We start from the raw sequence: 60,948 nt of genomic DNA, 5'->3' as shown, positions 1-60,948 counted from the left end.
CCTCGTCCGACGAGTTAGAGTTTATTCAGACCTCTGGTGGCTTCCCCAACCGATCCACGCCCGTAACCGTTTCTCCCGTGAGATTTCCTCCAGGCTGTTTCCTAGTTCTTTGGATCTTTCCCCTTTTCCAAGAATTTCAAGTTAACTCATTATTTCATCAATATCTCAATTTAATCATACATAATCCTAAAGAAAAATCATAACAGCCAGCTTACCTACTTAAGTTGATTCTCAGATAAGCTATACTACTACAAATAGCTTTTTAGAAGTTAATTTCGCACTTGGGAGGCGTTTGGGTGGTAAAGGTATGTGTCAGTGTGTGCAAATGGGCAGTAGGGTGCTCTGGCCGATCGTTCCCTGCACAGACGACAGTGGGCACCTGGGCATGCGTCTCGCCGATCGGTGGCTATGCGGCGTGCGTCTGCCGCATGATGCATCCTACGGAGTGCTCGCTCGAGGTGGCTGGAACATGCAACAAGTCTATCGCTTAAGCCTATCACTGGATCTTCCCACTTCCAATGCAAGTTTCCTCCCTCTTTCAGCGTTCCAACATGGTTGCGTTCCCACTATTCTCCGAATCTTCTTCCTCTGCCTTTACTCCAATAGCACGAGTGGAAATGTGAAAGTTCCATGCTCTAAGCCTCTCTATTTATAGGCGTCCAGGATCTTCCCCAGCACGACTCCTTTTCTTTGGCCGCATGTCCAAATGTCCCTTCCCCACACTATTAGCATAATCTTCAGACCACCACAATCCAAGGTGTCTTCCTCTTCTTTAACCAACGCATAACGTTCAAATTTGCATGTCTTCTTGTGCATCCACCTCATTTGCTTAAGGCCCAAGATTTCTCCCCAACAAGCCACATGTCCTAATGACGACCTTGAATGCGTCCATCCAACCTCATATACGCCCATCCTACCTTAATGCGTCCATCTACCGAAAATGCGTTCATATGCGTCCATCTACCACAAATGCGTTCATATGCGTCCATCTACCACAAATGCGTTCATATGCGTCCATCTACCACAAATGCGTCCATTTGACCACAAATGCATCCATCCCACTGCATATGCGTCCATCCAATTGGCGCAACATTCCTATGTCCCGACACCACCCCTTGGTGTATGCGTCCATCCTATCTCTACGCCCTTGAGGTGTCTTTTCAACCTTCAAGCCATTGCCGCCTAGCATCTTTCCCCATATGCGACCCACAAACCTCGATTGCGCCATTTCTAATTAATGCAACCTTACCTTGTGCATCCAATTGATACAACTTGGTCACATATGCTAGATGCTCGCAAGGCTCATCCTGACCTTATTGCTTGGTCGTGTATGTCCTTTTTCTTGGTTAGCCATCACCAACTCGTGGTTTCCTTATCAACGCATCACTTGAGTCAAAACTTAAGGCATCACATCCTTGGCCGCATACCTTCTTCTCCCACATGGTTTACCTTTGGCCTATACGCTCAACTAGGATTATGATCAACAATCTTCCAACGCATACTATTAGCCTTGTCCTATGTGCCTATAATGCCCTCGGATGTTCTCAACGCATAACAACCTTATGTACCGCAAGCCTTAGCAACGTAAGACGTTTCACCATGCGTCCACCATGGTTTGTCTCATCGCCTAGCTCATCGTCTAGTACTGTTGCCGCATAACCCCATCGCATAGCGTTGCTACATAGCATCATCGCATAGTGTTATCGTTTAGCACGACTTTCCGCATCGTCTAGAACCGCACTTTATCGCACGATCGCATACCGCATCGTTTAGCTCCCCGCTTTGCTACACGATCGTCCAACGCCCACTTACACGATCGCCTACCTCATCGTGTAGCTCCGTTCACTTACTATACGATCGCATACCCTATCAGGTAGCACTGCTCATTTGCTACATGATCATATACCCTATCGTGTAGCACTACTTATTTACTACATGATCAACCAGCGCACGTAACCCCAATGCCCAGCGCCCATGTCCGCGCAACTTGAGGCTACCACATACTTTACTAACCTCTCAAGACATTGGCTGCGGCATGCTTGTCCTCGCATAGCCTTTCCTTTCGGCCACACTTTAGCCTCTTTCAATACCCAAATAACCTCTCAAATGTTCATGGCCAACACATGGCACTACACCAATGCTTAGCATAAGGCCAATGCATGGGTTATACTACTAAATTTTCACCTGTTTATCTCGGGCTATTAAACCACTTAGAATTTTCCTTTCCACTTGCCCAGGTAAGAGGATAGATTCGGGTTTTACAAGAGCGAAGTGTTTGTTCTTTTGTGTAGACGACCGCGGGGAGTTTAGTACACGATGGTTGGAGACGCATTGCTTTGCCCGGATGGTTCAATACTCGGTTCGCCTATTTGAACCAGAGACTCCTTGGTTTGTAATAGTTAACTTTAATTTTTTTGTGGATTTAAGGCAATTTTACCTGGTTCATCAACATTTTTTTATTATACGTGTGATGTATGGTGTTTATATGGCAAAGTGTTTGACAGATAGTTTAAAAACCCACCTTAAGTTGTGCAGTTATTCATACATCATGTATTATAAATGTTATAATCTAGCATGAAGAAATTACTTGAAAGCATGTGCATGCATTATGAAATATAAGAGTTATATTTTCCATGCAGTGAGCATTATCATGCATCATCCTTTTATTATAAGTGTTATAGTCTAAGGGTGAATGGAAACATGTTGTGCTTGTTTCATTGTTGTTTTGTATAAGTGTTATATAAAAGAAGTAGCAATGAATGAACAATGCATTGAGCATGACACTTAGGCTGTTTATAATCGTTATGAATGCCTTGCATGTCTTAGCTTTGCATTGTGGTTTTGGTTGTTTCGTTATAAGTGTTATAAAGGAAATTAGAACTAAAATCAATAAGAAAGAGTTGCATGCGGACTTAGGGTGAACTCAAGTTTTTTAAAAGGGTTTTAAAATTGGATTGAGATAGATCTAAGTTAAAATGGTTCTAAAGAGTTTAGTAACCTAGATTATCTTTTAAAATCGGTTTAATAGGATTAAATTGATTGGCATAAAAGATTAAATTTTTTAAAATCTATCTATATGGGACTTTTTCTAAGGCGGGTTCTGTCTAGGCTGGGGTTCTTAAGTTGACAGAAATGTAACATTCCTACTTGGAAACCTACCTGGAAAGGTGAATTAGATAGATTTTTCAAAGACTTCATTAAAGAGTTTAATAAATGATGATCAAAAGTTATTTAACTATCCAAGGTAAAAGTTACGCTTGGGCAAACCTAAAAGTCACTTAGTTAAAATCCTTAACCATGTTTTTTCTAAGTCAACTAAACCCTAGGTTATAAAATACTCATTGGGAGGAAGAGATGTATTTGATATGTCTATGATTCCACTCACGTTTCTCCCTGTATGTTCACACCGTGAGATTCATGCTTGGCCTCGTGGTGCCCTGGGAATATCCCCCTTTGGATGGTGTTTGCATGAGTCAATATCAAGGTGGACGGAGATAGTGTTTATTAGTGGGTGAAGGGTGTGTGCCAACACGTCCTATGGTCTCTGTCATTGGTTCACATCATGAGATCATTCTGTACTCCCTCGCGACGCCCTGGGAGCGTCCCCCTTTAGATGGGTTTTGTGCAGTTGGTCAAGATCAAGGTGACTTCAGAAATGGATAGGGTCGCTTTAGGTTTTGCCCCAATCGGATTTTTTCCCTTCGGACTGGCTTTTTGGGGCGGATCTTTAGGGCCTAAAATGGTGGGTCACACTTACGGGAGATTGTTAAATAAGTTAATGATCTCTTGGCCAAATCAATGATGGCTAGTCATTATAGAAGCAAGAGTTGTTATGGTATTAATGACTGGTTGAGAACTTCTCAATTCAGAGGAGGGATAATTGACCTCCCTTCGGCGACTTTTGTCCTAAACCTTCGAAGCGTCATTGTGAAACTAGATGTCACACAGGGTTCATATTAGTTTTTCTAAAACCTTTTTGGATGTTGTTTGTTTCACAACGGGTATTTGTTTAAAACCTAACGTAGGTCAATGTGTTTTTCTTTTTAGCAACTCGTTAGTATTTCCATTTAGTGCTTTTAATATGACCGATTATATACAGTGGAAAGAATCGTGTAAAACGTATTTCATGGTCAATGACCTCGATTTTGTCATGGTTGAGGAGTGTCCTCAAGTCTCGACCCTTGATGCACCACGAAGTGTTTGCAATGAATATGAGGTGTGGATGAAGGCTAATTTCTTGGCTCGACTTCACATTTTGGCTAACATACCTGATGTTTTGGCCAAAAGGGTTGAACACATGATCATTGCACGCGAGATCATGGGCTCGTTGCAAGATTTGTTTGAACGTTAGTTCTTACTTTTCGAGCACAAAGGGATGGATGACAAAACCAGTAGTGTCAGTTGTTCTGACACTGATCCCACTACTCTCCAAAAGAGAAGGAAAGACAGATTGGTCTTGGAGACATGTTTGGTAGAGAATGATGATTCTTCCTGGATCTTAAATTCGGGTTACCAATCATGTCAGTTCCTCTTACCAAGGATTCAGTTCCTGGCAAACGTTGCCACAGGGAGAGATGATTCTACGAGTCGGTATTGGTGAGGGTGTTTCAACTGTTGCAGTAGGCAGGCTGAAGTTAATTGTTGACAAGAAACGTTATCTATTATTGGATAATGTTTTCGTAATTCCTCATATTAAGAGGAACTTGATCTCGGTTTCTTGTCTCATTGAACAAGAATACACAGTCTCTTTTTATGAGAATAAAGTTTTTATTTTCAAGAATGGAACGGAGATTGGTTATGGTTCAATGGAAAGTAACTTATATGTACTAAGGCCGTTAGTCATAAAAGCCTTGTTTAACATTGAAATGTTCAGTACGGCTACAACAGCTCAAAGACTAAAGGTTTCTCCTAAGAAAAACGCCCATATTTGGCATCTAAGGTTAGGTCATTGATAATGGGTAGAAAGGCACGTTATCATAGTGCTAAGTTATTAAACAATGTTGGATTGCATTGATAAAATATGTTAAATTGCGTTCATTAAGCATAAATTCTATAATATTGCGGACGTGCGTTCAGCGCATTAGAACTATTTATTTTTTGTATTTTTGTGCAGAATATGCGTTAACGCAATGCAAGATTGCGATCATAGGAAATTATAGGTCGAGCGCAACTTCACCGTAAGACTTTGCGTTGATCGTGCTCGCAAACATTCACCCGAGAAGGATCGCCGCAACTTGGTCAGCGCAACATGGTGGGCGCATCTGGGTGAAAGGCCAATTAAGAGCGATGAGGCAGAAAGTTGATGATAGTCGAATCCAAATTAAGTTGACAGCTGATAACGGTCACAAAATACATTCAGCTTTATCAGTAACAATCATTCCGAGCGTCAATCAGGAATTAAAGCTATCCCATCTGTACAACCGGAAAAGAGAAGCCGCCTTTCACCATTGATGCCCTATAAATACCAAGTGCATTCTTCAGAAAAGGGGTTGATCGGTTGACGAGTTAACTAATTGCTTCTGTTCATAATTTTCTTTTCCATTTTACGGCAGAGCAAGAGAAGAGTGGTGGTGCCAGAGATTGCCTAGGGTAACTCGAGAGAGAACCTTAGGGCTTAAGAGCAGAGAGCGGGCCGACTTTCATCTTTAGAGCACGAGTAGAAACAGTATAAACGTCTGACAGCAAGAAATTGGTACCAGGCTCTTTATTATACTTATGTTGTTATTTTATACTTCATCTTCATATCTATACAATGGAAGTTCTATTTCTACATATGCTCACTCTCTTAATACGCATGAGTAGTTAAACTAGTTGAATGGGTTGAGAAGAACTAAGCTAACATGACGTAGGAAGTTCATTGCTTGCGATTGTCTTGTTTTATGCTGTGCAAAATACCCTTTAGAGTTACTCGAGAGAGAGTCTAAAGAAAGAACCTAATGTCTCGAGAGAGCTAGATTAGAATTTGGACTCGAAAGAGCAAGATTAGGCTTGTATAAACAAGAGATAGGGACTTAGAGATAAGCTTTGTTTATCGACTTGCATTGCATGCATCCTAGGAATAGGAATGATATTATGTGGTTGCATATTTGTGTGGATGTCATCTTGTCATCACATAAATAGGAATAGAGATTTATGTGTAAACCCTGTAGACTTATTGCATATTTATCGCATGCGTTCTAGCCTTAGAAGCCGTGGTATTCGCACTGAGAGGTGGTTTACTATTGTATGCATGTTGCATGATCGCAAGTATGAACACATTCTAGGGAGTGTTAGCCGAAATCTTTCTCAACCCGTTCACCGCATATTCATTGCATTTCCCGCTTACCAACTCTTTTCAAACTCTGCCGCATTTGTTATTTATTTTTAATCAATGCAATCAACAACCAAACACTTTATTTATTTTCCCGGTTATCGCAAAGTTTTCATAAAAAATTATCAACGTAATCTATGTTCACAAGTCCCTGTGTTCAACCCTGGACTTACCAGGAAACTCAGAGGAATTTACACTTGAATTCCGCTGGGGAAACTTGAGTGCACAATGCAATTCCATCAACGCATATCATCCATATTTTCATTCAATAAAATAATGCATCAGTCATATCAACCTTAGTAGGATTGAGAAGTTTGTGAAAAGTGGACTTCTAAAGAGTTTAGAAGAAAACTCCTTGTCGGTGTGTGAATCATGCCTCGAAGGCAAGATGACCAAAGGACCTTTTACTGGAAAAGGTTACAGAGCCAAGGAAGCCTTGAAGCTTGTACATTCAGAACTCTGTGGTTCGATGAATGTTAGAGCTCGAGGTGGGTATGAATATTTCATCTCTTTCATAGATGTTTATTCAAGATTCGGGTATCTCTACCTATGCAACATAAGTCTGAAGCTCTTGACAAGTTCAAGGAGTATAAGGCTGAAGTTGAAAACTTATTAGGTAAGAAGATAAAAACACTATGATTTGATCGTGATAGAGAGTATATGGACCTCCACTTCCAGAACTATATGATAGAACATGGGATTGCGTCCCAACTCTCGGCCCTTGGTACACCTCAGCAGAATAGTGTATCGGAAAGGAGAAAGAGAACCTTGTTGGACATGGTTCGATCTATGATGAGTTATGTTTATCTTCTAGACTCGTTTTGGGATTTTGCAGTGTAGACTGCAAGCTATATCCTGAACAACGTTCCCTCAAAAAGTGTTTCTGAAATACCTTTTGAGTTATGAAGAGGCCATAAAGGTAGTTTACGCCACTTCAGGATTTGGGGCTATTTGACACATGTACTAGTGGCTAACCCAAAGAAGTTGGAACCGCGTTCGAAGGTTTGCCTCTTTTTAGGCTACCCCAAGGAAACAAGAGATGGATACTTCTATGATTTGAGTGAGAACAAAGTGTTTGTTTCTACAAATGCTATCTTCTTGAAAGAAGACCACAACCGGGATCATAAGCCACAAAGTAAGCTCATTTTGCTTGAGATTTCTAGTGAGACTAAGACTGCTGAGGGTTTATCAAGAGTTGTTGAACAGGCTGACAAATCAACAAGAGTTGTTGAGGTCGGAACATCTAGTCAACCAGCTGAAGAGTTGAGAGTGCCTCGACGTAGTGTGAGGGTTATGAACCCACCGGATCACTACATGGGTTTGACTGAAGCCCAAAACGTCATTTTGAATGATGGGGTCAAGGATCTGTTGTCTTTTAAGAAAGCAATGGAGGATGTTGACAAAGATGAATGGGTTAAGGCCATGAACCAAGAAATGGAGTCTATGTATTTTAATAACGTCTGAGAGTTTATTGATTCGCCTGATGGGGTAAGACCTATTGGGTGTAAGTGGATCTATAAGTGAAAGAGAGGTGTAGATGGAAAGGTGCAGACCTTTAACGCTCGACTCGTGGCAAAGGGTTATACCCAGGTTGAGGGAGTTGACTATGAGGAAACTTTCTCACCTGTTGCCAGGCTCAAGTCTATCAGGATTCTCCTGTCCATATCCACATTTTATGATTATGAAATATAGCAAATGGATGTCAAGACTTCTTTTCTTAATGGTAATCTTGAGGAGACCATCTATATGACTTAACCAGAGGGGTTCATAGTTCCAGATCAAGAACAAAAAGTTTGCAAGCTTAATAGGTCCATTTATGGGTTGAAACAAGCATCTAGATCTTGGAACATCAGATTTGATACTGTGGTCAATTTGTTTCGCTTTGATCAGAATGTTGATGAGCCTTGTGTTTACAAGAAGATCATTAACAACTCAGTAGCTTTCTTGGTATCGTATGTGGATGATATCCTACTCATTGGGAATGATGTAGGGTATCTGACTAACATTAAGAAATGATATCCTACTCAATAAGTAAAGGATTTGATCTCTGGACGGCGGTCAAGACGATCCTCAAGTATCTTCGGAGAACGAGGGACTACATGCTCGTGTATGGAGATAAGGATCTAATCCTTACAGGATACACGGACTCTAACTTTCAGACCGATAGAGATTCTCACAAATTGACATCAGGGTCAGTGTTCCCTCTAAATAGAGGGGCTGTAGTGTGGTGAAACATCAAGCAAGGATGCATCGCGGACTCCACTATGGAAGTTGAATACGTAGCTGCTTGTGAAGTTGCTAAGGAAGCTGTTTGGCTAAGGAAATTCCTTTTAGATTTGGAAGTTGTTCCAAATATAGATTTGCCTATCACTCTGTATTGTGATAACAGCGGGGCTATGGCAAATTCAAAGGAACCTCAGAGTCATCATCGGGGTAAGCATAAAGAGCAAAAATACCACTTGATTAGGGAGATTGTGCATCGCGGTGATGTGATAGTCACGAAGATCACGTCGGAGCACAACGTTGCTGATCCCTTTACAAAGGCTCTCACGGCTAAAGTGTTTGAGGGTCAGCTGGAGAACCTGGGTCTTTGGAATATGCTGCATCTTGTTTAGGGCAAGTGGGAGATGATACTAGGGTATGCCCTTGTACATGTTTTATATTGTATTGTACATTAGTCTCCTGAGGCATTAGGACAAGTGGGAGATTGTTGGGATTGGTGTCTGATAACTTGTAGAAATACAAGTTATTATCTCTCAAAAGTTGGAACAGTTAAGGTTTTTAATGATAAAATCTCATCATTCTTAGAGAAAACGCATGGAATTACTCAAACACTACCAAACTCATACAAAAGAGTGTTTATTACTGAAAAGCTATGTCACTAACACATAATATTGCAGGAATTCAACAAAGATTCTAAGTGTCGCAGGCAACGTCAACGCATAGGCATGCGTCGAAGGTTTTCAACGCAAGAAAGATTCATTGATTAGGCTGTTTATGTCAAATCACCACCTGCAAGCATGGGCATCTACAACTAGCGGCATCTGAAAAGTTTCTGAGTGTCAGGCGGCTGACTAGGGTATGGAATTTAATGCAGCCCCATCATCAAGCTGATGAAGAACAATGACTATAAATAGAAGAAATCCCATAAGACGAAAGGATTAGCTCATTTTGTATAATTATGAAATTTAGAGACTTCGAGTTGTGCTGCTGTGACAAGAAGAACACAAGAAGGAAGAGATCCATCCCCACCGTCGATCAAGGAGTCGAGAAAGCTTAGCTCGAGAGATAATTTTCTTCCATTTCTTCTATAAGTTGGTTGTACACGAATTTAAATTGAGCCAAAGAAGACAAGAGATTATATTCTGCAGCTTGATTATTTTTTTTTCATCCCAATTCTAATTCTCTTCATCTCATTTGATTGAGTATTGATCTTGTAAAGACAACCGGTTTCTTTATGAATTCACATATTTGATCTACTACACTTCACTACTGTTTATTTCTTGCTTTACGTTAGATGCATCTATAACTTCATGCAAAGTCCATTTCTAAACGCCTAAGCCAACTGAATCACTTCGTAAAAGCTACTTTAGCTTGAATTATTCGAGAGAATAAGCAAGCAAGCATTAAGTTAGAAACGCTTGGTTCATCTAGAGATAGAAGCACTAGTGTTTTATTGCATTATGTGACTAACACATACATCCTAGAGATAGGAAATTGTATGGCATTTGCATTGAGAAGTGCTGAATAGAAAGTAAGCAGAAATCTAATGCATTTACAGAGATAAACAAGTCATTTCCATCCGCATCACATTCTTGTACGTGTACACCACTAAAATCGATGCATATCCCTTGCACTGCACCATTTTCACACGACCCCTTGTTTTTTACTTGACCTTTTTGTACCTTCTTGCACGCACATAGAAAACTTAGTATAGATAACTCATTCTGCATTCACTTAAGATACTTCTACATTAGCTACAACGCAAGCTCTGCATTAGCTTTATTCTAAATCCCTGAGTTCGACCTGGACTTACCAGGAACTTGAATTGGATTTATACTTGGATTTGATTTAGAAAAACTTGAACGCAAAGAGGAGTGTCACGCATCCCCTCACGCATCATTAACGCATCAGCAACACATCATTCACATTTGCACGCTTTTTCCAATTTCTTCATACAATACACTCCTAAGCTTGCATCATGAATTGAACGAACAAGTTTTTGGCGTCGTTGCTAGGGATTTAGCAAAAAAACTAACAAGAAATTTTTCTTGTATCTTTTGTAGGAAACTTACAACCGAGGGAGTATTACGAGCTAAGTCGAAGCTTGTAAACGTTTATGAGAAGGGAAAACATTCCTGAACTCGTATATGACCCCGAAGTTGAAAGGACCTTCCGACGAAGAAATCCATCTAATCATCGTCGTAGGTTAAGGCAACAACTACTCAGACAGCAAATCAGGCAACAACAAATGGCGAACGAGAAATTAAATCATAACTTAGCTCAACAGCTAGCCCACGCTACTCAAAATCCTATCATAATGTCAAACAGTAGTATGCATCCCATGTGGGAGTATGCGTCTCCTGTGTTGTATGATTTCTCACCAGGGATCATATATCCAACGCCAGATGGGACACGATTTGAGATGAAATTTGTGATGTTACAAATGCTTCAAACAATTGGCCAGTTTGGGGGTGCTCGTGGAGAAGACCCTTAAGCCCACATGAAACGTTTCCTGGAAACGTGCAACTCGTTTGTGATTCCTGGGATAACTCCAGAAGCTATCAGGCTATCTTTATTCCCATATTCTCTGCGCGAAGATGCAAAGCAATGATTGAGTTCTTTGGAGTCTAGGGAGATAATGACTTGGGAAAAGTTGGTGGAGAAATTCATGTAGAAATATTTCCCACCTACCACAAATGCAAGGAGGAAAAGAGAAATAATGAACTATGAGCAAGAAGAATTCGAAACCTTGAGTGCCGCATGGGAGCGCTTTAAAGGACTGGCCAAGAATTGCCCCAATGGACTACCTTTAACTGTCCAGATGGAAACCTTTTATGGCAGATTGAACAGAGCATCTCAAATGGTAGCTGATGTAGCTGCAGCTGGTGGTATCACGGACAAATCTTACAACTAAGCTAAGGAAATACTATACCGCATCGCTAAGCATAATATGGAATGGGTAGATAACACTTATGACGCAAGAGTAGATAGGAGAAGACGATTTCAGAGTGTGAACTTTGTTGATTTTAATGCAATAGCCACGCTTTTTGCATAAGTGGCTACCATGACAAACCTTTTACATCACTAGGGAACGCATCAAACACGCAAAAGGTAAGTCAGGTGGAAATATTTGTACAACCCATGGTTAGTTGTGTGGCCTGTGGAGATCTTCATTCCTACACTGATTACCCACATAATCCGCAGTCGATATGCTTTATTAAAAACAACCCATTCTCGAACACCTATAATCCTGGATAGAGGACCGCCGCCTGGATTCCAGCCATCGCAACAGCTGCACCAATAATCCTTTAATAGAGGAAGTCATGCGTCAAGTTTAGCTTCTCTGCTTGAAAACCTCTTAAAGGAATATATCGCCCAGAACGACGCATTGCTAAAAAGCCAAGCGTCATCCATTAGAAATTTGGATATACAAGTGCGGTAAATCACTAGTGAGTTGAAGAATTGGCCGCTAGGAGTCTTGCCCAGCAATACGGAAAACCAATAAATAGCAACGGAAAAGAGCAATGTCATACGGTGACATTACGAAGTGGCAGACCTCTTGTAGAAGGAAGCATGAACCTAAGAACCAACAATCCTTCAACTGAGCACACAACACGCCCGAAGGCATTGGAAGATCAAGAAGAATGGATGCCAGAATCCACAAGTCATTTGAACCCAAGCACGTCTAGCGTTGGAGAACCTGCGGTGCAGCTGAAAGCACCATTTCCTAGACGCTTACTGAAGAAGAATTATGAGCAGCAATTTAAGAGTTTTCTTGAACTTCTGAGGAATCTGCATATTGATATCCCACTTGTAGAAGCCTTAGAACAAATGGCAAAGTACATAAAATTTCTAAAGGATATTTTGACGAAGAAGAGAAGAATCAGTGAGATAGAAGTAATTGCTTTAATGTAGGAGTGTGATGCGTTTGTCAACAACAAATTACCTAAGAAACAGAAGGATCCGGGAAGCTTCATAGTCTCGTGCTCAATCGGAGGGCTAGATGTAGGACATGCACTGTGTGATCTGGGAGCAAACATCAACCTCATGCCACTCTCAATTTTCAAGAAATTAGGAATTGGTGAAGCGCAACCCACTTCTGTAATGCTTCAACTCGTTGATAGAACGATCACATATCCTAAAGGAAAGATTAAGGATGTTCTGGTGAAAGTTGAAAAATTCATATTCCTAGTGGATTTCATCATCCTTGATTATGAAGCAGACATGGATGTACCAATCATTCTTGAATGCCCCTTGCTTGCCACTGGGAAAGTACTAATAGACGTGCACAAGGAAGAACTGACCATGCGTGTAGATAACCAAGAAATGAAATTTAATGTGTTAAACGCATTAAAATTTCCAGATAATGAAGAATGTCAACTTAACAAAATGGAATTTCCTGAAGAAGAAGCGGACTAAGTTTGTGAGGTCCTTGCATTGGACGAAACTATGAAGAAACTCAAGCTGCCAAGTCTGAGTGAGCGGTAGATGAAGCCAGCGCATCCATCATTGGAGGAACCACCAGAACTAGAATTGAAACCTTTACCTGAAAATCTTAAATATGCTTTTCTTGGATTAAATAACACTTTACCTATAATTATTTCAGCTAATCTTTCTGAGCCTAATGAATGCTCTCTTTTGCAGATGTTACAAAAACAGATACGGGCAATAGGATGGACGCTGGTTGACATTCGTGGCATCAACCCATCGTACTGCATGCACAAAATTAGGCTAGAAGAGGGGAAGACTAGATCATATGAGCCTCAGCATAGGCTAAATCCCATAATGGAAGAAGTAGTAAAGAAAGAGATCATTAAGTGGTTGGACGCATGAGTAATATATCCTTTCTCTGATAGCAGCTGGGTAAGTCCAGTTCAATCGTCCCTAAAAAGGGAGGCACAACAGTGATAGTCAACAGTAACAACGAACTCATCCCTTTAAGGACTGTCATGGGCTGGTGCATTTGCATGGATTATAGGAAACTCAATGCGACGACCAAGAAGGGCCACTTCCCTCTCCCCTTCATTGACCAGATGCTTGATCGATTAGTTGGAAAGGAATTCTATTATTTTCTAGATGGATACTCTGGCTACAACCAAATTCTTATCGACCCGAAAGGTCAAGAGAAGACGATGTTCACATGCCCATTTAGAACATTCGCGTTCAGACGCATGCCTTTCGGACTGTGCAACGCACCAGGAACGTTCCAAAGATGCATGATGGCAATTTTCTCAGACTTCCTTGAACAGACCGTTGAAGTTTTTACGGACGACTTTTCAGTTTTTGGAGACTCATTTCAGTCTTGCTTAGACAACCTAAAGGTTGTCCTTGCGATGCGAGGAAATGAATCTTGTTTTAAATTGGGAAAAATGTCACTTTATGGTGACTGAAGGTATTGTTTTGGGCCATAATATGTTTAAAGCCGGAATGGAAGTTGATGAAGCCAAAGTTGATGTCATAGTCAAACTTCCTCTGCCATCAAATGTAAAGGCATTAGGAAGTTTTCTAGGACATGCAGGCTTCTACAGAAGGTTCGTAAAAGGGTTTTCTCAGATTGCTCGTCCTCTGATCGCACTATTAGAAGCGAACCGGCCATATGTATTTAATGACGACTATCATGACACATTTGAAACATTGAAGTATGCATTAACTACAACTCCAATACTAATAGCACCGAACTAGATGCAACCCTTCATTCTGATGTGTGACGCAAGCGACGTTGCAGTTGGAACCATGTTGGGGTAGAAAAAAGGAAACTTGATACACCCCATCTCCTATGCGTCTAAGACTTTAAACGACTCTCAGGAGCATTACACAACTACGAAGAAGGAAATGTTGGCTGTAATGTTCGAAATTGAAAAATTTAGATCTTATCTAGTTGGTGCGTCAGCAACCATCTACACAGATCACTCAGCCATTAAGTTCTTGATAAGCAGGAAGGATGCAAAACCAAGGTTAATCAGACGGGTGCTGCTCTTACAAGAATTCGACATTGACATCAAGGATAGAAAGGGGACTGGAAATCAGGTGGCTGATCACCTGTCGAGATTAGAGAATCAGGAGATACAATACCAAGAAGATGAAATCAGAGATGCATTTCCTGATGAAGGATTATTCAAAGTTGAAGATAGGGAACCGTGGTATGCAGACATTGTTAATTACTTGACCACCAAACAATTCCCTGAGCACTTCAACTCTCAACAAAAGAAACGGCTTGTTCACGATAGCAAATTCTATTTTTGGGATGAACCGTTTCTTCACAAATAAGGTCCCGACTCCGTCATGCGTCGGTGCCTTCCAGAAGGAGAGAATCAAAGCATCCTAGCTGAGTGTCATGATTCTCCTTACGGACGGTCATTTTGGAGGGCAAATAACCGTTGCAAACATTCTCCAAAGTGGATATTTCTGGTTTACCCTCTTCAAGGACGCAAGGGAGTATGCTTTCAACTGCGACCCTTGTCAACGCACAGGTAATATATCCTCATGGGACGTAATGCCTCTGAACAATAAACTTGAAGTCGAATTATTTTATGTATGAGGCATTGATTTTATGGGACCTTTCCCTCTGTTCTGTGGTCAACAATACATCTTGCTGGTGATGGAACATAAGACATACGCAGCGGAATAAGGAGCTAATTACACTCTAATTGCTTCTAATTAAAAGGAAAATAGAATGCAACCATAAATTAATTAATTAGGATTTTTTTTGGAAAAATTACCTTTGAAGCTCCCAAAACGCTTTCATCTCCACCCGAATATGAACCGGAAAACCACTAGAGTTGACCTACTATACTTTGGACTTAGAACCGGATTGTGGGGCCCGATGGATGAAGAAATCAAGAGAGAGAAAGAGATGGAAATAGGAGATGGATTTTTTGGGTTGGGTTTTTATTTTTTCAGCCTAATTTTAGAAACTAAATTTTGTAAAAATTGCAAAAATTTTTCATCCAATTTGAAAGTCCAAATTTATAGAAAAAAGCCATGTAACAATTGCATGAAACAAATTCATAAAAACCCAACACCTCAAAATTCACTAGCTAAGTGGGCTTGATATCTCCACTATAAGCCAACACCTAGCCCACTATCTTGTTAGTGGAATTATCCAACAAAAGTTTAGATTTTCCCACTAACTTTAGTCAAAGGGCAAAATAGTCATTTTGCCAAAGTCAAACTTTGACCAAAAAGTCAACATTTTGACTTTTTATGATTTTTTCCGTGTTAACTAATTTTGACCTCCCGAGCATGAATCCGCATTCATTTTCTCGAAATTTAAATCACATTTGAGTATAACGTCGGTCAAAGTTTGACTTTTCAAAGTCAAAAGTCAACTCTTTGACTTTTTACATCTTTGACCATTTCCATTATTTTCGAGCTTCCGAATATGAACGTATTCATATTCTTGATATTTAAATCACATTTAAATATTAAAGCTGTATCTCTAAACTAAAAAATCGACCACTATATCACATATACTTGTCGGTTTCTCTCTCTTCACCTAATTCGAATAATTCGAATTATTCTATCGTACTGTTCTAAGTTTATTTCATATGAGCTAGGAGGGGAACCTAATAGACCTATAGATCATGGGCTCCAACGATCAGAGATTAGGAGGCTAAACTCTTTAGATGAAGCTAATCACATTCGTTAACTCACGGTCATTCCACTATAGTCTCGTAGTTACACTCCCTTCACTATAGATATATCTGTGTCCATATGATATAACCATGATTAGTAAGCTAATCCTTCACAGGTTGTTTGTAATCTCGGCTGGGTCATAAAAACTGTTTTACCCCCAAGACTACATCTTATTCCTTAAGTTTCACTGATCCTCTAATGAACAATTGGTTTAAGGTCCAACCTATAAACCGAACCCCTTTCGGGCCAAGGAGAGGGTAAAGCCCCTTGTTCAAAACCTAGATTCAGTACTAAAGGGAACAACCTATCTACTATCCCTATAATGGGTAGGAGTGAATTCCGTCTTGCACCCTATGTTCCCAGCTATCCAACTGAACTTACCCCTGAAATAGAAGGCTTATTAGGCCATCGATAATAAGCTGCCCTCACCTATGTAGATCTAAGGATAATTTTGAGTGAACAGGATTTCATAGTTAGCTCAAGATTAAGATTAAGTTACCTGGGTCATTTATTAACGAAATAGTTAGTTTTATACATAAAACGGCATTTAGAATGTAAAAAGTGACTATTTCATGGTACAATCTTATGTAAACTCTTTACATAGGCTTCCCCCACTTTCATGTCTCCACATGAACAATTTAGGATCACATCGTTTGTACTAACTACAAAATGGGCCGCATCCATAGTGTCCCCAGAATAAGGCACCCAACCTTATTTATATACTATAGACCATTTTGGCTATATATTTGAACTTGATCCACATTTACTATATAAAGTTCAAACTACATTAAATAGCCTCAAGACCTTAGTTTATTGGATTCAAGATTACAATTTCAATAACAATTTTGTTGAAAAAAAAACACAGAATATGTTTATCAATTTACAAACTACGAGTTTTAGGACATAAAATCCAACAAACTCCTACTTGGACTAAAACTCCTAGTGGAGTATCACAGTGTTGAATTTAAGTGAGAAACATATGAGTACAATAAACATATGAATATAATAAACTAGGGCATATACCCAAAAGTTCTCCCACTTGTCCTAGTTTACAAACTTCGTAGACCTAGACTCTGTAGGTGACCTTCAAACACTTTAGTCATGAGAGCCTTTGTAAAAGGATCAACAATGTTTTTCTTAGAAGATATCTAGGTTACTACAACATCTCCACGATATACAATCTCTTGGATCAGATGGTATTTACGCTCAATATGCTTGCTGCACTTGTGGCTTCTTGGTTCTCTTGAATTTGCAACTGCACCACTATTATCATAATATAGGGTGATAGGTAGATGCATATTTGGAACGACTTCCAAATCTGTCAAGAATTTCCTCAACCATACTGCTTCCTTTGCCACTTCACATGCAGCTACGTATTCAGCTTCCATTGTGGAGTCCGCAATACAGTTTTGCTTCACACTTCTCCACACTACTACTCCTCCATTCAGAATGAACACTGATCCCGATGTAGATTTTCTTTCATCTTTATCGATTTGAAAATCAGAGTCAGTGTATCCAGTAAGGATCAAATCCTTAGTACCATACACGAGCATTTAGTTCCTCGTTCTCTTAAGATACTTGAGGATATTTTTAACGGTAGTCCAATGATCATATCCAGGATTGGACTGATACTTACTGACTATCCCTTCTACGTAGCATATATCAGGTCTAATACATAACATTGTATACATCAGGCTCCTTACTGTAGAAGCATAGGGAATGTGTCTCATATCCTCAACCTCTTGAGGTGTCTTAGGACATTGATCCTTTGACAAATGAATTCCATATCTGTAAGGTAACATACCTCTTTTGGAATTCTGCATCTTATACCTAGACAACATTTTGTCTATATAAGTTGCTTGAGACATGGCTAGTGTTCTGTTCTTGCGGTTCTAAATAATCTGAATCCATAGAACATACTGCGCATTTTCCAAATCTTTCATTTGGAACTGCATTGCTAGCCATTTCTTGATGTCAATTAGGTAACCTATTTCATTCCTAATGAGTAGAATATCGTCAACATATAAAAATAAGAACGCTATAGTAGAATTGACGATCTTCTTGAAAACACAAGGCTCGCTAACATTCTGTTCAAAGCCATAAGATTTGATCGCAGTATCAAATCTTATATTCCAAGTTCTAGAAGCTTATTTCGACCCATAAATGGATTTTTGAAGCTTACAAACCTTTTGTTCTTGACCCTGTGCAATAAACCCCTCTGTTGAGCCATATAGATACTCTCTTCAAGATCACCATTTAGAAAGGCTGTCTTGACATCCATCTGCCAAATTTCATAGTCATAAAAGGTGGCAATGGATAAGAGTAATCTAATCGACTTAAGCATGGCAACGGGAGAGAAAATTTCTTCATAGTCCACTCCCTTTCTTTAGGTATAACCCTTTGCCACAAGTCGAGCCTTAAAAGTCTATACTTTATCGGCTTGGTCTCGTTTTCTCTTGTAGATCTACTTACAACCAATTGGTTTTACATCATTTGGTTGATCTACAAGTTCCCAGACAGAATTGAAGTATATAGACTCCATTTCGAGGTCCATGGCCTTGACCCACTGATCACGGTCCACATCTTTCATCGCCTGTTTATAGGTCGATGGATCCTCTATGTTGTCATCAGGTATGATGACTTGTGTTTCTGTTAAACCCAAGTAACGGTCAGGCTGATGAACAACCCACCCACTACGTCGAGGCATTCTCAACTCTTGAAAAGGATGTGACTGATCAGATGTACTAGTTTTATCTACTACTTTAGTAGATGAACTAGCTTTATCTGTAGCATTTTTGGAAATTTCATTCAATACTAGTCTACTGCGAGGTTGATGACTTCTTATGTGGTCTTCCTCTAAGAATGTGACATTTTTCGATACAAATACCTTATTCCCTTGAGGATTGTAAAATAGACCACCTTTTGTTTCTTTTGGATAACCTACAAATAGGCAGAGTTTTGAACGACGTTCTAATTTTTTAGGATTTTGCACCAACACATGTGCCAGGTATCCTCAAATCCTAAAGTGACGTAAATGCCTTTACGCCCTTTCCATAGCTCATAAGGTGTTTTTGAAACACTTTTAGTGGGAACGTTATTCAAAATATAGACAGCAGTTTCTAATACATGTCCCCAAAAAGAATCAAGTAACTCAGCAAAGCTCATCATTGAGCGAACTATGTCTAACAAGGTTCTATTTCTTCTTTTAGATACACCGTTCTGCTGAGGCATATTAGGTGCAGAGAGTTATGACTTGATTCCGTGTTCTATCATATAGTCCTAGAATCTTAAGTCCATGTACTCCCCATCTCGATCTGATCGTAGTGTCTTAATTTTTTATACCTAATTGGATCTCAACCTCAGCCTTATATTCTTTGAACTTTTCAAAAGAATCAGACTTGTGATGCATTAGGTAAATATGACCATACCTTGAATAATCATCAATAAAACTGATGAAATATTCATACCCACCTCGAGCTTTGACATTCATCGGTCCACAGAGGTTCGAATGTAAGAGCTCGAAGGGTATTGTGGCTCTAAGACCTTTTCCAGTAAAAGACCTCTTAGTCATTTTTCCTGTAAGACAAGACTCACATGGAGGTAAAGAATTGTTTTCTAACTGATTTAAGAGTCCATTCTTAACCAATCTCTTAATCCTTTTGAGATTTATGTGGCCAAGTCTTAAGTGCCATAGATAGGCATTAGAAGAAACTTTTTGTCTTTTATTCTAAGTTTCGACTGTTCTAAACATCTCAATATTTAAGACAAATTTTGCTTTAGTTGGTCTTAACTTATATAAGTTGTTTTCGAGTATAGCAGAACAAATTTGAATACCTTTTCTGAAAATGAACGCTTCATTAACTTCAAAAGATATTTTATACATTTGTTCCAATATACATGTGATAGATATTAAATTCTGTCTCATTTTAGGAGCATACAAAACATTTTTAAGTATTATATATCTATCGTTGAAAAACAACTTCAAGTCTCCCACTGCTTCGGCCGAGACAACCTCTCCTATTCCAACCTTGAGGGTGATCTCGCCTTCTTCAAGCTTTTTCCAGGAACTAGTTTCCTGAAAAGAGAAGCAAATATGATTAATGGCTCCTGAATCCAATATCCAGGTTGAGGTATCATACTCCACTAAACATGTTTCAGCAACTAGTAAATCATATTAACCTTGTGCTTCTTTCGAGGCTGGGGCCTGAGGACATTCCTCAGTTAAGACAAATCTCAGATCATCTATTACTAGTGTTGAATCCAAATTTGTTTTCCATGTTGAGTAGTTGTCATCGTTAAGATTTTTAGAAGCTAATAGTTGAACTAAAGAGCTAGTCATGCTGAAAAGAAAAACATAACCTTTTTAGTAAAAAACATTAATCTTTTAAATCCAATCAAGTTTAGCAAAAAAACTAATAACGTACCCTTCATTATTATATTTTGCAACGATATTTCAGAATTTTAGAGTAACCTCCACCGAAGGGCAGTAGATTATTCCTCTTTTGAACCAAGACAATCTTGACTAGATGCTAATCGCAAAATAACTCTTTATTCTTATAACATTTTAGTTATCGCAACTTTGGTTGAGAATTTACTAACACTTGGTAATTCTCATAAGTGTGATCCTCTATTTTTAGACCTTAAAGATCGGAATCATTATGCTCCCGAAGTTGGAAAGACAAGAATGAAAACGGACTTGAGAGACCCTATCAATTTCTAGAGTTTGCAGAGTTCTGAATTGTATAATACAGCCCTCCGATTGGTAAGGTCGCTCCAGGGCAGACATGCAAGTGCATTATAGGAATCTCACAGTGCAACCTAATGGAAGAGATCATAGGATGTGTTGACACACTTTCTTTTCCCACTTACTATGAATAACTTCCTCTATTCACCTTGGTATTGACTCATGCAAACACTCTTCGAATGGAGTCCGCTCCCAGGGCGACCCAAAGCTAAGCATGAACCTCACGGTGTGAACTCTTAGGGATGCTAGAGCTAAAAGTACATTACTTTTCTCTAGCTGAAGTGTTCTAGACGGTTAGGGTATAAAATACTTAGCGATACATTTCGGCTAACTTAAATATATCCCAAGTCTAGGTGATTCATCAGAGTATAATTTTTATACTGGATTTTTAACCTACGATGTCTAGGTGATAAACAAATTTTATTACCTCATACCGCTCACGCATGCTCATAAAACCGATTTAACCTAACTCAGACAACGACTCGATCTCCAGGTAGTAGGTGTTCTGTGAGTCGTCAAATTAAAAACCTTCGACCTTAGTCATCTTATCTAACTTTTTGCCAAGATCTTGTCGGGTGAGTTTTCTTGTAACTTCGGTTTTACAAGATATCGACCTATTTTTTTTATGAAAAATGGGATTGCTCGATGGTTAACCCTAAGTGAGCATACATCTTTTTGTATTATAGATTTTAGAAGTCTAGGTTATTTTATAACAATTATAAAATAAATTATAACAATTATAACCCTAGAGCATTCATCTATAACATACTTCCTTCAAACAAAGATGCTTTAATATAACACTTATATTAAAACTAAGTATGCATAGTATATATTTTATAACACTTATAACATATAACAAATGCATGTCACATGCTTTTCCTATGGTGGGATTTTAAAACTATATGGCATACTATATGCACACATAATCAAACAACATCATACATCACATGTATAATTAGTAAACAACACTAAAGTCGACCGATTTTGGCATTAAAAACAAATAAATAACTAATTTATTATAGAAATCAGCAATCAGCTTCCCGGAATCGGCTTCAAACACTTTGAACCATCTGGAACCGCTTAGAAACCACTCGAACCGACCTAAAAACACCAAAAACCAAGTTGAACCGGTCAAACAGACCGATCTAGACTATCTGGACCGACTGGTCAACGGCGTTGGCGCAGTCAACAGAAGCGCGGGCGGGTCGGGTCGAACGAAAATCGCAGGCGCGCGAGCGCGAGCAGGCAAACGGCGAACTGGGTTGGCGCACGCAGCTGCTTCGGGCGAAGAAATCGAGTTGGGTCGCAGAATGGGCCAGAGCGCTTTGTCGACAGCTAGCGTGCGTGGGGCTACTCCAAACCGGGTCGGATCTCGGGCTGGCGGGTCGGTTCGTCGGGTCTAGTGGCTAAAACGGGTCTGGAAGCAAAATCCCTTCAAAAGCAATTGAGCATAATTAAAGCATGCTCTGATGCCATATGATGGAACATGAGACATACGCAGTGGAATAAGGAACTAATTACACTTTAATTACTTCTAATTTAAAGGAAAATAGCATGCAACCCTAAATTAATTAATTAGAGTTTTTTTTTAGAAAAATTACCTTTGAAGCTCCCGAAACGCTTTCATCTCCACCTGAACACGAACTGAACAACCACTAGAGCTGACCTACTATCCTTTGGACTTAGAACCGGATTGTGGGACCCGATGGATGAAGAAATCGAGAGAGAGAAAGAGATGGAAATAGGAGATGGATTTTTTGGGTTGAGTTTTTATTTTTTCAGCCCAATTTTAGAAAATAAATTTTGCAAAAATTGCAAAAGTTTTTCATCCAATTTGAAAGCCCAAATTTATAGAAAAAAGCCATACAACAATTGCATGAAACAAGTTCATAAAAACCCAACACCTCAAAATCCACTATCTAAGTGGGCTTGATGTCTTCACTATAAGCCAACACCTAGCCCACTATCTTGTTAGTGGAATTATCCAACAAAAGTTTGGATTTTCCCACTAACTTTAGTCAAAGGGCAAAATAGTCATTTTGTTAAAGTCAAACTTTGATCGAAAAGTCAACATTTTGACTTTTTATGATTTTTTTCGTGTTGACTAATTTTGACCTCCCGAGCATGAATCCATATTCATTTTCTCGAAATTCAAATCACATTTGAATATAAAGGCCGTCAAATTTTTACTTTTCAAAGTTAAAAGTCAACTCTTTGACTTTTTACATCTTTGAGCATTTCCATTATTTTCGAGCTTCCGAATATGAACATATTCATATTCTTGATATTCAAATCACATTTAAATATTAAAGCTGTATCTCTAAACTGAAAAACCGACCACTATATCACATATACTTGTCGGTTTCTCTCTCTTTACGTAATTTGAACAATTCGAATTATTCTATCAAATTGTTCTAAGTTTATTCCATATGAGCTAGTAGGAGAACCTAATGGACCTATAGATCATGAGCTCCAACGATCCAAGATTAGCTGGTTAAACTCTTTAGACGGAGCTAATCAACATTCGTTAACTCACGGGTCATTCCACTATAGTTCCGTAGTTGCACTCTCTTCACTATAGATATATCTGTGTCCATATGATATAACCATGATTAGTAAGCTAATCCTTCACAGGTTGTTCGTAATCTCGTTTGGGTCATAAAAATCGTTTTACCCCCAAGACTACATCTTGTTCCTTAAGTTCCACTGATCCTCTAATGAACAATTGGTTTAAGGTCCAACCTATAAACCGAACCCCTCTCGGGCCAAGGAGAGGGTGGGTCCCCTTGTTCAAGACATGGATTCAATACTAAAGGTTACAACCTATCTACTATCCCCATAACGGGTAGGAGTGAATTCCATCTTGCACCCTATGTTCCAAGCTATCCACCTGATCTTACCCCTGAAATGGGAGGCTTATTGGGCCAACGATAATGAGCTGCCCTCACCTATGCGTATCTAAGGATAATTCCGAGTGAATAGAAGTTCATAGTTAGCTCAGGATTAAGATTAATTTACCTAGGTCATCAATTAATGAAATAGTCAGTTTTATACATAAAACGGCGTTTAGAACATAAAAAGTGACTATTTCATGGTACAGTCTTATGTAAACTCTTTATATAGGATGCCTCCACTTTCATGTCTCCACATGAACGATTTAGGATCACATCGTTTGTACTAACTACAAAATGGGCCGCATCCATAGTGTCCCCAGAATAAGGTGCCCAACCTTATTCATATACTACAGACCATTTTGGCTATATATTTGAACTTGATCCACATTTATGTCACTACATAAAGTTCAAACTACATTAAATAGCCTCAGGACCTTAGTTTATTGGATTCAAGATTACAATTTCAATAACAATTTTATCGAAAAAACAAAACAGAATATGTTTATCAATTTACAAACTACGAGTTTTAGGACATAAAATCCAATAGCTGGTAGTAGATTATGTATCAAAATGGGTGGAAGTTGTGGCATGTGCCAAGAATGATGTAGTGACTATTTCAAAGTTTCTCACCAAGAATATTTTGACATGCTTTGGAACACCGAGGGCACTGGTGAGCGACGAAGGTATGCACTTTATTAACTGCATCATTTCGAAAATTACTTGCTAAATACAATGTTAGGCACAAGATTGCTATCGCATATCACCCTTAAACCAACGGTCAAGTAGAAGTATCTAATTGGGAAATAAAGACGATATTGGAAAAGGTAGTCAACGTATCAAGGAAAGATTGGGCATAAAGGCTAGACGAAGCACTTTGGGCCTATAGAATTGCCTACAAAACTCCAATAGGTATGCCTCCATACTCTTTGGTATTTGGAAAAGCCTGTCACTTACCCTTAGAGTTGGAGTACAAATCTTTTTGGGCAGTGAATAAGCTGAACTTAAACTTGGAAGCCGCAGGTGAACAACGTAAGCTTTAGCTCAATGAGCTTGATGAATGTCGGCTAAACGCATACGAAAACAGAAAACTCTACAAGGAACTAAACGTTGGCATGACCAATGCATCAGTAAGAAAGAATTTGTTGTTGGGCAAAAAGTCTTATTATTCAACTCATGGTTGTGTTTATTTCCAGGAAAATTAAAATTTAGATGGTCAGGACCGTTTATCATCAAAACAATCTTTCTACATGGAGCTGTGGAGTTAACATGAGAAGATGGCACAAATGCATTCAAAGTAAATGGGCAAAGGGTGAAGCCCTACTTTGAAGAAAGTTTAGAACGACAAAAGTCATCCCTCGCGTTCTGCGAAGCCAAATGAGGCCTGCGTCGAAGCTTCCTTGCATTCAAATAGACACATATTCTAGGGACGCTTCTTCTATACCAACTCTTTTTGCATTCTGTATTTTATGTTTGCATTTGTTTGTAATTTACTTTGTGTTATTTGTTAGCCTATGCTTTGAGTTATGGTTTTTGCTGATTTTTATTGCTCTTCTAATAATAAAAAAAAAGGATGAAAAGAAAAGCAATGAAAAAAGATTGTTAAATTAACTTGAAGAAGTTTAGGAAGGGGGTAGGATTCTAATGCGTTAGACTTAAGCCAATGCATAGACCGAACATAAATGATTTCCCTCGAAGACGCAATGCATAGTACTCCCATACTTCCTAATATATGACCTAATCCCAACAAGACTACAAGAAAATCCTCGATTACTTAGAAAACTTAGGCACGTCCTTTCGTCTGCGAAATTAATGACAATGTTAGGCGTCGCCTGGTGTCACTTCATATTTCCCCTAACAGTCTATAAAAGGTACCCCCTCGACCTTCTTTCTTCTTTCATTACTTTCAATCCTTCCTCTCGAAGTCCTTTGCTCCCGATTCCTCACCATCCGTTCGAACCAAGCATTATAGTCAACATTCCGGTCATCTCCTTTAGCAACGATGTCATCCGCTTTCGATAGCCAGAACCAATCGCTAAGATACGAAGGAGATTCACCAGTAATCTCTTTCTTCTCTTCTTCCATTTCAATGTCGCCTCCCCTATCCCCTCGCCTAGCCTAAAAAAGATCTTTTCTGGCCAAACCCTCGCACATTGGATCTTCTTCCATCTCTCAGAGACCATCTCGGTCGAAACCCTCTAAAACCATCATAAAACCTCCCAAACACCCAAAACCTCCACCAAACCTAATCCCAAAACCCCTACCAAGCCGAAGCGGTAGGTTGAAATGAGGTGCCCTTCGACCTCTGCATCTGCCGCCAAACCTTATAAACAACCCGCTCCTCCACCATTTATTTTGAACATCAGTCTAGTGGGTGCAACGCATGACCCCATTTGAGACCACCTTCGCACCGCTCCATCACCTGCTGTGCGTCCTCTTACCCCTCTCTCCATCCAACCCTTGGCCACAATCTTCCCCATCGAAGCGAAAGCAACTAGCCAACCCATTCAATCACCCTTACTCATCATCATATCATCCCCTGGGTTGCCGCATACCCTGTCTGGCACCCCACCAACCACCCATTCTAAACCAAGCTTTGACAGTTCTGTGTCAGAGCAAGATAGTGCTGAGCTTGCGGAGTTGGCTCGAAGGGAGGAGCAAGAAGTCTTTGGAGCGATTTTAGCAAGCTTAAACCAAGGACAACTCGATGTGGATCAAGTGATGCATCCTGACTTAACCAATGCATCACTTGAAGTTGATGAGGTGGAATGATACGTGATGATGCTTGTAGTTGAATTAGAAGAAGAAGAAAATGAAGAAATAGAAAGGGAGGTTGGCTCAGATGCATCACAGCCTCGATAAACTGATGCGGATGAAGGGCTATAAAAAAGAAAGAGAATGTTGAGAAAAAAAAGTTGATTTTGGAGGATGACGAAGAAGAGCAGCCTACACCTGGACTTGAAGGTGCAACACATGAGAGCATCTTTGACTTGAGAGCTTTGGAAAAAGAATTGAAGATGTATAAGCCTGCACGTCAGGGGCGAAGGAAGTCTACCCTTAAAAAAGAATTAGAAAATGAGCTAAGGGAACTTGAGTGAGAGGACAAAATGCATGAGGCGGGGAAACGCAAGGTGACAACTATGTCACCTAAGAAGACTAAGGGGAGGAAGCGTCAATTCAATGACATCCTTACTGAGAAAGGCTTCTTTCCCAAACGCAACCCATTTCCTTCGTTTATAACAGACACTGTTAACGCAATGGGCTGGAGTCAACTATGCGTTGGGCTCACGAGGATTTGGCTCAATCTTGTCTTCCATTTCTACAGTAGTGAGTTTGATGAGGAAAGAAACACAACACTTGTTGATGACATCTTGGTGCGCTTCTCTACTAACAAAATCAACAAGGTGTTCAATATTGAGAGTAATTCAAATGCAGAAGGAAATCACATATTGGATCATCCAACTCTCAGCCATTTAGAAGATGCGTTACGAGTGGTGGCCAAACCTGGAAGCACTTGGCAAATATCAAGAAGTTGAGTAATGATTTTAGCTTCAAAGAACCTAACACCGGACGCAAACCTATGGTTATATTTGATTAAGAACCGTATCATGCCAACAACGCAGGATGAAACAATCTCAAGAGAGTGCGTCCTGGCCACCTATTGCATCATGCAATGCATCCCCCTAGACATAGGAAGGATAATCATGGATCAGATCAAGGCCATCAAAGCAAAACCACGTGACCAACTTTACTTCCCATGGTTGATCTGGGCACTGTGTGAACGCGGGGGCATCCCTCTAAGGGATGAGTTTGAGGAGATAGATGGTTTAATGGACATTAAATTAATCAGGCATCTGCTTCATGATTCACCAAATCAACCGACCCTACTTCCCAAGACTGTGGCAACAAGATCTCGATCCACCCAACACGCCCCCAAAAGAAGACGCGTCCGAATTATTGAACACAACGATGATGCTTTGGAAAATGAACAAGGATATGAAGCGGAGCAAGCGTTGACTGAAGAAGAAGCGCGACCAGACTTGAAACTGCCTCTCCCAAACTCTCCCTTGGACTCGCAAGAAGAGATTCTTGATCTAATGCATCAGATAACACTAACTTAGATCATTAAACCCTTAGTCCTCTTCCTTCCCCCTTACCGTCTCCAATTCCAACCTTTATCCTTCCTCTAACCATCTTTGAACCAACTGGGTTAGGGATAAGAAACGGAAGAAACTCAGAAGACCCAGTTGGAAGAGCTGAAGAACCAGCACCACTGCAAGCAAACACAAATCTTGATGAGTTGAAAGCGTTCATTAGCGATCAACTCAAACCACTGGTTGCATCGATTGAAACACTTAAGCAACAGAATAGGGTTCTAAGGGACTATATGCGGTAGCAAATAAGAAGAATGCAAGATCAGTTTGTCATTACAACGCAATATATCAACCAGGACCTGATAGGGATGTTTGCCCTGCCACCTCTACCTGCCCACCTAATGAACCCTTTGCGCTTCATGGATGAAGACCTTGCAGATGAACATAGGGATGACGCATCAACACAATAAATTTGGGGGTGTTGGTTATTTCGTTTTGTTTTGACCTTTTGTATTAGTTTGTTGGGTTTTTGTTATTCAATTACTGGATTATCAACGAAATGAATGAAATTGCTATCTTTTTTCATCCGTGCGTTTGTCTTTAGCATACCATTTGTTTTCTTTGGATATTTTTCTTGTCTTGTGCTCTGTTTTACTTCAATGATATTACTAATATAGAAATTTATAAGTATAGAGTAAGCGTTAAGAAAATCAACAAAGTATGAACTTTTCTAAAAAGGCAAGTCGTGCTTTCTTTCTGACGCATGCAAGTCCTAAATCAAAACTCCTTTTGAAATTCTCAAAGCCTTTTCAAATTTTTTTTTATATTTTAGCAATGAGGATTTAGCTGATCTCCAAAATTTGAGGGTGAGGGAAATCCAAGTTAAGACGCTTTTATCAAATAAATTCAACCGAATATTAAAGAGAAGAAACAAAATAGAAAGATGTAATACGCAAACTCCTCCGCCAATACTTTATAAAAGAAAACCTCAAATTGGCAAGAGTTAAATTGGAACAGGCACTTAGCCGTAGTTGGAAGCTCGCATGACATTCGTAGGGGCAAGCCAAAACGAAGTTATATCTCATAGACTAATGCATTCCAAAACTCCATGACATTCGTGGAGTTGGAAGCTCGCATGACATTCGTGGGGGCAAGCCAAAACGAAGTTATATCTCATAGACTAATGCATTCCAAAACTCCACTATCTAGCTTAAAGAAACTGTATCCTGAAACACATACATGCTTAGATATGAGTTTAGTTGTGAAGGGCTCTCACCCGTAGTTGGATGTTTGCATGACACCTGTGGGAGCAAGCCAAAACGAAAGTGGGATACTTGGAACAATGCATGGGTGGTCCATAATTCATATTTTCTTACCTGCATCTTGTTTTAAAAAGAAAGCATCTAATGCATTGCTAGTTTAGAAAAAAACGAAAATGTTTTGAGAAGCAAAAAGAGTTGTTGACAAAAGGCTTGCTGCACTGGAAATAAAACATTCTTCCTTTTTGAAAAGAATCAAACCTGCATTACATTTTCAAGAAAACAATCTCAAGCTTATAAGTGAATATGATGTGAGGTGAAACCTGCACACTTAAGACAATAAAGATGACAAGGAATTATTTTTGGAATGCTCGAGAACAAGCATTGTTCAAATTTGGGGGTGTGATAACTTGTAGAAATACAAGTTATTGTCTCTCAAAATTTGGAACAATTAGGTTTTAATGATAAAATCTCATCATTCTTAGAGAAAATATATGGAATTACTCAAACACTACCAAACTCATACAAAAGAGTGTTTATGACTAAAAAGCTACATCACTAACACATAATATTGCAAGATTTCAAAGATTCTAAGGTCACATGCAACATCAACGCATAGGCATGTGTCGGAGGGGTTTCAACGCAAGAAAGATTCATTGATTCAGGCTGTTTGTGTCAAATCACCATTTGCAAGCATGGGCATTTGTAGCTGGCGGCATCTAAAAAGTGTCTGGGTGTCAGGCGACTGACCAAGGTATGGAATTTAACGCTGCCCCATCATCAAGCTGATGATGAACAACACTTATAAATAAAAGAAATCCCACCAGATGAAGGGATTAGCTCATTCTATATAATTCTGAAATTTAGAGACTTAGAGTTGTGCTGCTGATAACGGGCAGAAATGCACGTTATTACAGTGCTAAGTTATTAAACAATGCAGGTTTGTATTGATAAAAATATACAAGATTGCGTCGAAAAGCATTAAGTTCACAATATTGCGGTCGCATGCGTCAATCACATTAAAACAGTTAACTTTGGTATTTTTGTGCAGAATATGTGTTGATGCAAGGCGAAAAATGCGATCACAAGAAATCAACGGCTGAGTGCATCAAGAAATTGCATTAACGCAAGGCTAAACAAGCGCATCAAAATATTGCATCACTGCAAGGCTAAACGGTGATTTGCGCTTGCAAATATCTGCTCAAGAAGATTGCCGCATAGAGCCGGCGCAACTTGGTGGGCACATCAGGATGAAAAACATAATAAATCACGATGGGATAGAAAACTGATGACAGTCGATTCTAAATTAAGTTGACAAGTTGCTAACGAACTACTGTAGCAAGTACACTCAACTTTTCGGTGACAAATATTCGGCGCATCAGACAGAGAATTAATGCCATCCCATCCGTGCAATCATAAGATGGAAGAAGCCTTTCACCCAGAAGCTTGATAAATACCGAAGGAAACCTTCAGTGAAGAAGTTTGGTTGTTAGTCCAGTTCGACAGATAGATAATTTTCTCCATAGTTAGAAGTAGCCTTGTTCTTAGTTTTTCTTTTATTTTAGACGTCGGAAGCGAGAGAAGTGAGATTGTACCGAGAGATCGTTCTGATGAACTTGGAAGAGTGTCGGAAGCGTCGAGATCAGAGAGAGGGCCAACTCCTGTGTAAGCAGGAATATCTTTTGAACAGAATAGAGTTAACAGTGTAAAAGCCTTGGGAAGCAAAGGATTGCTACCAAGCTCTCTATACTTATCTTCCATTGTCATTTTGTACTTGAACTTATTTATAGAAATGGAATCTACTTCTTTATATTTGTTCACTCTCTGTTTATTACGCATGAGTAGCTAAATCTATCGAATGGGTTGAGAAGCACTTAGCTAGCATAACTGGGGATCTTCATTCTATGCGATTATCTTGTATTATGTATGTGTCATTCGTCCATTAGAGATACTCGGGAGGGTAGTCTAAGGATAGAATCTAGGCTTGGAAAAGTCAGGTTAGAATCTAGGCTCGGGAGAGTCGGATTATAATGAATAATCAAGAGATAGAAGCTTAGGAATAAGCACTGTTTGCTATTAACGCATCGCATGCATCCTAGAGATAGGTTATGATTGTATGCGGTCACCTTGTCTTTGTATGCATCTTGCATCATCGCATAGGCAAAAAGTAGAGACTTAGGAATAAGCTCTATGGACATTTTGCATTCATCGCATGCGTCCTAGAATTAGAAGTTATCGCATTTGCATTGGAAAATGATTTGCTGTCACATGAGTATAGCATGATCGCATAGTTGAACGCATTTTTGGGAAACACTAGCTAAAGACCTTCTCAACCCGTTCCTCCGCATACTCAGTGTATCTACCACATAATCAATCTTTTTCTCAAATCCGCCGCATACTTTTTATTACCGCATACAACAAACCAAAACAACTTTTGATTTATTGGTTACTGTAAAGTCTTCTTAAAAATTATCACCGCATACCATTTTCCTTAGTCCCTGAGTTTGACCCTGGACTTACCAGGAAACTCAGTAGGATTTATACTTGGATTCTGCTGAGAAAACTTGTTGCACAACCCATTCGCATCACCGCAATTCATTTCATAAAATCACCGCATAAGATAACGCATCAAGTTTTTGGCACCGTTGTCGGGGACTTCGGCAATTTAGTGTGCTACGGTAATTTTTCTGATTTCTTTGTAGCTCTAAATCTCTGGCGAATTATGACCCATAGATTGAGAGGATTTTTCAACGAAGACTAAGAGATAGCCGCCAACAACAACCACCAGATAAAGACAACATGGCGGAGCAGCCTGGAAACGGAGCACCAAATGAAAACAATGTCATGGCGAATCCAATCCTACTGGCAAACGATCGCAATAGGCCCATTCGGGACTATGCATCACCCAACCTCTACGATTTCTCCCCAGGAATCATGAGGCCTGCTCTCGATGGATCTCGATTCGAAATAAAATCGATGATGCTATAGATGATTCAGATTGCTGGATAGTTCAGAGGAAAGGGTGGCGAGGACTCGCACGCCCACCTCTGGAGCTTCATAGAAATCTGCAACAATGTTGTGTTCCCGAATATCTCTACTGAAGAAGTTCGACTAACTTTGTTTCCATTTTCTTTGTGTGATCAGGCACGAAAATGGGCGTACTCTCTCGAACCGGGGGAGATTACTTCTTGGGAACAAGTGGTGGAGAAGTTTATGAAGAAATACTTCCCACTAACTGAGAATGCCAGGAGAAGAAAATTAATAACAAATTTTGAACAAGAAACTGATGAATTGCTCAGCGAACCAATGGTCCAACGCACAACGAAGTTAGTAGTTCGCAGACACCACAATCTTCGTCCTTAGAAAGCTTGCTGAAGCAGTACATTGAGAAAAACGAATCAGTGCTTCAGAATCAATCAATGTCCATCCGAAATATCGAAACTCAGCTAGGACAGATTGCGGGCAAACTTAAAAATAGACCGCAAGGAGCTTTGCCGAGCTCAACTGAGCTCCTTCACAACGCTGGGGGTATGGGGAAGGAACAATGCTTAGCAGTCTCCTTGCTAAGCGAAAAAATGACTGAAGAAGTAGAGGAGGAATCCATTACGACCAACTTTAATGCGGTAACAACCAAGGACCCGTTGACTTGTAATTCAGAAGAGCCCGAGCAAAGGAAACCAGAAGTTGTGTCCATCTTCAAGCCTCTAGATCTTGAGATAGAAAAAGTCCAGCTACCACCATCTTCATAAAGATTGAAAAAGAAACAGAATGATGAAGAAAAGATCACGACGGTGGCAGTAACGCAATGATCCCACAAAAAATATGCGACCCAGGAATCTTCACGATACCATGCTCTATTGGAGGGGTCTATAGTGGCCAAGCATTATGAAATCTTGGGGCGAGTATAAATGTAATGCCGCTATCAATCTTCAAACGATTGAATATGGGCAACCTCACGCCCACGACAGAGACTCTTCTACTTGCGGACAGATCCCAAATCCATCTTGAGGGAGAGTTGAAAGATGTTGCAATCTCAATTGATAAATTCATCTTATCGGCAGACTTCATCATTTTAGATTATAAAGCAGACAAAGATGCGCCAATCATATTGGGATGACCATTCCTCTCAATTGGTCGCACTCAAATTAATGTGTGCAAGGGGGAGATTGCGATGAACATTAACGGGGAAAGGCTCTGGATTAAGGCAGTCAAGATTCCAGAAGATTGAGAAAAGAAGAAAAAGCCACCGTGGACAAGAAAAGCCCAGCTTGAAATAAGCAGTCCCTGAGTTACTATGCAACTCAACCTTATCAGAGACGCAATTCTTTTGAATATCCTTTCTGTTTCATATCAATGCTTCATGTATTTTTATCATGTCTTTTAATTGCTATCATATCTTTGTCTTTATACTTAAAAAAAAAAAAATCGATTGTGCTAAACGATTTTGTTAACTCTGTTTTTTTAATATTATTTGACCCTCTCAATGTTTTTTTGCAAACGATTGAGGTACAAGATTGCGAAGGCACTACACGAAGATGCAACTACTTTTGTCACCACAATCCAAAGAAAAGAGATCGTCACAAAGCAGGATGCGTCAACAAATAATGCGGGCGACATCGCAAATTTGGGGGTTGTATCTTTCCTTGACGTTATTCCAAATTTTGTTGTCGCATCGCATTTTAATTTTGAAAATTGTATCACCGCATCCTCTTTGATTACCGCAATCATTTAACATGGATCAATTTAGTAAGTCACCGCATGATTTCTCTTTGCCAATTATGATTTCAATGATGAAACACATGCTCTATTTTTTCGTACACACTAGAGTCAACTTAATTTTAGGACAGTCACCTCATAAATATTTCTAGAGGTTTGTGGTTTGCTAGCTTTCTTTCAAACTGACCTTTTACGAAACTTCCTAAGAACATCGCATGACTTCTTTCAATCTATTGGCAATGAGGACATTGCTACACTTTAAATTTGGGGGTGCGGTATTCAATTTTCGACCTTGTTATTTTTAGCCTTATAAAAAAATTATCATAACATTGCGATCGGATTTTACTCGTAGTTGGATGTTCGCATGACACACATGAGGGTAAGCCAAAACGAAGGTAGGAATCGTGATCAATACATAAATAAATGACCGCAACTCCGCTGCCAAATGGGCATGAGTTTTAGGGCGCCTTGCTCATAGTTGGATGTTCGCATGACACATGTGGGGGCAAGTCAAAACGATGGCGAGGCACTTGGATCAGCGCAAGGTCAGAGAGAAAAACAAATAATTAAAAATAATAATAATGTCTAAAATGCGCAAGGATAAAAAAAAATCATTTAACACCCTAGTGAAAAAGTTTTTTTTTTAAAAATAAATCATGTGATGTCCTGGAATCTAGTAAGGTCTTTTTGAAGGTTAAACTTGCGATCCCTAAAATTTAGAAATATTTTAAGAAGAGGCCTGGATAAAAATTAAGGAAATTTTGGTGTATAGGATTTGAATAAGGCATCCTTGAGAAATCTAGGAAAAGAGATTGTAGTCGGCTTTCGAAAGGAAATCTTTAGCTTATGCTTGAGGACAAGCATTGTTAAAATTTGGGTGTGATGTGACAAGAAGAGCACAAGAAGGAAGAGATCCACCCCTACTGTCGATCAAGGAGTGGAGAAAACTTAGCTTAAGAGAGAATTTTCTTCCATTTCTTCTACAAGTTGGTTGTACACGAATTTAAATTGAGCCAAAGAGGACAAAAGATTGTACTCTGTGGCTTGACTCTTTTCTTTTCATCTTAATTCTAATTCTCTTCATCTCATTTGATTGAGTATTGATCTTGTAAAGACAATCAATTTCTTTATGAATTCACATATTTGATCTACTACACTTCGCTACTATTTATTTCTTACTTTACGTTAGATGCATCTATAATTTCATGCAAAGTCCATTTCTAAACACCTAAGCCAACTGAATCACTTGGTAAAAGCCACTTTAGCTTGAATTATTCGAAAGAATAAGTAAGCAAGCATTAAGTTAGAAAGGCTTGGTACATCTAGAGATAGAAGCACTAGTGTTTTATTGCATTCTGTGACTAACGCATACATCCTAGAGATAGAAAATTGTATGGCATTCGCATTGAGAAGTGCTTAATAGAACGTAAGTAGAAATCTAACACATTTACAGAGATAAACAAGTCATTTCCATCTGTATCGCATTCTTGTACGTGTACATCACTTAGATCGATGCATATCCCTTTCATTGCACCATTTTCACATGACCCCTTGTTTTCTACTTGACATATTTGTATAATCTTGCATGCACACGACAAACTTAGTGTAGATAACTCATTCTACATTCATTTAGGATACTTCTACATTAGCTACAACGTAAGCTCTGCATTAGCTTTAATCTAAATCCTTGAGTTCGACCCTAGACTTACTAGGAACCTGAATTGGATTTATACTTAGATCTGATTTAGGAAAACTTGAACGTATAAAGAGGAGTGTCATGAATCCCCTCACGCATCACTAACGCATCACTAACACATCATCAGCGTATCATTCACATTTGCACTCTTTTTCCAATTTCCTCATACAATACACTCCTAAGCTCGCATCACGAATTGAACGAATAGTTTCCTAATTCTCCCGTAGTCTCATTGTTTATAGTGATACACATTGTTTTATGAATAAAATAATTGTTATTTCATCTTGGCATTTACTCATATCCAATAAACAAAGCTCCATGGTCATCTTATGTAAACTTAAGCATGTATATGTAATATACAAGTGGATCATGCCTTAAGTGATAACCTAAATAGGTCTGTAGTATAAGGATTAAGGTGAGATAGTTGATCCTGGTGACACTACGGATATGGCATGCTTTGTAGAGGTTTGCAAGTGTTGTAAACTACTACAGATGGTAGATCCTGGCCATTCATGTGGAGACATGCGAGCGGGGTGTCCTATACAAAGAGTTTGTATAAGATCAAACCACGAGATGACTAGACTCTGTATATAACGTCGTTGATACTAGAGACTTATATTTCACCTAAACGACCTCAATCTTGAGTGTTTTGGAACTCCTGCCTTTGAGGGCAGTCCTTTGATTAGTATGGCTGAGAGTGGCAATATTGCCAACTCAACATGCCTACCTTTTTGGGGACTTGTTTGATCTGGGAGCTAGAAACTTATTACACAAGATGGAGTTCACTTCTTTCCCGAAGCAGGGATAAGTAGAGAGATTGCTCCCTTAAGGGCTGATTTCGGGGCTTGAACATAGTGGCCACAACTTCTATTTGGAAGAAAGGACTCAGTCATAGTAGGACTATAACTTATGTTCATTAGAGGATTTAGTGGTACTTAAGGAGTTAGATGTGACTACAGGGGCATAACGGTTATTGGCCGAGCTGTACTTACGAGCGATCTGTGAAGGGTTGTCGCACTACTAATTGGTTAAGATGGACACATAATATATCTGTGGTAAGGAGAGTTCAACTGTCGGTCTTTAGTGGAGTGCCTGGCAGTTAACAGATGGTGAATCCCGTGACTAAAGAGTTTAGTCAGTTATTCATGTACCGTTGGAGCTTCGAGCTACAGGTCCATAAGGTCCCCTTGGTAGCTCAATGGATTCAGTTGAGGATCAGTTCTTGGTGTTAATTTGAAATATTCAAATTGACAAGAGGTAATTCGATTATATATGATATGATCGGTAAGGTGTATGAGATATATCTAATGGAGGATTAATGTAAATGAGATTTACATTAAATGCCATGGAGTAGAAAAAGAGCTATGGTTTGTATGTTTCATGAGATGAAATATTAAAACTATAGGTTATAAATATAGTATGATAAGTTGGTTATCATTTATATTTATAATAATATTAATTATTTGATAATTAAATCTTTTTCTCTAATAACCAATTGAGTGGGAGGTTATTGATGTTGGATTTTATGTCCTAAAACTCGTAGTTTGTAAATTAATAAACATATTCTGTTCTTTTTTTTCCGATAAATCTTGAATCCAATAAACTAAGGTCCTGAGGCTATTTAATGTAGCTTGAACTTTATGTAGTGACATAAAGGTGGAACAAGTTCAATTATATAGCCAAAATGGTCTATAGTATATGAATAAGGTTGGGCCACCTTATTCTGGAGACACTATAGATGTGGCCCACTTTGTAGTTAGTACAAACGATGTGATCCTAAATCGTTCATATAGAGATATGTGAGTGAGGGCATCCTATGCAATGAGTTTGCATAAGACTGAACCATGAAATAGTTACTTTTTACATTCTAAATGCCGTTTTATGTATAAAACTAACTATTTCGTTAGTTGATGACTTAGGTAACTTAATTTTAATCCTGAGCTAACTATGAACTCCTGTTCACTCGGAATTATCCTTAGATCTGCATAGGTGAGGGCAGCTCATCATCACTGACCTAATAAGCCTCCTATTTCAGGGGTAAGATCAGGTGGATAGCTGGGAACATAGGGTGCAAGACAGAATTCACTCCTACCCATTATAGGGATAGTAGATAGGTTGTTCCCTTTAGTACTGAATCCAGGTCTTGAACAAGGGGCCTCACCCTTTCCTTGGCCCGAGAGGGATTCGGTTTATAGGTTGGACCTTAAACCAATTGTTCATTAGAGGATCAGTGGAACTTAAGGAACAAGATGTAGTCTTGGGGGTAAAACGGTTTTTATGACCCAGCCGAGATTATGAACAATCTGTGAAGGATTAGCTTACTAATCATGGTTATATGAAATGGACATAAATATATCTATAGTGAGGGGAGTGCAACTACATGACTCTAGTGGAATGACCCATTAGTTAACGAATGTTGATTGCTCCGTCTAAAGAGTTTAGCAAGCTAATTTTGGATCGTTGGAGCCCATGATCTATAGGTCTATTAGGTTCCCCTACTAGCTCATATGGAATAAACTTAGAACAGTATGATAGAATAATTCGAATTGTTCGAATTAGGTGAAGAGAGAGAAACCAACAAGTATATGTGATATAGTGGTTGGATTTTCAGTTTAGAGATATAGCTTTAATATTTAAATGTGATTTAAATATCAAGAATATGAATACGTTCATATTCGGAAGCTCAGAAATAATGAAAATGGTCAAAGATGTAAAAAAGTCAAAGAGTTGACTTTTGACTTTGAAAAGTCAAACTTTGACCGACCTTATATTTAATGTGATTTGAATTTCGAGAAAATAAATGCAGATTCATGCTTGGGAGGTCAAAATTAGTCAACACGGGAAAAATCATAAAAAGAAAAAATGTTGACTTTTTGGTCAAAGTTTGACTTTGACAAAATTACTATTTTGCCCTATGACTATAGTTAGTGGGAAAATCCAAACTTTTGTTGGATAATTCCACTAACAAAATAGCGGGATAGGTGTTGGTTTATAGTAGAGACATTAAGCCCACTAACATAGTGGATTCTAGGTTTTGGATTTTTATGGATTTGTTTCATGCAAATGTTGCATGGTTTTTTCTATAAAATGGGCTTTTGAATTTGGATTAAAGACTTTTTCCATTTTTGCAAAAATTAGTTTTCATAATTGGGCTGAAAAATTAAAAACCCAAACCCAAATTCATTCTTATTTTTCCATCTCTTTCTCTATCTTTGTTTTCTTTATCCATCGGGTCTCACAACCCGATTCTGAGTCTAGAGGATAGTAGGTCAACTCTAGTGGTGGTCCGGAAGAGTTCGGGTTGAGATTCAGCGAGGAAAACCAGTTTTCGGGAGCTTCAAAGGTAATGTTAATTTACTGTTTTTTTCCTTCAAATTGCATGCTAATTTCCTTTAAATTAAAAGCAATTAGAGTGTAATTAGATCTTTATTCCACTGCGTATGTCTCGTGGTCCATCAATTGGTAGTTTCATGGTAACCGTGAGATAAAAGAAAAAATGTTCTCCTAATTTTAGCAAGGTTGAAAATTGTGTTTTTGAGATTTCCTCTCTTAGAAAATTCTCATGGAAAGTTGTCAAGTAAATAGGATTTACTAAGCTACATCTTGGAGTTAGCTAAACGATCGTGGAGTGTTAGTAGGTGACAGACACTCAGCTAAGCGATGAGCTAAACGATCACATAGTTTTTGCTAGACGATCGCTTAGTTTTTCCTAAACGATTGGCCCTTGAACTATACAATCGGTTCTTCTATCTCCCACTTGCTCAATCGTTTACATGATTATGTTTCCTCTGGTATTCTGCCTCAAACCAAGTTCACAAGGAGCCCACTCTTTGAATTCTCACACCGAGAATACCAAGGTAGCCTTCTTGGTGGTGTCATACTCAACTCGACACTGTCGAGATTCTGTGGTGGCCATTCGTGGTGTTCGAGACCTTGGCGATCGCTTAGTTCGAGTGTGCGGTGTTCGTGCAGTGTAGAGGTTGTGTTGGATGAGTGTTCGGGTGTTGCTGTGATCGAGTGTTCATGATCAAGGAGCTTTGTGATGAGTCGAAAAAAGTGTGTTACTCTAGTCCTTGATCTTATGTATAACATGTTGTAATTTCTGTATTTAATGCATAACAGTATGTTTATGTTTATGATTGTAATTGTAAAGTTCATATACGGTATGTTTCTGTTCATGTTGTAATTTATGATTGTAATGGTATGTTTCTGTGTTCGATTTCCTTTAGTGAAACCTTAGGTGAAAAAGCACTGAGAATCGCCACTGAAGCCTTAAGGGTGAGCCATGAAACCGCTCGCCAAGTTAGGCATATTTAGATAACTGTCAATTTCATGTGCGAAAGAGACCTTCTTTACTATGCCAGCATAGGTTTTCAGTATGATCTTCAGCGAGAGCCCGACTCACCTGACTTGGATTTACTTTGGCAACACATATTTTCTAGGTACCTTCAGTTTTTGCCCTATCTTTTATCCTTCACTTTCATTTTCACTTTTATTTGCTTTCTAGGTTTAGAAAATTTTAGACTGACTTTCTTCTTTTTCTTGTTGCTTTTCTTTCCCTTTTTTTTCTTTTTTTTTTTTTTTTGTAGGAACAACAAAATGAAAGAAACGGCAAAAAAAAAAAAAAAAAAAATAATGTAGGAAAAGAACAAAAAAGAAAAAGAAAAACAAAGAAAATTTCTACCACCACCCATTGCACGAAATCGGGGGAGTTCTCTGTTCCCTTTTCTTTTTTTCTTCTCGCTCATATTTTAGTTTTATAAACATTGAGGATAATGTTTAGTTTTTAAGTTGGGGGTGGGAATACATGGAATACAAGCGCAAACAAGGTGCTGATGGGAAGGTACAGACCTTCAAGGCTCGACTTGTGGCAAAGGGTTATACCCAGGTAGAGAGAGTCGACTATGAAGAGACTTTCTCGCCTGTTGCCATGTCTAAGTGAGTTAGAAGAAAATTCTTTACCAGTGTGCGAGTTTTGCCTTGAGGGTAAGATGACTAAACGACCTTTTATTGGAAAAGGTTATAGAGCCAAAGAGCCTCTTGAGTTAGTACATTATGACCTTTGTGGTCCTAAGAATGTGAGAGCCCAAGGTGGCTATGAGTATTTTATCAGCTTTACTAATGATTACTTCAGGTATGGGTATGTTTATCTTATGTAACGGAAGTCTTAATCCTTTGAAAAGTTCAAAGAGTTCAGTGCTAAATTTGAAAATGCATAGGCTGAAGTTGAAAATGCATTGGACAGACGTCGATCGGATCGAGGTGGACAGTTTTTGGACTCGGCATTCCAAGACTATTTGATAGAACATGGAATCGTTTCTCAACTCTCAGCGTCGGGTACACCTCAACAAAATGATGTAGTGGAGACGAGAAATGGGATCTTATTGGACTTAGTTCACTCGATGATGAGTTATGCTTCCTTATCGAACTCATTTTGGAGTTTCGCAGTAGAGATTGTGGTATATATACTCAACTGTGTTCCCTCCAAGAGTGTTGCGAGAACACCTCTGGAGTTGTGTAACGAGCGTAAAGCTAGTTTACGTCACTTCTGCATTTGGGGTTGCCCTGCACATGTGCTTCAGGCTAATCCCAAGAAGTTGGAACCACGGTGAAGGTTATGTCTCTTTGTAGGCTACCTCAAAGGTACACGAGGGGGTTATTTTTATGATCCGATGGAAAATAGGGTGTTTGTTTCAATGAACGCTACTTTTCTGGAGGAGGATCATATAAGGGATCACAGTCCAGGAAGCAAAGTCATGTTGTGTGAGCTTTCCAATGAAACTACTGAAACTTCAACAAGAGTTTGTTGAACAGCCTGCTACATCAGCAAGAATTGTTGATGGGAGTTCATCTAATGGGTTGGTTCCACCTCAAGAGTTGAGGAAACCTCGACGTAGTGGGAGGGTTGCGAACCTATCCGTTTTCTATCTAGGTTTCACGAAAATCCTTGCTATGGTAGCAGATGGCGATGTTGAGGATTCGTTGTCTTACAGAAGGCAATGAAGGATGTTGACCGGGATGAATGGGCTAAGGCCATGGATCTCGAGATGGAGTCTATGTACCTCAACTTAGTATGGGATCTTGTAAATCAGCCTGATGGGGTAAGACCTATAGGTTGTAAATGGATCTACAAGTGCAAACAGGGTGCTGATGGGAAGGTACAAACCTTCAAGGCTCGACTTGTGGCAAAGGGTTATACCCAGGTAGAGGGAGTCGACTATGAGGAGACTTTCTCGCCTGTTTCCATGTTAAGGTCAATCCGCATCGTCCTGTCCATTGCAGCTTATTATAATTATGAGATCTGGAAAATGGACGTCAAGACGGCTTTTTTGAATGGAAATCTTGAGGAGACCAATTACATGGTGCAACCCGAGGGATTCATAGTCCAAGGTCAAGAGCAAAAGATTTGCAAACTGAATCGGTCCATTTATGGATTGAAATAGGCACTCGATCTTGGAACATAAGGTTTGATACTGCGATCAAGTCGTATGGCTTTGACCAAAATGTTGATGAACCTTGTGTCTACAACAAGATCATTAACGCTTCAGTAGTCTTCTTAGTGTTGTATGTAGACGATATCCTACTCATTGGAATGATGTAGGTCTACTAACTGCAATTAAGAATTGGCTAGCGACCCCATTCCAAATGAAAGATTTGGGAGAGGTTCAGTTTGTTCTAGGTATACAGATCTTTCAGGATCGTAAGAACAAAATGCTAGCATTGTCTCAGGCATCGTACATTGACAAGATGTTACTCAAGTACTCGATGCAGGAATCCAAGAGGGCCCTACTGCCGTTCAGGCATGGAGTCACTTTGTCTAAGGACATGTGTCCTAAGATGCCTAAAATAGTTGAGGAGATGAGATGGGTTCCATATGCATCTGCCGTTGGCAGTTTGATGTACGTGATGCTCTGTACTTGTCCAGACATCTGCTACGTTGTGAGCATAGTCAGTAGGTATCAGTCTAACCCAGGCTAGGGCCATTGGACTGCAGTGAAGAACATCCTCAAGTATCTTCAGAGAATGAGGGACTACATGCTCGTGTATTGTTTTAGGGATTTGATCCTTACTAGATACACGGATTCTAAATTTCAGACTGATAAGGCTCTCGTAAGTCCACATCAGGATCAGTCTTTACTCTTAACGGAGGAGCTGTAATGTGGCGAAGCACTAAGCATGGGTGCATCGCCAGTTCCACTATGGAGGCAGAGTACGTAGTGGCTTGTGAGGCTGTTAAGGAGGCCGTCTGGCTTAAGAAGTTCTTGACAGAACTGGAAGTTATTCTAGATATGTCTAGGCCCATTACCCTATATTGTAATAATAGTGAGGCAGTGGCGAACTCACGGGAGCTGAGGAGTCATAGGCGCGACAAACATATAGAGTGAAAATATCATTTGATCCCCGAGGTAGTGCATCAAGGGGACGTGATCATCATGAAGATCACTTTGGAGCACAATGTTGCTGACCCATTTATGAAGGCTCTTATGGCTACAGTGTTTGAGGGTCAACTACAGAGCATGAGTCTACAGGGTCGCCCACAGTTGGACTAGGGAAATTGGGAGATTTTCTTGTACTGGGCTTTTATGCACTAGTTTATTGTTTTGTACTAGTTTTAGTGTACACCCCACTTCACTTTAGAAGAAGTGGGAGATTGTTGGGGTTGATGCCCTAAAGTCTCGTGTCTTGTAGTTTGTAAACAGTTTGTACGAACGCTTGTGTTGTATAATATATGATATTTACTTCACATCTTATTTTTTGCTCAGTTGCATGTTTTATTTGCTTTATCACAAACCAATAAACTTAAACTCCTTGGTTATCTGTATGTAACTCAAGCATGTATGTGGTGACATACAAGTGGATCATGTCTTGAGTGGTAACCAAAATGTTCTGTAGTATATGAATATAGGAGGAAAACCTTATCCTGGTAATATTATGGATGCGATCCGCTTTGTGGAATGGTCACAAGTGTTGTGACTTGTCACAGATGGTCTTGTAGGATTGTATCAAATGCAGTGGAAGAACAAGGTTCATCTAAGCATTAAATTCACTAATTTTGGCATAATATAAAGCATGCCTCTGTAGAAAAATGTGTTTCAAGACATACCTTTTGAAGAAGTTCTTCAAAGCTCCATCTCCAGCTGCAATCTTCTCCATATCTTGTTGTAGACCACCTCAAGATCTTTCCCACTATTCTCTTGGTGCTCTAGATAGAGTTGTGGGACTCAAGCAAGCTTGAATCAAGGGATGAAGAAGAAAAGCTCACTGTTGCAACTGGGTTGAAGAACCTTTCTTCAAACCAGTTTTTCTCTCAAAAACCTTTTGATTGCATGCTCGATTTTTACTCCAATCTTCTCATTATATTGCAAATCAACATGCAAAGAGAAGAGATGCATGAGTTGCAGCTCATGCTTGGAGAAGACAAAGGCAAGATAATGCAACATGAGTAAGCTAGTTAAGTGATGGATAATGGAAAAATCCATTTTTCCATTTGTGTTTTTTTTTTTTGTTTTGTTTTCTTTTTTCAATTTTATTCAAAAATAAAATTTTGATTTAAAAATCTATTTGAAAAAAATGAAATATTTAATTAATTTCATAAATTAATTAATAAATAAAACTTAATTAATTTAATATCAAATATTAAATTAATTTTTACACATATCCATCTTTATATATTTAAATCATATTTAAATATATAAATTCTCCTATTCCGTTTAATTCTAAAATTAAACATATAATTATATCTCATATAATTACTAAATCCCTTAATTCTAATTTGAACGTTTCAAATTAACTTATCACGATATTCTAGAGCTAGTCCGTTACGTGCTAATAGAGGGACCTCGCGGACCTACAGATCATGGGCTCCAACGATTCGAGATTAATTGGCTAAACTCATTAAACTAGATTAATCTCCATTCGTTAACTAATGGGTCATTCCACTAAAGCCCATAGTTGCACTCCTCTTATTGTAGATATATTATGTCCACATGATTTAACCATAATCAACAAGTCGATCCTTCATAGGTTGTTTGTAATAACGGCTGGGTCAAATATTTGTTTTACCCTCGAGATTACGTCTTATTCCTCAAGTCCCTATCAATCCTCTAATGAATACCTGGTTTGTGATCCAATCACCAAACCAAACTTTCTCAGCCCAGTGAGAGGGTGGGGCCCCTTGTTCAAGACCTGGATTCAGTACTTGAGAGAACAACCTTTCTTCTATCCCTAAATTGGGTAGGCATGAACTTCGTCTTGCACCCTATGTCCCTAGTTATCTATCCAGTATTACCCTTGAAATGGGAATCTTATTGAACTGACACTGTTGAGCCAACCCTCAACTATGCAAATCTAAGGGCAATCTCAAATAAACAGGAGTTCATAGTTAGCTAGGATTAAGATCAAGTTACCTAGATCATCTAGGTGAAATAGTCAGTCTTAAACAGTAAACAACATTATAAAGTAAGAGAGACTTATTTCTTGGTCTGGATTTTATGCAAACTCATTGCATAGGACACCCCCACTCCTCATATCATAACATGTATGAATTAGGATCACATCGTATGTAGCACTTTACAACTCTTTGTAACACCTATAGAGTAGGCCGCATCCAATAGTGTTACCAGAATAAGGTACCTAACCTTATTCATGTACCATAGATCATTTTGACTATTTACTCGAACCCGATCCACTCTTATGTCTCCACATAAAGTTCAAGTACTCATACAATAGTCATGGGTCTTAGTTTATTGGATTTAGACTTTCATACAATTTATAAGATCAATAACAAGTATATTGATAATAGAAAATGTTTATCATTTTACAAACTACGAGTTTTTAGGACATAAAACCCAACAGGTCTGATCTTGATCATTCGTGTTGGGGACATGCGAGTGGGGGCATCCTATACAAAGAGTTTGTATAAGACCTGACCATGAAAAGTTAACGTCTCGTTATATAACATCATTCATGACCAAGACTTCTCTTCATTAGGATGACCATAGGTAACATGACCTCAATCCTGAGTGAGTTGGGAACTCCTACCATTGAGAGCGGTCCTTTAATTTGTATGGGTGTGAGTGGCCAGGTCGTCGATTCAAACCTACCATTTTGGGGATTTTTCTAATTTAGGAGCTGGGAACTCAGCTACACAAGATGGAATTCACTCCTTCCCCAAAATAGGGGTAAGTAGATAGATAGCTCCCTTAAGGGCTGATTCCGGGGCTTGAACGATATGGCATCACACATCTTCTCTTGGCTCGAGAAGTGTTCACACATAATTGGACTATGTTGTATTGTTCATTAAAGGAATCAGTGGTACTTAAGGAATGAGATGTAACTACAGGGGCAAAACGATAATTTGGCCCAGCTGTACTTATGAGCATCTGTGAAGGGTCATTATACTCATGATTGGTTATATCTGATAGACACAGAAATAGTTTAGCTGTTGGTCTTTAGTGGAATGCCTGACAGTTAACGGATGGTGGATCTTGTGGCTAAAGAGTTTAGTCAGCTATTCACGAACTGTTGGAGCTTCTAGCCACAGGTCCATTAGGTCCCTTGGGTAGCTTGGATAAAGTCGAGAATCAGTATTTGGGTTAATTTGAAATGTTCAAATTGACAAGAGGAAGTTCAATTATATATGATATAATTAGATTGATTAATTATATCTGATATAATTGACTAAATGTATGAGATACATTATTGTGGAGGAAATTAGATATAAATATAACTTATATAAAGTAGAGGAGAAATTACTATGATAGATATGTGTTATCAAACTATAGGGTAAAAATATAATATGATTATATTTATTAATTATTTAATTGGTTAATTATATGAAAATTGGCCTAAGATTTCTCTCGGACGTGCATTAGTGGGAAAAACCACGTCAATTATTGTAACTGAATAATAAAATGAAATTTGGTTTCATTTTGCAAAGTTTGGAAAGTTTGGCATTGGTGTGGAAACGTAAACGATCGCATAAGTCGAGAGCCTATACGATAGTCACTCAGCGCCTAAACGATTACACACTAATTCCTAAACGATCGTATAGTGTGCCGTGTTTGTTAAACGACCGTCTACCTTTTCCTAAACGATCATTGAGTAAAACCTACATGATCTTGTAGCTTCTTCTAAACGATAAACATCTAGCTATACGATAGCTTCCTATTCTTTTCCACTTGCTTATCATCTACATGATTAGTTCTTTCTCCTACCTCTACCAAACTCACCAAAGACCACACTTTGGGTTCTCATTCCGAGAATACCAAGGGCTCATTTCTGGTGGTGTCGTCCCTGCTGCATTCATTCCTTCGTGGTTGATCGTGCTGCTGCAGCCGACGTATTTGCTGGGCGTTTATTGATCGGGTAGAGGTCTTCTGCTGCATTGAGTTCCGAAGCTTGAAGAGCATCTTCAACTGGTATGAGAACTTTTTCCCTTAAATTTTAGTATTCAAAGCATGCCATTATTTACTATATATTTGCATAATTGTATGTTCGAATGTATATGATGTATTTCGGTCACGGTGAAATTGGAAAGATTCGACGACGCTCATGGATGCTCTTCGTTAAGAGATCCTTCACTTGAGCACTTGAGCTCGGGTTATATGGATTTTATGATCTTGATGAAATATATCTCGATTAGGCTCTATTACATTCCCATGGCATTTTTTTTATTCTCTTAATAAACACAATATCATTATCTTGGAATCATTTTTCCTTTTTATATGACTCATTTTTGCTTTCAATGCATGATTCATCTAAGTATATTCATTTATTCAAGAATAACATTCACTTCATTTGTCATGATCATTTGTTTTTCTCAATCTTTTGATTCTTATCAATGAATTTTGATGACATATTCTCTCAAGCAATGGTACAAATCAATTTTAATCTTCTTATAATCTTTTCTTACAAAATTTGAAACTCATTTTTCAAAGGAAACTTTCTTTTCCTTTTAACTTCATAAAAAATTGAATACTTAGGCTTTAGATTTATTTAGAATCTCAAACTCTTAGAAATGTCATTTCTACTTAATTTTCTTTATTACCCCGATAGGACAAACTTTGGTCTAAGAACAACCATATTTTTTTAGAGGCAAGTCTAGACATAGAGGAATAAAAAGGGCCTAGTGTAAAAAAAAAAAAAAAAAAAAAAAAAAGCAAACTTGCGAATTGACATAACAAAATAACATAACCTTTACTAACATGTGTGTGCATGGATAGAGATGAAAAGAGCTACCTCCATCGTGTTAGTTAGGGCCTACGAGAAAATAACGATAGACTCCCTGCGGTGTGAGTGTGAAAGCTATCCCTCTAAGTAAAAGAAATGTCATTTACATTTTGTGTGTATGAGTTTAATAAAAAAAAGGGGCCACCCTTGTCTTAGAATTTTCTCTATCCAATGCAAGTTAGGTATATCATAGACTGGTAACCGAGCCAGTGTGGGCGAAAAGGAATTGAGAGTTGGATATAGCCTACTAGTTTTAGCCTTTAAATAAACTAAAACTTAGTAGTCTTTTCTTTTATAGCTTTACAAGAAAAAGAAGTTTTCTTTCCAAAAATAGGCTTCAATTCTTTATTAGAAAATTTTTAAAGGTTTAAATGCCCATCTGTATAATTCGTTTGCTTGATTGTTGAAAAGAGAGTTATGAATTAAATTTTTAAGTAAACCACATAAACATATTAAACATTTTTGAATGAGTTCTTTAAATGAATGCATGATTGATATTCATGTTTTTACTTGAATGTATGCATATTTCTAGTTTAGACTTGCCCGGGACGACCAAGAGTTAAATTGGGGGTGTTTTGTTAGGTTTTTAAAGGACGTATATTTTCTATGTTATTTATCCCAAAATAGTTTTGATTATTTGCCTTAAATGCTAATTTTGTAAGTAAAACGGACCCCGAGGCGTTTAGAAGTCATTAAGAAAAAATTGGGCAAAAAAGGTAAAAAAAAAAAAATGACAACCAAAATCAACAAATTGAAGAGAATCAGAAAATTACAAAAATGTCATCGTGTATCAAGTTTCATCATCGAGTTTTAGCATCACGACCCTACCAAAAGCGTCGAGCAACGTTTGAAGACAGAATGCTCATTTCTGCTATAAAATAGGGCAGCGTTCCAACGCTCTGAATTCTAACGCGATTCATCCTTCGCGCGCGCGCCTCATGCAACACAGCGTCAAGCACCAGCGTCACGTCTCAAGCGCAACACTTCTTGGCTTTTTGCGATTTAGTGTTACAATGCTTGCTCCAGTGTCGCGATGCTACCCAGCAAGTATAAATATTTTTTCTTTCATTTTTGCAAAGGAGGGGGAGCACGGTTTCAATGGAGGCTGAAATTTCTCTCTGTATCAATTAGTCTCTATGGTAATGTTGTTTCCTACTTAGGTTAGATTTTGATTTCTTTTTTAATTGTAATAATTAACTTGTAATTCTTCATGAATTTTTCTATGGATTTGTGAAGTAATTCAATCTTGTTTCTATTTCAAGAGTTCTTGCAAATTCTTTTGAGTTTTCTATTTTCTTTATCATTAGCAATTTTGAATTTTAGCATTTTTGAATCTGATTTTAATTCTTGAAGCATGTTGAATGATCTATATCTTGAGCATGTTTAGCCTAGATGCTTGGTTTTGTCACATTCACTCATGATAGAATACGTTACTTTTAATGTGTTCGTTAGATTGTCAAGCTAAGATCTCCAAGAGGAAATAGTAATTGTGCGTTGAATGGTTGACTTAACTAGGACGCACTAATTACTAGATTTGGAGAAAATTTGGTTAATCAAGTAAGCTATCTTAACAATTAGTCGACTCAATTGAATCCTAAAACTTAATGCGTGTGTTTTCTCTTCTATTTGACCGCTAAAGAACCCTATAGAGGTAGAAGCATGTAGATAGATTAGGGTTAGGGCTATCGTACCTTATCGTTGATTAGGATGCTTTCTTGACAAGATTGTACTAGTTGTCTGCCTTTGTGGAGACTAGTTTAATCTAGATTAAGTAAGTAGTTGCATGCTTAATCCAATTGTGAATTAAATTTGTAGAACTCAATGATAAAAATTGCAATGAACGTCTAACTTGGATTAGAAGCAAGATTGTTCTAAGCTTGATTACAACTATCCTTTATCTTTTGATTTTTAGCACGTTTCTTGTTTTAATAAAAAAGACCTCCGTTTTATAGCTTTCATAGTTAATCTAACCCCCATTTTATAGCTTTCATAGTTAATCTTAGTTAAAGAAAAGATTAAATAACATTTCCCTGTGGATCGACCTCTTACTTCCACTTTAACTATGAGTTAGTTAGGTTGTTGTTCGAGCTTTATAAATATTGTTTGTTTCGGTTAGGTAGAACTAACGACACCTACTTTACATCGGACAAAATGGTGCCGTTGCTGGGAAAATGGCTAACCATTTAATCTTTTTCTTAGATAAACTTAATAGCAAACTTTAAAACACCAAAAATATTTTCTTCTTTTTGTGTCTACTTGTCTTAATATGGCGAATCTAAACATCTATTACACGCTTCAAGCGATGTATGCGGCCCACTGGAGAGAACAAGAGGTAAGAGAATTTAATGAGCTTAAAAGTGAAGTAAATAAACTAACCTTTCTTGTTCGAGTTGTGCTTACTGAACAGATACAAGTTTCGCGTGGTCCTGAACGCGAGTACTACCCAACTTGGGACAAGGCCGACCGAACTCCATCATCGATACCATATTTTTCTACCAATTTATGTAATTCCTTAGAAACTTTTTTTGATGAACTTTCTAACTACTCTTGTGAGTTTGCATAGGAACATTCTTATCTTTCTCAAGAACTATCGAGTTTCAGCAGAATGGGTTTCCTTCTGAACATGAAGTCAGAGCCGACATTCAAAATCTTTGTGACCTCGTTGCTCAGATTACCGATTCGATTAGGAGAATCGAGGACTCTCAGGAAGATACATTTTTTGAGAATACTGAGTTAAGCGGTGGAAGAATTCACATCGATAATCCAGTAGAGCCGTTGATTCTTCGAAATTTCTATCAAGGTAAGACATTGGATTTTGTAATGTGTGAATTTTCTAATGGTTTTTTTTTCTGATTTTGAGTAGGATTCAATTGAGTTTCACCTGGAAACAAGCCCCTGTGCCAGTTGAGGTCCATCAAACACCTAAGCTTGCACACTTCATGATTACATTGGATAACCATTCAGAGCCTTCCGTCGTCTATGGCACTGAAGCCGATCTAATTGAGAAGTTTCCTTGGATCAACAGTGAAGGTGATCTTTATTCCTTGCCATTTTTAGAACAAGTAGGGATAAGTATGAGCTCGCACCACACCTTAAGAAATCTCAGGTAAAACAATTAGAGGCTTCCAAGTTTAGAACCATACTGTCTTGGAATTTCTTGCATCTTCAGTTATTGCTTGTACTTTCCTTTAGAGTAAGAATCTGTTGTTGAATCTTTTCTTTCTTTCAACTCTTTTGGGTCATTTGAGTTTTTTTATTCTTTCTTTTTCTCTTTTTTACCAAATATTAGAAAATTCAAATTCGACCTGTTTGGTTCTCGAGAGAGGATGAGTTCCCTTATAGCCCTTCCCAGCTATATAGATTCATCTAAGAGAGGACCAGAGAAATATGAAAATTTTTATGTACCTTGAAAGGCATAAGAGACGGGTTGCGTCAAGCAATCGATGTTAAAAAGTTGCCCTTCCTGGAGGTAGCCAGGTGTAAAAAATAAGATATGTTTTCTTTTAGTTTTAATTTCCATTTTTTTAGAATTTAGTTGTGGATTTGATTTCAACTTCTTCATTCCTAGGATAGTCTTTGTTTCTATTTTTTTTTTTAAAAAAGGGGGAACAGCATCGCAATGTTGTGTAAGTAGCGTCGCGACACTACGAGACAGACACATGATTTTAAACCAGTTTCTGTCATTCAAAAAAGACCAAAACTCGACTCTCTCTCAAGTTTTCTTCCCACCCCTCATCGATTTTTCATTCCAACTCTTAATCCAAGCCATTTTTCTTTCAAACCCTTCATTTCCTTCACTTCTCAAGGATTTCTTCCTTGAGATTTTTTGGGGTTTTCACCAAAACACCCACTTTAGGGCTTTTCTCTTCCTTTCAAGCAAATGATTTAATCACCCAAGGTAATGCATTCCTCTTTCTTTAAACTCTTTGATGATTATCTGGAAGGTGATTTGAGTTATGCTTGATGGAGATTTAAATTTTGTTGATGAGAAATCTGAGATTTGCTTGAATGATGCTTGATTGGCTTGGAAAGAATAATTTTGCTTTTAAATTGTTGAGTCTTAGATAATTAGCAATAATATGCTTGGAAATTTTCTGCTTGCAGGTTCCTAAATCGATTGGAGGTGTTGGATTATTTTGCTTGAGAATCTTTTAAAAGAGTGAATTAGGATTTTCTTAGGTTTCAACCTCTATTCTGTGAGTTTTCCTTAGAATATTCTTCATGGGTTCTAAGCCTTAGAAGGGAAACAGTGTTGCCAGTTCTAGTGGTAGGGATTCTCCTTCACCTCTCGAGTCTAGTAACCCTAGGTTTGTTTCAGAAGGAGTTGAAAGTAGATACCATCAAGTGGTAGCTCTTAGGAACCTAGTGCCAGAGAGAGCTTTGACCTTAGAGCCAAATTTCTATCTACAAATCACTTCCGAAATACGAGAGAGAGGATGGAAAACCCTAGTAACTAACTCTAGTGAAGTTGTTGTTCCTTTAGTTAGAGAATTCTACGCCAATATTGACCTCGATAGAGATGTATCCTTCGTAAGAGGTGTTAAAGTCTCATTCTCTTCCTCCAGGATTAATGAAACCTTTAGTCTACCTCAATTTAATGATGAGTATGGACAATTTCTATCTCAGCCACTAGACGAATAAGAGATTATAAAAGCTCTCTGTGGGCAAGAAGCTCAATGGACACGTTCTAGTGGTGTTGCAGTAAGGTTTAGATCTACGGACATGTCTGTAGTAGGTCAAGTCTGGCATGATTTTGTATGTTCAATTAATGCCTATACTTAGACTAACGGATGTGACCCGAGATAGAGCCAAACTTCTCTATTGTCTCATTCAGGGCATGTTCATTAACATTAGGAGAGGTATCCATGTTTCCATACGACGATGTGAACGGTGTTCTTCAACGGGTAGCCTTGGACACTCTAGCTTAATAACTTTATTGTGTCAGAGGTCCGGGTTGAAATACCCAGAAATGAGGAATATATGAGGTGTAAAGCCCCAATTTCTAAGACATCCATCTCAGCCTTTCGAAGCCGTGGAGTTGAGGAACTCCACGAACAAGAAGAAGAAGAGCTAGGTGAGGAAGATGAACATTTAAGAAAAGAACCACTTAGGGTAAAACTTCCTGTTGGGGTTGATGCCCTAAAGTCTCATGTCCTATAGTTTGTAAACAGTTTGTACGAATGCTTGTGATGTATACTATATGATATTTTACTTCAATTCTTGATTTTTCTCATCTGACTATTTTATTTGCTTTACCACAAACCAAAAACCTAAAATCCCTAGTTATCTTTATGTAACTTACACATGTATGTGGTGACATACAAGTGGATCATGTCTTAAGGGATAACCAAAATGGTCTGTAGTATATGGATATATTAGGGAAACCTTATCCTGGTAACACTACGGATGCAACCCGCTTTGTGGAATGGTCACAAGTATTGTGATTTGTCACAAATGGTTTGATCTTGATCATTCGTGTAGGGGACATGCAAGCAGGGGCGTCTTATACAAAGAGTTTGTATAAGACCTGACCACAGAGTGTTAACATCTTATTATATAACACCGTTCATGACAGAGACTTGACTTCACTAGGATGACCATAGGTAACATGACCTCAATCCTGAGTGAGTTGGGAACTCCTGCCATTGAGGGTGGTCCTTTGATTTGCATGGGTGCAAGTGGCCAAGTCACCTACTCAAACCTACCACTTTGGGGATTCATCTGATTTGAGAGCTAGAAACTCAGCTACACAAGATGGAATTCATTCTTTCCCCGAAGTAGGGGTAAGTAGATAGATAGCTTCTTTAAGGGATGATTCCAAGGCTTAAATGATGTGGTGCCACACACCTTCTCTTGGTCCGAGAGGTGTTCACACATAGTTGGACTATGTTGTATTGTTCATTAGAGGGATCGGTGGTACTTAAGGAGTGAGATGTAACTACAGAGGCAAAATGATAAATTGGCACAGTTGTACTTACGAGCATCTGTGCATGATTGGTTATATCCAATGGACACAGAAATATATCTATGGTAAGAAGAGTTCAGCTATCGGTCTTTAGTGGAATGCCTGCCAGTTAACAAATGGTGGATCTCGTGGCTAAAGAGTTTAGTCAGCTATTCATGTTGTAGGATTGTATCAGTAACAGCGAAAGCACAAGGATCATCTAAGCACTCTAATTCACTAATTTTGGAAAAATATAAAGCATGCTCTTGCAGAAAATAAGTGAGTTTCAAGACATACCTCTTGTAGAACTTCTTTAAATCTTATTGCAGACCACCTCAAGATCTTCCTCACTATTCTTTTAGTGCTCTAGATTGAGTTGTGGGACTCAAAACAAGCTTGAATCAAAGGATGAAGGAGAAATGCTCACAACAGCAATCTTGGTGAAGAACCCTTTCTTCAACTCGAATTTTCTCTAAAATTCTCTATAGATTGCATGCCCGAAAATCACTCCAAACTCTTCATTATATTGCATATCAACATGCAAAGGAGAGTGAGTTGCAGCTCATGCTTGGAGAAGACAAGGCAAAGTTGAATACTTTTTGTGTGAGCAAGTAAGGAGATGGATAATGGAAAACATCATTTTCCATTTTAGTGTTTTGTTTTTCTCTTTTTCAATTTTATCTCAAAAATCAAAATTTGATTTTAAAACTAAAAAAATAAAATTAATTTCATAAATTAATTTTAACTAAAACTTAATTAATTTAATATCAAATATTAAATTAATTTTTACACATATCCATATTTATATATTTAAATCATATTTAAATATAAATTCTCCTATTTTGTTTAATTCTTAAACACGTAATTATATCTCATATAATTACTAGTTCCCTTAATTCTAATTTGAACAATTCAAATGAACTTATCAAGCTATTCTAGAGCTAGTAGGGGGACCTCGCAAACCTACAGATCATGGGCTCCAACGATCTGAGATTAATTGACTAAACTCATTAGACCAGATTAATCCCCATTCGTTAACTAATGGGTCACTCTACTAAAGCCCATAGTTGCATTCCCCTCACTGTAGATATATTATGTCCACAAGATTTAACCATAATTAGCAAGTCGACCCTTCATAGGTTGTTCGTAATAACGATTGGGTCAAATATCTGTTTTACCCCCGAGATTACGTCTTATTCCTCAAGTCCCTACTATCCTGTAGTGAACAACTGGTTTGTGATCCATCACTAAACCAAACTCTCTCAGCCCAATGAGAGGGTGGGGCCCCTTGTTCAAGACTTGGATTTAGTACTTGAGAGAACAACCTTTCTCCTATCCCTAAATCGGGTAGGTGTGAACTCTATCTTGCACCCTATGTCCCCAGCTATCTATTAGTTCTTACCCCTGAAATGAGAGTCTTATTGAGCCGGTGCTGTTGAGCCAACCCTCACCTATGAAAATCTAAAGGCAATCCCCAATAAACAAGAGTTCATAGTTAGCTCAGGATTAAGGTCGAGTTACCTAGGTCATCTAGGTGAAATAGTCAGTCCTATACAGTAAACAACGTTATAAAGTAAGAATGACTTATTTCTTGGTCTGATCTTATGCAAACTCATTACATAGGATGCCCCCACTCCTCATGTCATAATATGTACGAATTTGGATCACATTGTATGTAGCACTTTACAACTCTTTGTAACAACTACAGAGTAGGCCGCATCCAATGGTGTTACCAGAATAAGGTACCCAACCTTATTTATGTACCATAGATCATTTTGACTATTTACTTGAACTTGATCCACTCTTATGCCTCCACATAAAGTTTAAGTACTCATACAATAGTCATGGGTCTTAGTTTATTGAATTTAGACTTTCATACAATTTATGAAATCAATAATAAGTATATTGATTATAGAAAATGTTTATCATTTTACAAACTGCGAGTTTTAGGACATAAAACCCAACACACGTACCGTTGGAGCTTCGAGCCATAGGTCCATAGGGTCCCCTTGGTAGCTTGGATTAAGTAGAGAATCAGTTTTTGGGTCAGTTTGAAATGTTCAAATTGACAAGAGGGAGTTCGATTATATATGATATAATTGAACTGGTTAATTTTATATGATATGATCAACTAAATGTATGAGATACATTATTTTGGAGGAAATTGGATATAAATATGATTTATATCAAGTAGAGGAGAAAACACTGTAGTTTATATATGATATTAAACTTTAGGTTAAGAATATAATAGGATTATATTCATTCATTAATTAATTAGGTGGTTATGAGATAACTGACCGAGTATTTCTCCAGACTCGTGCGAAAGTGGGAAGTTCGAATTCAGTTCTTGTAACTGAAGAATAAAATGAAAATTGTTTTCATTTTGCAAGACACAAGAAAAATCGCTCACGGTGTGAATCTATATGATCGCTTAGTGTTGAGAGCCTATACGATAGTGCCTGTCTTCCTAAACGATCGCACACCCGCGCACTAAATGATCGCCTGCGATTTCTAAATGATCACTTAAGTTTTCTATACGAACGCTTAGCGCGTCTCGACCTAAACGATCACTAACCATTTGATAGATGATCACTTAGCTAAACCTACACGATCGTGTACCTTTTTCTAAACGACAAGCACTCGACTATATGATAGTCTTCTACTATCTCCCACTCACTTGTTCGTACTACATGATTGTCTTTTCCTCCTTCCCTCTATCAGTTCCATCAAAGTCCACTCTTTGGATTCTCACTCAGAGAATACCGAGGGCTTCGAGTGGTGGTTTTGTCCCCGATTGTTGTTGCTTTGTGCGCTGCTGATCGTGTAGATGACCATGGTGCTCTTAGGCGACTATTTGCTGGACGATAAGGAGCGTAGAGGAGGTCGCTTCTGCTGGATTGAGTTTGATTGAAGATTTTCTTCAACTGTACGTTTCTCTTAGTCTTTTGTATTTTATTTGTTAAAACATTCCAGTAATTAGTGTTACAACGCATATCTGTATGTTAGAATGTATGTGTGGTAATTCTGTCACAATGAAATTGGAAAGATCTGCTTCTGCTCATAGGCACTCTTGTAAAAGAGTTCCTTCACTTCCCAGTCATCCCCATGAACGACTCGTTAGTGGTGAAACCTTAGGTGAACAAGCACTTAGAACCGCCACTGAAGCCTTAAGGGTGAGCCGTGAAACCGCTCGCCAAGTTAGGCGTATGCAGAGAACTGCCAATTTCATATGCGAAAGAGACTGTCTTTACTATGGCAACATAGGTTTTTAGAACGATCTTCAGCGAGAGCCTGACTCTCCTGACTCAGACTGACTTTGGCAACACATATATTTTCTCAGTATCTTCTTCAATTTTGCCCTCTCTTTTATCTTTCATTTTCATTTTCACTTTTATTTGCTTTCTAGGTTTAGAAAATTTTAGACTAACTTTCTTCTTTTTCTTGTAGCTTTTCTTTTCCTTTCTTTTTCTTTTCTTTTTTTTTTGTACGAACAACAAAATGAAAGAAATAACAAAAAAAATTTTTATGCAGGAAAAGAATAAAAAAAAAAAAAAAGAAAAATTCTACCACCACCCATTGCACGAAATCAAGGGAGTTCTCTGTTCCCTTTTCTTTTGTCCCCTTGCTCATATTTTAGTTTTATAAACATTGAGGACAATGTTTAGTTTTAAGTTGGGGTGGGAATACATGGAATACATTACATGTTCTTAAAATTTTTTTTAGGGTTGTTAAAAGTGAGCCTTACAAAAATTTTTGCTTTACTATCTTTGCATGTTTAGAACCCTTGAGCACTTGAGCTCAGGTTATGTGGATTTTATGATCTTGATGAAATATATCTCGATTAGGCTCTATTACATTCTTATGGAATTCTTTTTCTTATTTTCTTAAGAAACACAATATCATTATCTTGGAATCATTTTTTCCTTTTTATATGACTCATTTTTGCTTTCAATGCATGACTCATCTAAGTATGTTCATTCATTCAAGAATAACATTCACTTTCTTTGTCATAATCATTTGTTTTTTTTCAATCTTTTGATTCTTATCGATAAATTTTGATGACACATTCTCTCAAACAATGGTACAAATCAATTTTAAACTTCTTGAAATACTTTCTTATAAAATTTGAAACTCATTTTTTAAAAGAAACTCTCTTTTCCTTTTAACTTCATAAAAAATTGAATACTTAGTCTTTAGATTTATTTAGAATCTCAAACTCTTAGAAATGCCATATCTACTTAATTTTCTTTGCTACCCCGATAGGACAAACTTTGGTCTAAGAACAACCATCTTGTTTTAGAGGCAAGTCTAGACATTGAGGAATAAAAAGGGTCTATTGTAAAAAAAAAAAAGAAAAAAATTGCTAGCATGAAAAAAAGAAGAAGCAAACTTGCGAATTGACATAACAAAATAATAACCTTCACTAACATGTGTGTGTGCATGGATAGAGGTGAAAAGAGCTACCTCTATTGTGTTAGTTAGAGCCCGCGAGAAAAGAGCGATAGGCTCCTTGCGGCATGAGTGTGAAAGTTATCCCTCTAAGTAAAAGAAATGCCATTTATGTTTTGTGTGTGTGAGTTTAATAAAACAAAGGCACCCTTGTATTAGAATTGTCTCTATCCAATGCAAGTTAGGTATATCATAGACCGATAACAAAGCCAATGTAGGGTGAAGAGGAATTAAGAGTTGGATATAGCCTACTAGTTTTAGCCTTTAAATAAACTAAAACTTAGTAGTCTTTTCTTTAATGGATTTACAAGAAAAATATGTTTTCTTTTCAAAAATAGGCTTCAATTCTTTGTTCGAAAATTTTTAGAGGTTTAAATGCCCATTTGTATCATTCGTTTGCTTGACTGTTGAAAAGAGAGATATGAATGAAACTTTTTAGTAAACCACATGAACATATTAAACATTTTTGAATGAGTTCTCTGAATGAATGCATGATTGGTATTCATGTTTTTGCTTGAATGTATGCATATTTCTAGTTTAGACTTGCTCGGGACGACCAAGAGCTAAGTTGGGGGTGTTTTGTTAGGTTTTTAAAGGATGTATATTTTCTATGTTAATTTTCCCAAAATAGTGTTGATTATTTGCTTTAAATGCTAATTTTGTAGGTAAAATATTCCCCGAGGCGTTTAGAAGCCATTAAGAGAAAATTGGACAAAAAAGATTAAAAAAAATGACAACCAAAATCAACCAATTGAAGAGAATAAAAAAATTACCAAAATGCCATCGTGTATCAAGTTTCACAATCGAGTTTCAACATCACGGCCCTAGGAACAGCGTTGAGTAACGCTTGAAGACAGAATGCTCATCTCTGCTGCAAAATAGGGCAACGTTGCAATGCTCCGAATTTTGACACGATTCATCTTGCGCGTGCACCTCTCACATAACACAATATCACCAACAACGTCACGTCTCAAGCGCAATGCTTCTTAGCTTTTTGCGATTTAGCAATGCAACACTTGCTCCAACGTCGCGATGCTACCCTGCAAGTATAAATAATTTTTCTTTCATTTTTGCAAAGGAGGGGGAGCACGGTTTCAATGGAGTTTGGAATTTCTCTCTGTATCAATTAGTCTTCATGAATTTGTCTATGGATTTGCGAAGTAATTCAATCTTGTTTCTATTTCAAGAGTTCTTGCAAATTCTTTTGAGTTTTCTACTTTCTTTATCATATCTGAATTGGAGCATTCTTGAATCTGATTTTAATTCTTGAAGCATGTTGAATGATCTATATCTTGAGCATGTTTAGCCTAGATGCTTGGTTTTGTCACATTCACACGTGATTGAATACATTGCTTTTAATGTGTTCGATAGAATGTCTAATCAAGATCTCCAAGAGGCAATAATAACTGTGTGTTGAATGGCTGCTTACCTAGGACACATTAATTACTAGATTTAGAGAAAATTCGATTAATTGAGTAAGCTATCTTAATAATTAATCGACGCAATTGAATCCTAGAACTTAATATGTGTTTTTTCTCTTCTACTTGATCGCTAAGGAACCCTTGATGCGTTGTAAATGTGATGCAATAATTGTCTATGATTGTAATGATGATTTATGCGTTGCACATGCAAGTTTTTCTAATAAAATTCAAGTATAAATTTCACCAGGCTTCTTGTTAAGTCCAGGGTCAAATGCAAGAACTACTAAGTTACTATGCGACAGTAAATTTTGATTCCTTTGCAGTGGCAAAAACAAATAAGTTGGTTGGTATTTTGTTTGAGTATAAATCCTATGCGACGGGTTCGATTCAAGAATTGATGAAATCGAGAATTACAATGAGTATGCGATGAACGTGTTGAGAAGGGATTTTAGCTAACACTTCCTAAGATTGCGTTGAAGTTATGCGATCATACTATACACACACAACAACATGTCATCTCTCAATACAAATGCCATCGTTCCTATTTCTAGGACGCATGTGATGTATATGATAATGTCGATAGGACTTATGTCTAAGCCTCTATTCTTGTCTATGCGATGATGAATGATGCACACATACACAAGGTGACCGCATACTATCATATCCTATTTCTAGGGTGCATGCGAAGCATAATAGCAAACAGAACTTATGTCTAAGTTTTTATCTCTTGCTTATGCAGTTCTAATTTGACTTTCTCAAGCCTAGATTCTAATATTTCTCTCAAGCCTAGATTCTTTCTTTAGATTACTCTTTCAAGTATCTCTAAAGGGTGAATGATGCATACATAAGACAAGATGATCACATAAAGTGAAGATCTTAGGTCATGCTAGCTAAGTGCTTCTCAATCCATTCGGGAACTTAGCTATTCATGCGAAATGTGGAGAGATTGAACAGGTGTTGAGATGAGAATTCCATTTTCTATAAATAAAGTGCAAAATACAAAACAATAATGGAAAGTAGGGATAAGAAGCCCGGTAGTAATGCCTTGCTTCCCGTGGCTTTTACACTGTCTTTTTACTTTACTCTGCCCAGAAGAATATCCTTGCTTTTGCAAGTGTCGGACCTTTCTCCTTCTCTAGCGCTTCCTGGCAGTCTTTCGAGCTGCCCTGGAATGATCTCTCGGCGTCTTCTTCTCTTTGCTCGCCTTCGCCTTCTAAGTATATGAATAACTACAGACTAACGACTATCTACTTTATGTATAGTCTCTCTTCTGTATGGCGAACTCCTTTTTCGATGGTGGCCTTTGGTATTTATAGAGCTCAAGGTGAAGAAGCT

At 38.3% G+C, this 60,948-nt stretch overlaps 2 protein-coding genes across 2 annotated transcripts; both read left to right on the top strand.

The window, feature by feature from the left end:
• Nucleotides 1–12,106: 12,106 nt before the first annotated feature.
• Nucleotides 12,107–12,952, top strand: LOC120090613 (uncharacterized). Its single transcript, XM_039048332.2, has 2 exons — nucleotides 12,107–12,367; nucleotides 12,449–12,952. Exons 1-2 carry the CDS (start codon nucleotides 12,107–12,109, stop codon nucleotides 12,950–12,952), a joined length of 765 nt encoding a protein of 254 aa, XP_038904260.2.
• A 69-nt stretch (nucleotides 12,953–13,021) lies between these two features.
• Nucleotides 13,022–14,800, top strand: LOC150032550 (uncharacterized). The gene is made up of 4 exons (XM_090306939.1): nucleotides 13,022–13,353; nucleotides 13,512–13,651; nucleotides 13,926–14,064; nucleotides 14,401–14,800. The coding sequence occupies exons 1-4, from the start codon at nucleotides 13,022–13,024 to the stop codon at nucleotides 14,798–14,800; spliced, it is 1,011 nt and encodes a 336-aa protein (XP_090163065.1).
• Nucleotides 14,801–60,948: the final 46,148 nt, after the last annotated feature.

This window comes from Benincasa hispida, chromosome 11 (assembly GCF_027475165.1).
Source record: "Benincasa hispida cultivar pf3 chromosome 11, pf3_genome.v1.1, whole genome shotgun sequence".
Lineage (NCBI taxonomy): Eukaryota > Viridiplantae > Streptophyta > Magnoliopsida > Cucurbitales > Cucurbitaceae > Benincasa > Benincasa hispida.
Note: the sequence above shows the minus strand (reverse complement) of the source record. Positions and strands in the feature narration are given on the sequence as shown.

Bases quoted from the DNA above. Each gene is read 5' to 3' on its own strand.
- LOC120090613 (XM_039048332.2), top strand. From the start codon at position 12,107: ATGAACCTAAGAACCAACAATCCTTCAACTGAGCACACAACACGCCCG. The intron at 12,368-12,448 runs GCAAAGTACATA...GCTTTAATGTAG, and splicing joins TAGAAGCCTTAGAACAAATG to GAGTGTGATGCGTTTGTCAA.
- LOC150032550 (XM_090306939.1), top strand. From the start codon at position 13,022: ATGAAGCCAGCGCATCCATCATTGGAGGAACCACCAGAACTAGAATTG. The intron at 13,652-13,925 runs GTCAAGAGAAGA...TGGTGACTGAAG, and splicing joins AATTCTTATCGACCCGAAAG to GTATTGTTTTGGGCCATAAT. The intron at 14,065-14,400 runs GTTCGTAAAAGG...TGAAAAATTTAG, and splicing joins CATGCAGGCTTCTACAGAAG to ATCTTATCTAGTTGGTGCGT.